At 45.2% G+C, this 72089-nt stretch overlaps 1 protein-coding gene across 1 annotated transcript; it reads right to left on the bottom strand.

Annotated features, from left to right (window-relative positions):
* Nucleotides 1–23040: 23040 nt before the first annotated feature.
* Nucleotides 23041–66270, bottom strand: LOC136656851 (sodium- and chloride-dependent GABA transporter 1-like). The gene is made up of 14 exons (XM_066633227.1): nucleotides 66141–66270; nucleotides 62112–62243; nucleotides 60676–60776; nucleotides 57581–57690; nucleotides 56183–56315; nucleotides 54660–54794; nucleotides 52707–52810; nucleotides 47847–47971; nucleotides 47322–47434; nucleotides 39714–39845; nucleotides 37285–37387; nucleotides 36779–36879; nucleotides 35366–35533; nucleotides 23041–23145 (listed from the first exon to the last, which is right to left on the bottom strand). Exons 2-14 carry the CDS (start codon nucleotides 62119–62121, stop codon nucleotides 23041–23043), a joined length of 1440 nt encoding a protein of 479 aa, XP_066489324.1. The 5' UTR covers nucleotides 62122–62243; nucleotides 66141–66270.
* Between the last annotated feature and the right edge of the window lie 5819 nt (nucleotides 66271–72089).

The following is a 72089-nucleotide window of genomic DNA, read 5'->3' as shown; positions in this document are numbered from 1 at the left end:
AACTAGAAAGTGTAGCCTCCATTGTTTTCTGCATGGAATGTGGAGATACAAAATTCCTACAGTTTGGAGGATTGAAGGAAGAATGTCAGTATCATGGCCCTAAGAACCACAATGACCCTGGGGGATTTGTACTGTGTAAAGTATTTATGTGATATTCTGTTATGACTGATGGTATTTCGTTATACATAAATATGTATTGGCAGTTGTTGCATCTTGGGTAGATCTGGACAGACCCAGGTGACTCCAGAAAAGAGATTGGCTGACACAATCCATGCCGGGATGTGTCTGGATTCTAAAACCCAGACCAACAGTGATTTGGTCTGGATGAGCCCATTCTTTCCAGTAATCCACAATGTGTACCCTAGCCTTAAATGAGACTAAACTAGTTAAATATTTCCAGAATAGGAACAGTAAGGAACAGCTTTGGTGAGTCTGTGATCATCTGCAATAAAAGGTGCACCTTTTATATAAAGAATAAAATAACATTGACACCTCTAAGAATATGTCTACGCTACAGACTCACACTAGTTTTACTTCCTTTTCCTGGGTACTGTAGTTACGTAAGTGGGAGAGGGTAGCTCCTACCAAAGAATTCTCAGCATCCTCACCAAACTGTATCTTGGGACTCTTTGGGAGAAGCTATAACAGCGAAACTGATATAAAATTGGTATACGCTTGTAGTGTAGGTAGGTGTTTAGGATTATCACTGTCGTGGATATATTCTGGCCAGACCAATAATCCCCTTCATATCACATTTCAGTGATGATGGACCGCCACAGTCTTGGGTAGAGAATTTTTGCCCACCTGAGATCCTTTAAGCAGGAAAGCTGGCAGTTGTATTTGCAGCACTCATGCTAGATGTGGGCACAACTACTGAGCTTCATTTCTCATATTTTAAAAGTAGAGTAAAATACAAACTAGAGCTCAGGCTATTGCTGTAGGTCCCTCCCTGCAAGCCCTATTTGAACATGCCTTTCTGCCTTTTCTCCCCCTCCTTTCTGCTCTTAATGGTATATACTTAGACTTCAGATTGAAACAGAAACACCATCTCTTTCTTCTAAAAGAGAAGGGGGAAAAAAAAAGTATTAGTCACCAGGGGAGCCAACAGCTTCTCTTCCGCAATATCATTGTTATAGTGAATGGTGTCTCTTTTTAGACTCATTCTGTTATAATCATCATGTCCTATTATTATTTTGAAGCCCTGATGTGTAGATGTTTGTGGGGCATCTGAAAGAAGCAGCAATCCCCTGGTTTGTGGGGCTACTGTCTGCTGGAAAGAAGTTGCCTTCTCAGAAAGCAGCCAGGTGGGTGGCGGGGAAAGAAGATTTGCATCATGTTGCTCGGCTGGGTTGCCGTCGTATACTACTTCTGCTGTATAACCCACCACTGAGCCCAGGACTGTTGAAAGTAGTTCTCGAGTGATGTCTGTACCTCTCTTAGCAGCCGTTTGCCTGTTGTCTTTTCACCACTCCTTACAAGCCACACCTGGGTCAAAAGCTTTAAAGATCTCTTTTTAATGATTTGTCCGTTGGCTTTTCTTTTCACAGTGTTACCACTTGGCACATCCCACTGAATGTTTCTTTTCATTCTCCAAGCAAGAAAACAAAGATGTTACCTGTGCGTGTGTTCGTGCGATCGTAGGTTACTCGAGAGCACCTGTCTGTTCGTCCCTCTGTACCCGTTTCCTGCTGTACATATTCTCTGGGAACGGCGGTGCACTCACATCTAGCAAAGACTCCAAATGGCTACTATTTTGTAACAAAATAGACAAGGTGTATTTTATCTGTTCAATTAATAGAGTTTTAGAAATTATATTGAGATATGTCACTTGTGCAATTATGTCTTCTTTGCCACAACTCCCCCCCTTCCCACCTGCACTCCCTCGCGCACGATGCCACTGGGTCAGGGTGGTGGGGGCTGAATAGCTTTGTATGAGTAGAATTGCAATCTGAAATCTCAACTAAAGCAAAATGGGGGGGGGGGGCTTTTCCTCGGACAAATTCACAACCTGAAGAGTTTCAAAAATAAGGTTAGTGGAATTTGTGAAGGGCAATGTGCCTGATGCTAGATTGTCATCGGATTTAATTAAAGCAAAACTCTGGAGTGAAGATGGCGATGAACTGTGTGACATTGTGGGAAGACAACTGGATCTCTAGAAGGGTCTCCATGTGAAAATGTAGCATAGTGACGGACCCGCAGGGCCTAGCAGGATCAGTCAAGCTCCAAATATATCCCTTAGTCCCCACTCCAGTTTCCTCCTATCACATGAACCAAACTGTGGACAGAAAGCTCTTTAGCCACCTCCTCCCCAATGCAAACAGCAACAGAGGATTTGGTGTAGCCCTTGTTCACCTCAGCTCCTAATTCCAATTTGCCTTTGTCTTAGGCCTGGTCTACACATGTGGCAGGATGAGGTGGTAAAAGGCCTTTGGTGATAGAATGGCTATACCAGTGACTGCAGCACAGTTGGCCCAAGAATTCCTGACCGATGTTGTAGTCATCCTGGCAAATCAGTGCCTGAGAGATCCCTTTATGCAATGGTTTCAGCTGGGGCCATGCCCACTGCCGCACCACCCATAGCTTACTCCAGCCAGGATTCTGAACTCATTCCCTCCCCTCCCCCCCCGTGATGGGGAAGACTTGAGCATCCTCAATTACAACACCAGATTCCAGGACAATGCTCTGGGGGGCACTAATTGTCATGCTGCTTCAAGCATCAAGAGCAATATTCCCTGTAAAGGACCTGCATGGGCCCCTTCATTTGTTGCCCAACAGCTCCTTGGTGTTCTGGACGCACAGCAAAGACATCAAACTTTGCCAGACTTACATGATTGCCAAGCCCCAAGCTGTGTGGAGCACAACTTCAGTGGACTTTGGGGCCCTCCCCCCAGACTTTCTCACTAGACCCTAATGACCCTTCACAAGGGGCATATCAGATGGTCTCATGAGTATCCCAGAGGAGGTCTAGATTACCATCCAACACTGATTCACACCACACATAACCCACTGGAAACACAACTAAACCACACAAATGCGCCTCTCCTCTTTGGAAGCCAGGCTCTTTGTCCTTGGTGAGCCTATGTTACCAAGGGTAGACATAGGTTTCTAGTCAGGAGTCCTTCACAAGTAGGTTAGCCTCTCTCACAAAAGCCCAACAGAGAGTTCTAAAGGTCCCTTGCCTAGATGGGTACCAGGACTTTTGGAGAGGAGCAGCCCCACAGATCTTCCCATTAATCTGCCATTTTCTGGTGCCGTTACTCAATTTGGAAGAGAGACTGATCAGTATGTTATTGATTAAGCAATATTGCAAGGAGGCTGTCCAAAAGAGGAAGGTCAGCGTCCAGCACAGAAAGGCACAATATTCAGCTTCTCAAACATGCAAGCACTGTAAGTTTCACATAGAAGAGAAAGTGCAGAGCTAAGGAAAAGGTATATTTTCTTCTACTTGCAGTTTTGCAGTGACATGTTTTCAATTCAAAGAAAGTAAGGCACTGATGAGAACTGATTCCATTAGAGCCCTCTTTCCCAATTCTGACAGCATCTGCCTGAAACCAGCGTGGCTACATAAGCATGGGCTGTCAAACCAAGAGGATTTTGGCCTATGCTGGCCAAACCGACCTAAACATGGCCAAGGTTTGGTCCTTTCTTCTACAAAGCCAACACAAGGGTCCCACAGCATTGTGTTTCTTAGGAAGAACAACTGGGAATCTTTCTCTTTAAGCAGAGGCATCACTACAGTTTGTGTCACCCCATGACGGAGGTGTGAAAACCTCCTCCTGTACCAGACCATATAGAATAAATTACAATACCACGCACACAGCCTGAATGCAGTGGCACTACTAGGGTAGGTGTCACCGCCATTAACTGTATTTCTTTATTTTGACATATAACAGTACAAGTCGCCCAACAAATCAGTAACCAACAAAAAAACCAGCAGCCAACTTGATGACACACAACTGAATAAAGGTTCTAGTATTAGCTCTGATTCATAGAAATGAGAGCTGACTCGCATGAACACCTTATTGGTTCCCTGTTGTGTCTTAATAACACCTCATTGGCTGTTAGAACAATCAGTCTCATTGGTCAATTTTGAGTTAAGCAAATCTACTTTTTATTACATAAGGCAGTTGTGTTTTCTTTTTCTAGTTATTTGGCCATAACTTTTGATAGAATACAAAGATTTCAGTGTGGTTTGTTTCATTTCATTCTTCATTAAAGTACGCATCAAATGATATATAACATGATGGTTTTATTCAAATATACCAAGATATTCACAATTTTGGCCACTAGTGGTGTCACCCCCTGAGGCTGTCACCTAGTGAGGTTTGCACCCCTAGTGATGCCACTGCCTTAATCTTCCATCACATGGTGTGCTTGCCCACACATAAATGAGAACAAAGTTCTTGAGAGGAAGTGATCATAGGTGTGAAAATTTTCTGGGGCTGAGGAGATGACCATCTCTGTCAGTTTTGATGGTGCTGATCATCTGCTGGAGGGGATTTCTGGAATTACCCCAAGCCCCATAGATTATGATCCCTGTCCAATCTTACATATTAAAATAATTAATTGGACACAATTTCTCGTATCACAATGACGAGAAACCAGCCAATAGTTCTGAAAACTACATAGCTATTTACACAGAACATTCCAGCAACTCTGAACTTCACAGCAATGGTGGCTGGATTCTATGACCAGCCTTCCCCTTCTTTATTCATGTATTCTGCCACAACCTCTCCTGCCTGGTGGGGCAGCTCCCATTCTGCCAATCACAAGCTGCCAAGCCTGGAATTGGGGTTTGTCTGGACTGCCCAGGGGCACTTGAGTCTTCCCCCCCCCACACTGCGGGGGATTGGTGGGAAGCCAGAGTGGGGCAGGGCCTGAGGGCTCTTAAGGGGACCCGATCCAGGTGCACTTCCTCTTTGCATGTAGGTGTGCAAATTACTTGACATAGGTATCCTTTTGTGATTCAAGAATGAGTTTTGTTTGCACTTGTTTGTCATCTCTTTCTATCAACGCTATTTATCTCTTAATGTTCATACATTACCCAACATATTACCAGCTGCAGTTCCCATTCAAGTCAGCAGGAGAGGAGGGCAGTCAGTGAGAGTCTTCAAAGCTAGGGAAGACTAGAGGCCCGTGAAGACTACATCTGGACGCTGTGCTAGTTGGAATCTTGGGTTACAAATATGACAGGCATACTTAACAACTCCATTTCATAGGAAACCTGCACACATGTTGTCCAGTTTAAACGATGTCTTCATAATCTTTGAGGCTAGATTACTGCAAAATGCTTTATGTGGGGCTGCCCTCTATGGCTATCTGGAAATTGTAGCAGGTGAAAAATATGGCCATAGTCTAGGACCATCTGAAAACTGAGCATCAATCCCAGTTCTACTACTTCAGTGGCAACAGTCATTTTCCATTGTCTTCTGGTTACAACACCAAATGCTGGTTTTGTTCAACAAAGCCCTAACTGGTGTGGGCCCAACATACTCCAAGAGACTGCCTATGTCCTATTGCATTCCACAGGATCAACCATGAGCATCCTCTTTCTACCTTGTAACAAGAAAGTGCCATGTAAAGTGGCATTTTCTGTGGTTGCCCCATTCTAATGCATGTGCTGAGCCTGGGTCTTCTAAGATGGGTCTGATCCAGGAAGGACAGGCAATAAGAGGAAGCCTGACAGCACAAAGTGAATATGACAAGACAGCGTCAAGGCAAACAATATTCTTCCTCCATGTGGACTCATCATGGCACTCAGGATTTGCATCCCACACGTCTGTCTACTCACAATGCAGATGCTTACATCAGTTCTTCAGATGCTGGTTGCTAATGTATCGCAAACATACCTTTCCACACTGATGCAAAATGTAATGGAGTTAAAAATCTCTCTTCCCCTATTGTGCATGTTCATTTACAGCTCTTCCCACTCCATCTGTTGGTACCTGGCATCTTGGAAAGGTTGCTTCTATATCTTCAATGAGTGAAGGATAAGGTTGCACCTGCCAGCAACTTGTGATAAAAAGAAAAAAACTAATTTACAGAAAGAGCGCCCAATAACATGAACATTTCCAGGAAGCCCTGACAAAAATTAGTTACAAAGGGTTCCCTGTATAAAGCAGGGTTGTGGACCCAAAAACTTGGATTTATAGTGAAGCATCTTATACAGGGGAACTTAAGAAAAAAGAGGCAACCAGGGATTAGCAGCTAATCCAGAGAGGGAAAGACACAAATGCAATCCTATACACACTTGCCTAGGCCTGAGTTCTACTGAACTCAATGAGGTTTTCTTCTGAGTAGACATGCATAGGATCGTACTGAAAGACACTCACCCTGGTACTCCAATCAGTAGTAACATACATACAATGCCAAAACAAAGTGCCAAAATTGACAATACAGTACTGTAAATAATAATGTCCTTTTAAGAGCTCAGTGTGTAGAGGGAGAAGAAAGAAGAGCACACAGTCTCAGCAGGCACAATTCAAGATGGCGGCATCCAGGAAAGCAGGAAAGATGGGCATTGCCATTCTGGCTCGTGCAAGATGCAATCCAAGATGGCGGTGCCCAAGACAGCCAGGAAGAAGAGGCCACCGAAGACATCCTGTGATGTCCCTGTGAGTTCACCATGGTGCCCTTAGGCACAGTCTGGGAACCACTGTTGTAAGAGGAAGGAGTTCCATAACTGGGTGGAAGCCACCATGAGAATCTCTTTATATGCTCTTGTTCTTCAAACTTGGTCTTCAAATGGTACTTTTAAGAGAGCTGATTTTAAAGGTCATGATGGTGCAGAAGAGAATATGTATTCATACCTGCAAGTTAATTGCCCCCAAACCAAAGCATCAGAGAATGAGTAGCAAGTGTGAACGAGCCAACACAGCTCTAAAACTGTAGACAGAGCATTCATATCACCTTAAACAAAGCATAGTTCGATGGGGTCTGTATACACATTTGGCTGAAATCCAGGTGACAAAGCAATCAGGAAGCTCAAATAGATGCACAAAACAACAAACTGGAACCAACAAGAGAATAACACCTCTGTGCACACTTAAGCTTACAGAATAGGGTTGAAATGGCTGGTCCTATAGGTCAGTATCAGTGACAGCTAAAGCTAGTAGCAGCTTCAAGGAGAAGCTGGATCAGGGAGAAAAGGGCTAGACCCCCTCCCCCAGCCCATGTCTCCAATTGGAATCCTGTGGCTGCTCTTTGAGATCGCAGAAATATGAGATGCTCCAATAGCAGAATTCTCACAGGTAGTTTGAGCCTCAGTCTCTACTGATTAGTCAGATGTATCTCCTCTCATTTTCTTGCCACAGTTTCGGGGCTTGGATCAGAAACCCTTTTTGGACCTTCCAGGACCAGAGGACCTTCTGTGATCCTCTGAGTGTGTGCCCTCCCCCCTCCCCCTCCCCCTCCTCCTTCAACACACACACCTGAAGTGGTCTGGGCTCTTTGCCAGCCAAAGCCCTTCTGAACCAGTACTGCCAAGTGCCAGTACTGCCAGTTCTGAACCAGTGAAACCAAGACGAAAGATCCAGAGGAAAAGGGATTCTGTTGTGTGCACAAACACACACACAATCCGACAGCATATGTAGCAGGGATGGGAACTTGACACATAAAGATTTGAGTCACTAATGTCACTGACTTGGGCCCAACTTGTAACTCAGGGCCAGTGACTCAAAAAAGAGTCAGGACTCAAATTAACTTGAGTTCCAACTCACTTTTGTATGTCCTTGTGATTCTGTTTTGTGTGTCTGTAAGTGTTTAGTTGCTTACTTTTGGGGGGACACACCTGACTCACACCACGACTCGTTTCTCATAATGATTTTGACTTGAGTATAAAAAAATGACTCTATAGCAGCTCAGAATGAGTCGTGATGGTTGCCTAATATGACTTGTGAGTCAACTTGAGTCTGGGTTGAAGACTGGCGAGTTGACTCACAACTCGATGCCGTGACTCTGGCACATCCCTGAATTATGTAGTTACATGTAGTTACTGCCCCCTGAGCAGTGCGTAGTTCTAGGGGTTCAGCCCACCTGGGTTCTGGCTTCCTTTAGATAAGAGATCACTAGAGACTTATGGTCTCTTCATAATAGCTGCCCTTTTGAAAAAAAAAAAATTACAAAAATACAGGTTGAACACTGAATGGAGTAAGATAACTGAACAAGCAAGCAACAATAAGGCACATCCCCAGCTGGCAGATCTGCACTTCAAAAGATGGCCATCAGCTGGCTCTCTCCCTTAGACTACAAGCCTATACACACCTGGGAGTAAGCCCCATTGAACACAGTGGAACGCACTTCTGAGCAGACATGCCAAGGATTGTGCTGGAAGCCTCCCTTTCAGCCTCTGTGTGTATCATGTATCACATCCAGTCCATCTCACTCAGAACAGCCAGTACCCAGAAACAGCCAGCCGATAGCTCTTTTTTGCATTCTCCTCTAGTATTGGGTGGGGGTGGCAATAAGTGACCTCCTCCTACTTTTCCCTCAGTTGCCTACATGACTTTTACCAGCTTTATAATGGAAGCCTCTTGTTCCGAGAGGCTTCCTTGTGCTCCCTGGATAATCAGCCAGTCATCTGTGTAACAAGGATAACCATTAAGGGAGTTAAGAATGGTCTGCTGGCTTATTAGCTTAACACCAAGTACTGCAAAAGAGCTGCCCAATGAGTGTTGCTGATCTAATACTGATAATTATAACTCTGAATTCATTTCCTAATTGGATAACACTGGATATCTGGAGATCCTCTCTCCTGGGAGAGTCTAAAGGCAGGAATGCTATCTTAGAATAAGGGGCTGTTAGCCCAAATGTGCAGTCATGGTACAGATATAAGAAACCAGTGGTATAGCTAATGATTGTGTAGCCCGGTGCCAAGTTCAAAATGTTGCCCCAGAAGTGATGTCACAGGCGGATGTGACATCACACCTGGGCTTTTTAAAAAGTGAAAATCGGGAGGAACCCACCTCTTCCCCCCAGCAGCTCATCACCCACTTGCTCTGCTGCCTCCCCCAAGTCAGTGGCATTGCTAAGGCATCTATCTGCTACACAGGGTCAAAGAAGATTTTGTAGCCCCCCTGCATGATAAAATCAAATTTAATTAAGTAAATAAATAAAAAGTTATTGGTTCCATGCTGTATCATAACAACATCTCATTGGCACTCAGAACAATCAGTCTTATAGTTCAGATTGGAGTCAAGTAAATCCACTTTTTGTTCCACAAGCCAGTTGTGTTTTCATTTTCTGCTTAATTGGCCATAACTTTTGAAAGAAAACAGATATTCAAGTGCTGTTTGTTTCATTACACTCTGCATTAGATTACCTTTTCAATGATATATAACATAATGGTATTATTCAAACATACCAAGATTTTTACAATTTTGGTCACTATTGTTGCTCCCCTAAAGCTTGATGCCCGGTGCAACTGCTGCCCCCTGCACCTCCTTAGCTATGCCACTGTGAGAAACTGCCATGAACCGAGTCAGAATAGTTGGTCATCTAGCACAGTGTGACATATCTGAATGACAACTGTTCTGCAAGATCTCAGGCTGCGGTCCTTCTAAGGCATACTGAGATCCTTGATTCTGATGGCAGGGATTCAAGCAGCTGGGTATTAGACATTTAAAGCACACACTGTATCACTGAGGGTCCAACTCAATGAGACAGAGGGAGATCTAATCACAGATCCTCTGTGGTTTTTCAAAAGTTTAATAGTGGGGGGGGGGGGGAGTCCAGCTTCAGAAAGGGTTAACCCTTCTCCCTGAACCATGTTCGTCATAAGATTCCCTCTCCACCAAATTGCAGTTTGCTCTGTGAGACTCCCTGAAGCAAATAGCATTGGGGGAAGTAATTTACTTTGGTAAAATGGCACAGGGAGAAGAACCCCACCCCTGTCCACCACAGTTAGTATTGCCCTTTTTTAAAACGATTGGATTTCTTCCACCATCATGTCCAGTTTGGCCCAGAGTTATGGTGCTTACCTTTTCCTTGGGGTGCCAAAGGCAAATGAGGATGAGGTTCTTTTGCATTTTGTCATTGTGCGGAAGAGGCAAACTACAGATCCTCATAGAAAGGAGGGGGAGAAAGATACAATGACTGAGATTTCTACACCACTTTTGGGAGGCTGTTTTCCTCTGCATGACATTGACGCATGACGATTCCTGAGCTCTAAGGCCAGGACTGTATTATGTGGACATGCTCTGCATTCTCAGTTGACAGCCCAAGCCTATGCATATCTACTCAGAAGGAAGTCTCATTAAAGTCAATGAGGCTTACTCCCAGGAAAGTGTGGATAGAATTGGTCTGTGGGTCTCTTAGCTTCCAGTTTGGCTTCTATTTCTAACAGAACAAATCTGCCTATGTGCCCTTACACAGAATCTGTTAGACTGTCCTTGTGTTTCTTTTATTCCCACTGCCCAAGAAGGGGTATGAGACAGGTCATTACATAGCCCCCACCGCCCTCCCTCCTTGCCTATATGCTGATCTTTTAAGCAAGAATTGGGTCTCTCATTCAAAGAGGTATCTACGAATAATCATGGTGCAACAGTCTTGATCCCTGGTACCCATTAAGGATAATTATCATCTCTGCAGTGGTTTATCTGAGCTGCTAACCAGCAGTTGGTATGGTCATTCAACTTTCTGCATTTAAGACATCAGTTCATCAGCTAACACTGATAATCGCAGACCCATTATCTATATTCTGGAACACTGGATACCCTCCTGGGAAAGCATTCTTGAGATCCCAGGCAGGTAGATGTTCCAGAAAGAGCACTGCAATGACAGTAGCAGCTGTACCTGACCAGGTTATGCAAAGCACCATGTTCAAGATGCGGTCTCAAAAGAACATAAGAATAGCCCCACTGGATCAGGCCATAGGCCCATCTAGTCCAGCTTCCTGTGTCTCACAGCGGCCCACCAAATGCCCCAGGGAGCACACCAGATAACAAGAGACCTGCATCCTGGTGCTCTTCCTTGCATCCGGCATTCTGACATAGCCCATTTCTAAAATCAGGAGGTTGCACATACACATCATGGCTTGTAACCCATAATGGTCTCCATGTTCAGAATGGAGTCTTGCAATCCTACTGACAGTCTGGGCAGCTTTTCTCCCTCTTGCAAGCAATATCTCCTGCCACGCATGTCTTAAAGGTACAGAGCCTGGTGTTTTGGCACCTGGTTGTCTTAATAGCATCTAAGGCTGTTGTCGTGATGGAACAGCCTTCAGGAAGCCTACAGGAACAGCCTACAGGAAGCTGTGACAAGATGTGAGGAGCTGCTGTGCATGGCGTGCTTTGATTCCCCCCCCCTCCCATCCCTGTGCCATGAATATTTATTGAAGTAGCAGCAGGGGAGGAGACAGCAGGTGGCTGAGTGGCTCCTGACAGACAGATGCCTTGGAGAGTTCACCTGGCAGTCACTTTGCCAAGCCATGCAAAGCACTGCTTCTGAGTCACTTGTAATTTAGACACAAAGGCCAAGCGAAGGGAGGAGAGCTGCAAAGAGTCTGCTGGATTCCTGCCTTCCTGTTGAAAGCATCCCCCTGCTCGAAAGCACCCCATGCTCTATGGCCAAATTCTCACAAGTTTACTTCTGTATCATTAAGTTGCCAACTGATCAGAAAAAACTGCCTGCCCTGCTTTTGTGCCTTTCACAGCAGCCTAGCACAAAGGGGAGGCAAAAGTCTTTCTTGTTGCTATTTTAAACAACAGACACAACAAAACAACAAAGACAAATCACCCCAAAGATAGCTTTGTAGATCTTGCTTTGCCTTGTGCACGATGGGAACAGAGGAATCTCCAACGGGGCAGCATTTTTCACACTCTCATGACATGCTTCACCTGCCATAATGCTGACTTTTATGAAAGGGGTGGGAATTTTCCACCAATCTTTGCACCTGTGAAGCTTCCAAGATGGCTAACAAGACCAGGGCGCTACAACTGCAAAGGTCCTGTTGACATGCTTCATAGCAGGTGTCCAGGGCCAGGTCAGGGAATGAGGAAGTGAAATGAGTCCCTCCTCAACCCTTCTTCTCCCCACCATTCTAGATAGCTTTGGGCAAATCTGAGGTGGTGTCTCCTCCTGCCTCTGAGGGCCATTTCACACCCTACGTTAGGTGTGCACCTAAAATGTGTGCAAATGCAACTGACATGTATTTTTTAGGTACACTCTTCAGAGGAGTAGGATTTTCTGAGCCTCCCTGCTGAGCATGCATTCAGAAACACACCCAGGATTGTCTCAGCATATTGTGTGAAATGGCCTACCTGAGGATACCGGATCAGAAAAGTCAATCAATTCATTTCAATGAGTGCAAGAGAGAAATTCTCAATGGAATTGGGCCCCAAAGAGGCCGGCTGGTATGTGTTAGACCAGCCATTTTCAACCACTGTACCGTGGCACACTGGTGTGCCGCGAATGGTTTGCAGATGTGCCACAAGAGCTTGGGGGAGGGTCATTTGTTAGTAGGGCCAATGGGGATGTGAGCTCTCCATGGTGTGCCCTGTCAATTGTCAAAACACTGATGGTGTGCCTCAACAATTTTAGTACCTTGTCAGTGTGCCCTGAGACAAAAAAGGTTGAAAATCACTGTGTTAGACAAAGGGTATGCAGAAGACTGCTAAGAACTCACTATAGGTCCAGCCTTTTCATACACTGTTTTTTGTAATCCACAGTCTAATCCACAGATTAGACTCAACACTGATAAGAGTGCAGGTTCCACAATGGGGCTACTTGAGTTTCTGTGCCAACTGTTTTGCCGGCACAGACAAGAGAATCTCCGTGTCGGGCTTTGCAGCCCGATCCAGAGAATAGGATCTGGCAAAGCAAGTTTCTGCCAATCCCAATCCCCTCCTGGCCACTCCTGGCCCAGACTCCCCCCACCCTGACACTCCCCCCCCAAAAAAAACCTGCACTACTGCCTGGAGATACGCCTTGCCACCGGGCACTCCTGCAGCATCTCTTGGTGCTAAGGCCCAGTGCCAACTGGAACTGGCAGCCCCTCTTCCCCAGGGACCTCAGATGTGCCTTACAGCATGTTTGTGACACCTAGCACCAGTGCTGAGCTCCAGTGGTGGCACTACAGCCCCTTAGGATTGGGCCCTAAGACACAGGAAAGGGTGCCTTTTTTATTTTGAAAAAAGAAAAGAAAAAAAGAACCCAAACTCCTTTAGAAATTGAGTGGCCTGCTGAAAAAGAGTTCTTGTACCTTTAAGAACTGTGCACCCGTGAACATTTTGGCAGGGGCAGCTTGTCAAGTGGAGGTGACTGAGAGTGATGGGACTTGCTGAAATTCCCTATTCGATACAATTGCGAAAGACAGTGGGGTCACTAGGGTTTGTGTCATCTAATGCGAGAGTCCAGCGGGTCAGTCCCATAATGAACCTCCTCTCATGCAGTGGGTAGGGCAGTGCCCCAGACAGTGCGCGTGGTGATGCACCATTGCCCTATCCCACTGGGTGTTTGGCTATAACATTTGATAGAACAGAGATATTTCAACATGGTTTGTTTCATTGCACTCTGCATGAAATTACACATTGAATGATATATAACATGATGGTATTATTCTAAAGTACAATGATTTTTAAAGTTTTGGCCAGTAGTGGTGTTCACCACCTCTCCCTGTGTGCATCACTCTAGGCGGCCCGCACCTCCCTAGTGATGCCATTGGCTAAAGAAGCAAGATGGAGGCACCCCCCCCTCCAGCTTTTCCTCTGTATTTCTGTGGAGGTCTTAATTGAACTTAATGACTTGGAGGGTTTCTCCAGTTCTGGGACCAACTGGGATATTCCAGAGGTGATCACCTTTCAAGAGCTACAGCTTCTTTAGTCACTGTAGCACAGTCACCATTCTTGTGTCCTCAGCTGTTCAAGACAAGAGACACCCTCCAGGATGGCACTGGAACATTCAGTTCTCTGTGGTAAGAAATGGGGTGAACCTTCTTTCCATGCTTCTTCACTTTGCTACGTTGGTACTGGAGGACTAGGCTGGACAGCCTGAACTGCATCCTGCGGTCTTCCCATTGCTCATGAATGTGAAGTGTTTCCTTAAGGAAAACCTTCTGGATAGGTTGGGAAGAGGATGGAGAGGTCTGGAGAACTGAGGATAACATCTGCTCAAGGGGGATCTTTTTGCCCTTCTGCTGTTCACATTCTCTTACCAAGCCTTTAATAATAAGCCTTTACTAAGTGCAAAAGCCCCTCCTGTGTTTATCTGGAATCTTTCCCCCGCTTCCCTCTGTTAGCAATTATGGTGCCAGCTCTACTGAGTGAGGCAAGGCAACAGATGGCCTCGGTTTTATCTCTGAGTGCACTGTTTAATAAGGCCTCTTTTCCTTGCACATTTCTTCCCCAGCCATGTATCGCAGGCTGCCTGGAGAGTTGTCCTTTTTTGCTGCAGTTGCAGATAGCAGAGTTTTGTGAGTCAGACGGTCCATCAAGGGTTTCAAATGAAGGGTTTGATCCAGAAATATTAGTGTGAGGAGGTACACAGTCACCCCTGTATTAAGATGCCAATAATGTGTTCACAAACACACCGCGTTATGGGACAGAGAGTCCAGCTAGTCATCTGCACTGAATCTCCATGGTGATAATGATACATATAGTCTTGTGCATGCATCTTCTGTTTTAAACAGACTTATTCAATTTACTTATGGGTTGTTCTTTTCCACATGCCAGTAGTCTCACTGAGAAGAGTGCTGCATGCACTGAACAGAGATGATGGTTTTTTTGCAAGCAGAGGCCTGCACAACTAGCAGTTTACCAAGCTGAATGCAGCTCATCAAACATGGTGCATGACCTCCCAGGTGCTTGATAATCTGCCTTTTTATGCAGATTTATATAGTTTCTGGTGGACCACCATGAATGGGTGAGTGTGTGTGTGTGCATTCTGCTCTACTTGGCAGATCATACATCGTGCAGGTCTTGAAAATGCAGGAGAAGGTGGCTGGAGTGTGCATGTGCATATGCCTGTACCTGTGTATATGGACTACACACCCATGTATACAATACAATATTCTTTTCTAAATATTTTATTGGGGTACTCAACTACAAATTTGTCTTGGTGGCCTTTATTGAAGATTCTACACTGTAAAAAAGAACCCAATTCATTCATTCATTCATTCATTCATTCTCTCTCTCTCTCTCTCTCTCTCTCTCTCTCTCTCTCACTCACACACACACAAGATGTCAACAGTTCTCCTCTCGCATGGCTGTTACAGGGGTCAGGGGGCTCTTGACAAACTGGCCCTCTATGTACTGGGGTGGGCCCTAAGAAAGTTGCTCCACCACAAGATGAAGCCTATCAAGGCTATGGACACAGAGATGGTCTCAAGGAGCAGCAGAGGACCCTTCTGGCAGCCATAGTCCCTTGGCACCTTCCCAGTGTTGCTGACCCTGACACTGGCCTTGCCAATGATTCAAATGTCAGTCTTTGTTTCCCAAATGAGCTGTTTGTGCAGCCAATGCAACAAAGCATCCAATGGAAATTTAAAGTCCACCAGATTGCTATGGGCAAGAGATCATTTTGTCCAGTGCACGGAATGGACAGTAAAGATGGCGCGGTGAGATTAAAAGATGAACAAATTCATACTGAAAGCCGAGATATCGTACATGACTGAATCAATTGAAGTTAACAAGATTCAGTCACTAGGGGTCAACAAGCTCATAATGATAAATGGGTCCAGACATATCCAACCCTCCTTGGTTTTGTTATGGCTTGCATTTAGATGCATCAAGCGCATGTACAGCTGGCACTCAATTGATTCTCTGGCTGGTTTATACTCTGGCACATTCCTCTAGCTAGAACTATAATACTCCAAAGTTCAAGAATTGCTTGAACTCCCAAAAAATATGAATGCAAATGCCTCATAATTCAAATATGCTTTCAGTTTGCACAGATATGATTCTTAAATATTTCATCATGGCTTCTCGGAATTGAAAATGTTTTTCAACTCTTGTTTCTGAATCAAACCAATTATACCTAGAAAAGTTGCTTGTGTTGAATGCCCTGTTTCCCCCTATTTTTCCCCCTTAATTTTGGACATTTCCAAAACGCCTTCTATGGGAGGCATCTTTAGCACCCTGAAGGACCTTTGGAAGGTTGGAGCCTTCCAAAGAGACTGCCTGCCATCCTAGATGCAGGAGCAATTACCCTGGAATGCTCTCCTGAGGTTCTTTGCTTCAAACACTCTTCCAAAAAAGCCATCTGTGCAGGATGTAGATTGTGTGGTCTTCATGTCTGGAACCACTGAAGAAGACAGAAGATCCTAACCAGCCCTCCAGCTGAGCAGGGCAAGTGCCTACCAATTAGGCAGCCAAACCAAACTTCTATAGGTAATGGTGCTGAGTGAAGTGGTTTCCCCTTATCCAAGTGGATGATGCCATGACATCATCAAACCCAGGTTTACTAAGGTCAAGCAAAAGGATGCTTTTGTGTGCAAAGGTAGCTTGTCACACACACAGCCTGCTGCCTTCTCAAATCTGCCACCATTCCAGGTGCCAGTGCCTCACACATCCATTGTGTGTATATAAAGGGCGTGTGCTCCTGGTGCCCCCTGGGTATCTGGTCTTCAGGGCTTCTGTCATGGTGGCTGCAGGTGGCCATCTTGGTACCATCCTAGCAGGGACCACCTTTGCTCCTGCTGCTCGTACTGCCCCTGTAGCTGAGGAGGAGAAGGGGGCCCAGGTTTCCAACACAACCAGTTGGATGTGGGCCAAACAGGCCTTGCTGTATGAGGCATGTTGGGAGTATCCAAATCTGGCCCTTTGCCAGGGCTGGGCTTCTGGCTATGCCAGATGGCCTGCAGCCTTCTTAGAGACTTCTACTTAGGTTAATGGTTGCCAAACTTTTTCAGCTGCAGCTCCTTTGACCTACTGGGCCATTGGCGGTGGCTTCCCATTAGGGCTACAATCCTATACATTGCATAGGGCAGTGGGTGTTTTGTATGGATTTCATGGCTCCCCTGGCTGGTTTCCATGGCTCCCCAGGGAACCACGGCTCACAGTTTAGGAACCACTGGCTGAAGCTGTCATCACATGGAATTTCCATTAGTATGTGGGGGGAAGGCTTGCCACAAGCAGCTGTCAAAAACCTAGGCCCACTTCAGAAAGCTAGTAGGGATACATTGGGAACTAATCATCATTGGCAACCTTCAGTCTCGAAAGACTATGGTATCACACTCTGAATGGTGGTTCTGGAACAGCGTCTAGTGTGGCTGAAAAGGTCAAATCGGGAGTGACAATCCCTTCCACACCGGGAGCAAGTGTAGTCTGTCCCTGGTCTGTCTCCCTGGCTACGGGCCTTCCTTCTTTGCCTCTTTGACTCAGTCTGTTGGCCAAACTGGGAGAGGCCATGCTGCACAGCCTGCCTCCAAGCGGGACGCTCAGATGCCAGGGTTTCCCACCTGTTGAGGTCCATTCCTAAGGCCTTCAGATCCCTCTTGCAGATGTCCTTGCATCGCAGCTATGGTCTACCTGTAGGGCGCTTTCCCTGCACGAGTTCTCCATAGAGGAGATCCTTTGGGATTCGGCCATCGCCCATTCTCACAACATGACCAAGCCAACGTAGGCGTGTCTGTTTCAGTAGTGTATACACACTGGGGATTCCAGCTCGTTCCAGGACTGTGTTGTTTGGAACTTTGTCCTGCCAGGTGATACCGAGGATGCGTCAGAGGCAGTGCATGTGGAAAGCATTCAGTTTCCTCTGCTGTTGTGAGCAAAGAGTCCATGACTCGCTGTAGTACAGAAGTGTACTCAAGACGCAAGCTCTGTAGACCTGGATCGATTGAACTTGGAACCTTCTGCATCTGAAGTGCATGCTCTATCATCAAGCAAAGGACTCACCCCTGGCAGTTGGAAAGCAAAGTATGCAACGTCACTGGTTATTTTCATTCAGTGGCTTTTGTACACAGGAACACCTCATCTCTCGCCTTTGGAGTTATATCCTTGTACTTTCCACATGAAGTTCCACTCACAACATGGCTGCCAGACTGTGATACCACAAATATCAAAGGAGAGAAGCTGTTCTAGGAATCAGACATCTTCTCTTGTGGATTGCTTTCCCAATTCTGACTGCAAACAGTAGCAGGAGTCTTTTTGGTGAATACGGTATGAGTCAAGCTCAAAGTCTGAGGAAAAGACCATTTTGAAGTGTACCACGTCTGAACCTGTTTCTCTGTCTTGGGTGTCTTTGCTGCTAGTCTACAGAGCTGGAACACAAGGTAGAAGCGCAGGGTAGGTGTCATTTTATTATTTATTATTTTAACTGGAGATTTGTATCCCTCCTTTCTAATTCTGAAGGGATACCCGTGATAGCTCACAATATAGCAAAAAAACAACAACAACACCCCACAAATAATAATTCAATAACAGCAAACATACAATATAAATATATAATCAATAACAACCCAATCAACACAACCTATAATGGCTCAGAACAGAGGGAAGGCTCAGCAAAACAGTGACAAAAATCACCAAATGCTTATCAAAACAAAAAAAACTACTTTTAACAAGATGATAAAAACTCAACAATGAAAGATCAGGTGAGTCTTGGGGGAGGCAGTTCCATAGTCAGGAGATTGAAGAGCCCCTGTTGCACCCTGACTTATTCTGGCACCTAGGCCCTCCTGTCTCAGACCACAGGTGCCATGGATTCCCACTCCCTCGCCACTTGTGACATCCGTGCCACAGTTTGGCAGCCCACATTATCGAGCAGATCTGTTGAATGTTTGTTCAAATTGCTCTGGAGGTAACCTCCAGGCACAAGCAGCATGCAGGCCTCTTTCCTCATGAAAACATCTTCAAATGCCTCCCTAGGAAAAGCCAGGCGGACAAGACAGGTTTAAATCCCTGTGGTTTTAGCTTTAGCATAATGTCCTGCAAACCAGGGCTTCCAACGATATGTGGGAAAGAAACTTCAAAAAGAAACTGAGGTCCTGCAAGAGAATCACACAGGCGTTTCTTAATGCTGGTGTTAAGGATTGGTTCTGTGCTGGGGTGGAAAACTGCCTCAGTGTGCAAATGTGTGGAACTCTTTGCCACAGGATGTGATGATTGCAACTGGCCTGGACGCCTTTAAAAGGGGATTGGACAAGTTTCTGGAGGAAAAATCCATTACGGAGTACAAGCCATGATGTGTATGTGCAACCTCCTGATTTAAGAAATGGGTTATGTCAGAATGCCAGATGCAAGGGAGGGCACCAGGATGCAGGTCTCTTGTTATCTGGTGTGCTCCTTGGGGCATTTGGTGGGCAGCTGTGAGATACAGGAAGCTGGACTAGATGGGCCTATGGCCTGATCCAGTGGGGCTGTTCTTATGTTCTTATGGTTGGTCCCCAGCCATGAAACAAAGTGATACAGTTTGCATGAAGGTAGGTGAGGTGGGCAGCAGATTCAGGGTACCCTTCACCCTACCACTGGCTCCCTCCAGGTCACCTTGCTACATCTGTAAAGTCTCTGCTTTTGGTGCAAGATATTCTAACTATATAGCATAAAGGAAAATGGATTGGGGAGTAAATTTTATTGAATTAAAAATGAACTTTATGTCCTAGTAGACATGTATAGGGTTGTGCTCTTACTAGATCAACTTAGGTTGCAATGCTATAACACTTTCCTGGGAGTAAACCCCATTGAACTCAATGGAACTTACATCTGTGCAGACATGCATAGGATTGGGCTATTAATTGGGGTGGGGTAGAGGGGGCACATTGGAAGAAAGCTGCTCTTTAAGGAGCAGATCATGAATATTGGCACTTCTAGGAACAGAGAGATAGAATGGGAAAACCCCCATAATTATTGCTTTGCATGAGTGGTTTACTTTAGAACCAGAATAAATGGTTCACTCCAGCCTTACAGACAGGTCTGGAAAAAAGAACCAGTATGCTGTTTGCAGGTTGGACTGGAAAAACCTGGACTGGAATCCCAGTCAGCCCTGAAGCTCACTGGTCATGATCTTGAGGCAGTCACTGCTTCTCAACCTAGCCTAACTTATAGGGATGTGGTGCCCAGTTCTTACTTTCCACTGGAAAGCAGTCACGTTATTTGCAAAGCTGGACTGAGTTGCATTCGAAGGTGCAAACAATCCAGGTTTGGAAAGGTTTTGTAAATGACTCCTGTGATGCTTCATCTCATAGCGGTTGTCTACATCGTGGCACATAATAGCTCCTGCTTGGCATGAACAACACATACCAATTTGGAAAGACCAACCAACATTAAAGAAGCCTCACATGAGACAACTGGGATTTCAATCAGTAGCCTTAAGTCAGCTCTTTGTACATAATAATAATAATGTTCTGCTCTTTACACACCTAAGATCTTTGGCACTGAATGAAGCAAAGTTAAAACAGACCCTGCAGTTCACAATCTAGAAAACGCAGACAAAAGAATAATGGAAGGGGGCAGGAAAGCTGGCACACTACACTGAACTGGAGCTCACTGGAAAAAAGCCCTAGAAAATAAATGCATCAAGTCGTTTCTTAGAAAAGAAGGACAGATTGCATCAAATAAATATCAGTAGTTCAAGCATTTCACAAACAAGAAATGGCCAAGGAAAATGGACAGATATGAAAAACAGTGGGTGGTTGTGTTGCCAGTGACAATAAATTAACTACAAGCAGCCTGGAGAAATCCAGCAGTGATATCAGGAAAGAAAATACAGAAATACACATCATTGGGGCTGGGGAATACATAGTGGGGCTTATAGAGACATGCTCAAACTTGATGCTGCTGAGGGGTTTTGGCCACTGGAGCATGATTTGTGTGGCCTTATAGTACCAGGGTTCTGGGGGAAGCTGCAAGGAACAACTGCCTTGGATTCTGAGCTGGCAATTATCTCTGAGTACCCAAGCCTTGCAAGACCCAGCTGCCTGCCATGGTTCTGCAACTGGGACAGAAGCCGGAGCATGCGTGCTTACTAGGAAGGGAGAAGAGCTCAGGCATGTGAGATAGGAGAGGTGAGTACAAAGTGGGGGCAAAAGGGAAAAAGAATAGAAAAGAATGGAAAAACAAGAGAAGGAGTTGGGAGTGATTGGAACACAACTAGATACAGCTGGGAGGAATGTGGAGAGCAGAACTGGAATACAGTGGAACAGAGGCAAAGTGGAGAAGGAACAGGATGTGGAAGGGGTGTTGTAGGAAGGAAGGAAAGATGGAATGGAAGACTGCAGAAAGAGAGGAGGAGAAGGAATAAGAACTGGAAGGGGAGAACCAAGAACCCCAGGGTCCTAACCTGTTAGGCATGAAGGTTTATTTCCCGTCCAGAGCCTGCCCCCACCTTGACCTTCACCCCAAGGGGCAGGCTAATATTCCCAATCAGGGGCAGCTCTAGAAGCCACGCCCTGAGAAGATCCTCCATTTGAACCAAGCTAATGGGATGGTTCTTGGCCCAATGCATGATGAGGAAAAGAAGTGAGGCTGTGCAACAATCTCAGGGACAAAAGTTGCTCTGTACCTGCAGGACCAGCATTACCTTATTCCCTCCTGTGTGTGCGCGCATATATATATATATATATATATAGTCCCCTCCAATAAATCCCTAATCAGAATCCATTTTGAGCATGTCACTATAAGCCTCACTACATCATTCCCCAATCCCAATGATGTGGAAATTCCAGGTCCAGCCCATCCATGAGGCCAATTGAACCAACCAGTTGATTGGTTGGGGAGACACCCATTCCTGTCCTCCTATTTACCTTTGTTGTTGCTCCTACTCCTTCCATTCCCTGGACTGGACAAGGAAGAGCAGGACAGATTGGAAGAGGAGAAGAGGAGGCGTGCTGAGCTGGGACAGTGGAAAGAGCAGAAGCAGGCATGTCACTTGGCGTAATGGAAATGCGCAAGATACCTTGATGAGATAGGATGTGGTGTCAGCAGTGGCCCCTTTAAGGGTAAGGCCTGGGCATTCTGTGGGGAGTGTGCTGTATAGCTGCAGCCACTTGAAGGCAATAGGACCCTCAGGCATAAAAGCACCTGATGAAGGGAGAGTTTGGTGTGGATAGTTGAAGGAAGAAAGCTTGAGGAGACTGGATTAATGAGTAATGGACTACTGGAACTGTTGATGACTGATTGGTGAATGGACCTTGGAAACTGCTGGAACAAACTACTGGAGACACTGAGATTGGTGTTTGGCTGTCATGCTCAAGGCCTGCTGAGGACCAAAGTGCTGCCATAGTGGTGGGAGGCGCTGCTGGCAGGAGAGGGAGGACCTTTGCAGGTTAAGCAGGTGAGCTACCCTGGTGGTGGGGTCCAGCAGTGCTGCAAGGCAGAACTAGGGTCATTTTGGGGGAAAGAAGGGGTGCTAATTAGCTGAAAGTGGGCATAATTCTCTAGGCAGAGCTTGGCAAAACACTTGGTAAGGGGGGGAAGCATTTGGCATGCCACCTCCATCATCAGGAGTTTTAGGCCAGCTCTGGGAGCTTCCCCCAGGGATTGAGAAAGGAGACACCAACATGCTTTTAAAGAATAAAGGAGGCTGTGGAGGAGGCTGACAGAGCTGGCATGAGGGGTTGGCCCACATCCAAGCAGGATGCCCCCTCCCAGCCCCCAGAGCGACAGCTGCCTTGCTGTTGCTGCTACATCACTGCCCAAATGAGGAGAGAAAAGGAGTAACAGTCTCTACTCACTTTGCCTGCCCCCTCCTGGAAAATTATGTAGATTGACCCCAGAGAGGGTGGGCTGGCTATGAAATGGTCAGTAATAAAGGGGAGGGGAGACCCAATGAGGGCAACTAGCCCAAGGAGCCTCCAAAACTTGGTGGCTGGGGGTGGTTTGAAGAATAAGATGCATATGACCCCTTCCTGGTCAATAAGTGAAAATCTGTAGCAGTGGCATTTCTTTCACGGGTCACACAAAGTTGCAAAGGATTCAGAGGAAGACAATCCCACACTTTGTCCTTGGGAAGGTCTGCATAGTATCTGAAGTTATTGAGAAGACATGAAGAAGTTTTTGCCATTAGGACCATCTTGTGTTGATTGGTGGAGGTACATAGTAGCAGAACTAAAGGGAGTTGGAGGTATGGCATCAGTCTGCAGACCAGAAAGGAGACTGTCTTCTCTCTCTAGACTGCAGCTTCGGAGAAGCTCCCATTTTGCGAGGTCTTTGGTTGTAGTCCATTATGCAGAGCCTGCATGTCTTGTGTAGGTTGGGTCATCAGTTGAAAACGCTGGCCAAAGAATAAATAAAAATCACCCAAAATTAGGATATCAATCTTGGCAGGAATAAAAGACATAAGTAGATATGTATGTGCTGGTCTTTGGGTTTTAATCACCCATATGAGTTGCGTTGTCATTTGTCCATACAACCAATTCCCATTTTTACTGTCCTGTTCTACCACAGCCTTAACCAAGTGATTGTGTGGAGGTCATGGCGCCTCCCCCCCCCCAAAATTGAGCTTAGAATAAAATATTCCCCAAGTCTCAGAAAGTTGAAAAATTCAGCTATGTATAACTATCTTCATTGCCACCGGATCACTATGAATCCGAGTGCTGTATCATCTTCATTTACCTGCACCGTTGAGGGAAAGAGTTACCATCAAAAGCAGAATAATTGGCAAAACTGTTTTTTATTAAGTAGAAAATCACCTGCAGCTCTAATAACACATGTCATTGAATGCAAGCACCCTGGATGTCAAATCCAGTTCTTTGGGGGACGGGACGGGACTAAAAACCTTGGTTAATGGTTTAAAATCACTAATGAGTAATCATAACGAAGTTTGATCAATGTGTTGAAACGCATCTCAAATCTGATGGCCATAAATTTTCTGAGTTGGAAATATTTCCTATGGAGAAACTACTCTTTTGAGGATAGGAGAAAAAAGAGAACCTCAGGACCTATAGACTTAACAACCTAAGGACTCAGACTGAAAGTTGCCAATTTTTAAAATAAAAGCTTTCGCATGTGCCTGTCTCTTGTCAATAGGACTCCCAGTATTCAACTATATAGGTATTAGACTCATGGAAAATATGAGGGGCCCAATCCTATCCAACTTTCTAGCACTGATGTAGCTGCAATGCAGCCCTGAGGTAAGGGAACAAACATTCCCTTACCTTGAGGAGGCTTCCATGACTGGTCCCCCCGTCCCCCCCGGGCTGCATCAGTGCTAAAATGTTGGATAGAATTGGGCCCTAAATAATCACTGAAAATTTTGAGGCAAAAGTACAAAGTTTTGGCCCACTGAATGGCTGGTGAACAAGGTAAAAGAATTTGCTATGGTGTGTTTAGATCAATTGAACAAGGCTGCTATGAAAAACACTGAGGAAGTAAACTATACTGCACTTCCTTCTTCAGAAAGCTTTATCAGTCTCAAAAATCTGATGAAATTCAAGGATTTTTTAAAATCAAATTTAAGTATGCCTAAGATTGATGAAGATTTTAAAACAGAACTGAACTATTGGTGAAAAGTAAGGCAGAATTACAGTTTTAAAAGGGTATAAAACTCTACTTTTGGATAGTCTGCCAGTTGAATTTTATAAATTTTTGATGAAGTTTTTAATGAGCCCCTGCCTGATTCGTGAAATAATGCAATAATACTTAAACCCAGCACATAATGGTTTCTAAACATTTTATCTACAATTGGTGAGATACACGCCTGTGAATATTTAAAGGAGAATAGCAACAATAACAGCAGAAGTGACTAACAGCCTAATCTTCTTGGGCCAATTCATTGGTGGAACTAGTGTTCCACCAATGGAGACTGCCTTATAGCAGTCACAAAATAATCTACAACAGGGGTGCTCAATAGGTGGATCGCGATCTACCGGTAGATCGCGAGGGAAAATGAGTAGATCGTGGAGTGCTGACCCCCCCCTTCAGGTGCCTCTGGGAGGAAATGCTGGGAGTAAGGCCCATTGTACTCAATGGGGCTTACTCCCAGGTAAGTGTGGCTAGGATTGCAGCCTCACAGCCTAATCCTAGGCATGTCTAGACAGGAGGAAGTCCTGTTATACTCAGTGGGGCTCAAGGTACACCAACATACATTGTACACATAAATGTTATATGTTATGATGGTGTGAACATTGTAAAAAAAACTCTGGTAGGTCTTCAGGCCTTGCTGGGTTTCAAAGTAGCTCTCGAGCCAAAAAAGTGTGAGCACCCCTGATCTACAACATGTAGCACCAGTGGACAGCAGGCCCATGAATGGTGACGGAACACTGCAGGCAGGCTGGTAAGCCGGTGGGGGAGGCAGATTTTGGGGGGGGGCAGAACAGGGGGAGAGTGGATCAGGGCAGGGAGGAGGGCGGATCTGATCTAGGAAGGGCAGCAGTGTCTGCTGAATCCAACACCCCTTCCTGGACCCAATCCCCCACCCTGGGTCCACATGGACTTGGGTCAGCTATTTTGCTGGTACAGGTTTGAGTAGACCCCAGACCTCAGAGGCTTACAGATGTTTCTTTACCCAGATGAGAGATCTCAGGGATTTTCCCTCCTCCCGCAGGATGCAACGTGTGCTCTGGTGGTGTGGCTCCATTGTTGGGGGGAAGGGATAGGATTGGGCCATCAGGAGTCAATCCTACCTACACTTTTCTGGGAATGAGCCCCATTGAATTCAATGGGACTCACCTCTGAATAGACATGCATAGGATTGCACTGTAAGGCAGAAACCCCCTTATGCTCGAAATGAGAAGCAGCTGAAATGCATTTTTCTAGATAAGGTCTAAGAAACATTTAGCCCAACTTTTCTGTCACTGATGTATTCTTCCCCCCTCTGCATTTATGCTCAGTAGGACTGAAATGGCCTATAATCTTCCCTGTCTGTCAGAACCATTTTATTCTGCATCAACATCTCATTTCCCTCCAAGCCTCAGTTCTGTTACAAACTAATCCAGGATTCTCGGTTGAGGAGAGGCCACAGCTTCACACGCAATCTCCCTGCTGCCACCTGCTGTTCCCTGCCACGACAGCAAAGCCAAGGAGACACTGGGCATGGACTATGGGCTTTCTTTGTATATAAATAACTCTCCACTGCACTGTGTAGGAGGATCAGTGCATCCAGGGACAAAGTGAAGGCCAAATGGAAATGACAAGAGAAGCAGGTCAGGCGGCCGTTATCATTCATTCCTGCTGATGTTCCCTGTTGACATTTATCAATGTATAGAGATGTGTGCTAGCAAACACACAAAAGAACCAAATGAGACTTCTGTGGTTTACAACTCCTGCTTTGCCTGACAGTGATCCCAGGTTCAATCCCTCAAATATGCAGATAGAGCCGGAAAAGACCCCTGTCTGAAAGCCTGGATAGCCACTGCCTGTCAGTGTAGACCAGCAGTTCTCAAGTGTTTCAGTCTTTGGGCCCTTTACTCTTCTAAAAGGAGTCTTGGGGAGTCCTGCTGGTGCATGAGCAGAGTTTGGGGGAGCCCCAAAGTGTCAGCGCATGAATGGAGTGGTGCAGCAACAAGTCCAATGCTGAATCCCAATTTCATTGACTTGGGAGGAGTGGGCAAGCAAACTTGTCAGATGGAGGCATAGGGGAGTCACGTCACAATACTTTATATGAAGGGATCACAAAGTCACACTTCCTGAGGGATCTCTAGTAGCACACTTTGAGAATGCTGGTGTAGTCAATACTGAGCTAGATGGATTAACTCAGGAACAGTTTCATATGCAAGAAGGATCAAAAGAAGAATTTCTACCAGGGTTGGCTAGGATTTGGACAATAAGCTTGGCTCAAACAGGCAGGGAGAAAGAAGGAGGCAGTGCTATTCTCCCTGGTCCCAGCAAAGCTCCTCCACCACCACCCCATTGGGTCTTCCTGGCCTGACCTAGCTACACGTATTTCCAGGTTACGGGTGGGACCTTACCTGGGGCAGAGCCAGACTCTCTATGGCTCCCTGGTAATTGATTATCAGTACTTATAGGATCAAAAGTTGCAAACAGTCCATTATTTTTCAATTGATGTTCAGGTAATTACTTGTATATCCATAATTACAAGAGGGCAAAGAGGACTATATTTTCAGTATGGTGAATGACCTGACTTATGTGTATCAAGATTTCAATTTAACCATTATCTTAGTTCTAACTACATCTGTGAAGCTTTGCAGGATGGGGTGACCTAGCAATCCAGATATTTGATATACTTAATTGATATCTGATACTAATCAATCCTAAGAATGGTACCTTAGGCACACTTCAACTCTGGTATGCCACAAACTGTATGCTCAGTAAGCATCTGAAGCTTATCTTAGCTCCCTGATGAGCATACCTGCATGATATAGAAGCTTTCAAATACCTGTTTGCTGCATTCAAACTTTACGTTTTTAAGAGTAAATTTTAAATATCTTAGAAGTACACCAAAAAACATAATCTGTGAAGAGGCCTATAGACATAGTGGATTTAGGGTGAAATAAAATCTTTCCTGTTTCACTGCATAACTGGAACCCAGCCTAAGCAACATGCTTTCCTTGTGTCTTGGTGATTCTCATGTTATATTTCGGATAGTTTGGCCTTTCGGATAGTTATCCTTTCCACTCAGGAATCCACCTGAATTAATGCATGAATAAACTGCAGGATTGTTTTTCATAGTGTGGCAACCATGCTGAGAAGACTGAGAAGAATAAAGGGAAGGTGAGCAGGACCTGCCTACTTGGTGCACCAAGCACCAGTGGTGTCACTAGGGTTCGCGTCACCCAGTGCGGGAGGTCAGTGCGTCACCCCCTGCAGTGGGCGGGGCAACACTCTAGGTGGTGGGCGTGGTGATCTACCATTGCCCCGCCCCCACTGGTTTTTTGGCTGTATCTTTTGATAGAATAAAGATATTTCAACGTAGTTTGTTTAATCGCATTCTGCATGAAATTACACATTGATTGATATATAACATGATGGTATTATTCCTCCCAACTCTGATTTGAGTGATTTTGGCCACTAGTGGTGTCACCTCCCCCCAGGGTGTCAATTTACTAACACCTTATTGGAGCAGTTCTCAAATTTTTAGCACTGGGACCTACTTCTTAGAATGATAATCTGTCCAGGACCCATCATAAAGCAAATTAAAATAAATAATTATAAATAAATTAAAGTAAAATCAATAAATAAGGGAAAGCCAGCCCTGTTCCACCAAGTGAATTTTCTCAGTAGCCTGCCTGCAATAACACCCCCCACCCCAAAAGAATCAGTAAGCTTTTCACCCAGTTCAATTTAAGTTCTTATATTTCAAGCATATAACTATCAGGACCCACCTGGCTTTGCAAGTCTGAGAGCCCAATTCTATGCCTGTCTACTCAAAAGTAAGTCCCATTATAGTCAGTGGGGCTTACTCCCAGGAAAGTGTGGATAGGACTGCAGCCTAAAACAGAAAAAAAATTTCACCTTACCCTGTCAAGCCTGTTTCATTCTTTATAGGGGGGGGGGCTGTCTTCTGGAGCATTTGTTGAGCTCCAGTTGCATCCAATCAGGACCATTCTGGTGGCCTCACATTTCCCTTTGCCTGACCTGCCCAGCAGCCAAGGCATGTTTGCTTACTCACGAGTAAATGTGACCATGTGGCTTAATTTTGCTTTCATAGGGCTCAATACATTTGCCAGCTTAGAGGAAGGGACCTCCTTCTCGGGTATTTTTTGGGGGCTACATTCATTGGATCAGGACCATTCTGGTGTTGTTGGATTCCTCTGAGCCTGCCCTTTCAGAGGGACTAAGGCACCTCCTCATGAGTAAACACGCAATACCCCTTGGTTTGTCTTTCCATTGGGCTCCATGCATTTTTTGTTTTCTGGTTTTTTGCCAATAACTTTTGATAGAAAGGTTCACTCCCTTTCTATATTCCCAGATATTTCACTCCTGTTTTTTGCACTGCATTCTGATCAAAATTCTGCATCCAACGGTATATAGCAAGATGGTATTGCTCCTAACCACCACGATTTTAGCATGTCACCCTCCCAGTGCGCGTCACCCCCCCTCTTGCGTGTCACCCGGTGCGGCTCGCACCACCCTAGCGATACAACTGCCAAGCACTAAGGGAGGGGAGAAGTGATGTGGAGCTGTGGCAGCTTTGCTTCCCCCTCCCCCCCCTGGCTGCCAATGTTCCCAGCAATTCAGAAGAGCATTAGAGCACTCAGTGGAGTGGCAGTCTGGATGGACAAACAGGGGGCATCTGTGTTCACCAGCCCCCAAGGGTGCATGACCATATCAAGTTGCCTCATGGCTGGGCAGCCCCTTTTTTTGACAACGGCTGTAGTGGCAGCTTTTGGCAGCTTCTCTTACTTACTGGCCTTCAAATGCCCCTATAGATCTCCCTAAAAGCCTTGCGCTTGATGCTGTATCAGGACATAGTGTCATTCCTGGTGCATGGCTAGTGCATGGCTCCCATATGCCTTGTGGGAGCCTTGAGACAAACTACTTCTTGTGCCACCACAAAAATGGGCAATCTAAAACACATCGTACATGGAACAGACACTTACCACTGCCACCAAATGAGAGGTAGTCTCCCCCCTCCCCAGCATTCCTCAGAAATTATCAGCCTCTCTCTCCAAAAGAACCTCCATTAGTACCCTAAATTTTATTGTGCCCCAAATTCTGAGCCAAAAATTCTCCTGTGAGAATGTCTGGAATCACCACTAGTTTATTTGAACACAGCATCTCCTTGACTTTATAAAATTGAAGCTGGGGGGTCTGCTCCAGCTTTTTCTCCCCAGGCGCAGTCCTAGTAGGGGTTGAATACTAAATGAACAGGCTCTTAAAAGCACCATCTTTCCAAATGTGAAAGATTTTTAAAACACTACATTTTAGCACCATTAGCCTTCAAGCTGGCGGGTTTCCTTTTGTGAAAGCATACATTTTGACTCGAGCTCGCAAAACTCAGCTCCTTCTTTTCTCCAGGGGATTTGTGTTCAAGCCTATCTTTGTTAGGATCAAGCAGATTTATTTCATTATCCAGGCAGTCTGCTGGAAAGGCCACAAGCCTGATTAACCTAGGACTTTGCCTATCTTTCTTCTAGACATACTTATTTATTGTCCTCACAGAGGATCTTATTCAAACCCATCGTCTGAGACAGCCTGACCTCACCAACTAGCTTCAGCCCTCTAGTAAAAATCTTTGCACTGATCTAGGCAAAATTATGCAAAATGAATAGGAAGCACTTTTGCTTTTGAAAGAAATAATTCCTAATGAAGCCTTTTCGGAGTGTAATCATTTCTCCTCACCTTCTAACTAACTGCTAGACGTGCCATCTTCATGCATTGTTGCTATAGCTATCTTGCAATATGGTGTCACTAAATGTTCTGTGTTTGAATGGGGAGGATCTTTCATTACGGGGGGGGGGGGACCTGTATCCACGAATCCCATATCCATGGATTCACTTATCTGTGGAGCAGGTCTGGGGGGCCCCCCAAAGCAAGCTTTGCTCCCCGGAAAGTCCTCTGAGCCTAGTGAAGGCCACATATGTTCTTCTGTAAAACTGGAAGTGACTGTTTTAATGCCTTATAAGGCATTTAAAATGTCACTCCCAGTTTTAAAAAAAAAATTGGAAGTGACTTTTTCGTTGAGAGGCTCCATCTGAGCCTGGTAGAGGCCACAGATGAACATTCAAGGGCTCTGCTGGGCTCAGAGGACCTTCTGGAGTTGAGGGAAGCAAAGCTCCCCTTGACCCCAGAGGGTGGGAAGGGCATTCACCAGTATCCATGGTTTCGGTTAACCGTGGGGGGTTCTGGAATGGAACCCCTGTCATACTGGGACATGCCTGTATATTAAGAGCCAAGGAAGAATGTTCTCAATGCTAATTAGTGACGTTGAAGCCCTCCTCCCACCATAGTATATGGCTTGGCACACTTACCTGGGAGTAAGTCCCATTCAACTCAGTGGGGCTTACTTCTATGTAGACATGCATAGGATTGCACTATTGGTTTCTATTCCTTATGTGGTATCTCCAAAACTGCCTCCCTAACACAAACCTATTGTGAAGCATTTTAGTTCCCACTTTGACTCACTATCGTTGCAGTTTCTCTCTTCACTCCAACACCTGCATAGGCCCCAGCTGTGCTGTTCAACTCAGTCTTGCTTTCACTCTCCTCAATAGCCCACCTCCTGCTATACCTTCCTTTCTGTTCTAGTTTTGCCCATGATCCCAAGGGACTTCTTCCCTGAGCTCCCATAAACTGCTTTTGCGGCTGTCACCTCTTCCCCTTTCTACCCCATTCTTCTCATCTTAGGCTCAGTCATTGTCAGTTTGTGGCTCAGGCAAACCAGTTATTTACATGGGAAAGCTATGACTGGAACACCCCACATTTGTAAACAACAGCTGGGGAGGTATTTGGATCAGGACCATAGCAAGACTTCAAACAACTTCCCAAAGCTGCTAGAAGTTGCAGTTGAAAAAAGCTTAGAGTACAAAATTATGCTCATAGGTTTTCCCAAATGAGACTAATGTGGGGAGGATGGTTTGTAGTAGCATGGGAAAGGCTTAGACTTTCCCTTGGATCATGGCCCCAATTATCCCCATGGCCGACATGAAACTCTTGTGCAATGTCTAGTTTGGTTCTGGGAGAAGAGGGGACATAAAAAGAATCCTGTTAATGAAAGGGCTTCTTTCTTACCACTGTCTTGAATTTCCCAGAAGCCTCACTGGCTAATTATGATCTTACATAGATCTTACTTATGATCTTACAAAGAAGGATAACATAGGGAGGAGGAGGTCTGGTCTAGGGCCTCCATTTGCCTGAAGATAACATCCGAAGGTCGCTAGTTCTAGGCCACCGGCACCGTGAACGGCGAGACCTTGAAGCAGCTGACAAGCCTAGCTGAGTTATGCTGAGTTATTCCACCTGCTCTTTGGCCACTGTCAGCCTGTGTGGGAAGAAAATGGAGGCCAGAATGTGATACCAGATTATAAAAGATCCATCTGGAATGTTGTGGTTCTTGAAAGACAGAACCTTCTTCAATTGTAAAAATCCCTATTGGGATTTAGTATAGCCTGTCTATGTAAACCGCCTTGAATTAAAGTCTGAGGAGAAATCTGATGATCAAGAAAGGCGGTATATAAATACCATTATTTATTATTATTATTATTATTATTATTATTATTATTATTATAGATAAGCGTTAATGTGTGACTTGGGTGTGGATTTGTGCATTTATCTTGGTCTACAAGTAGGCTGTGGTACATTCCAGATTAAGGGTTCACTTCCAACCCCAACATGCCACCCATTTTGTATTTTAAGAAGTCCCTTTTCCTATCTTCTGAGTAGACAGACTCCTTCTCTGTCACTTGGTCCATTTTCCATCTTTCTCAGGCTCTCTGAACCCATTGCCTTACCTTGTAAATGAACTTCTCTGCCCAATTTCCTTCTTCCCAAGATATCTCTGACTGCAGAAGGATGTTCCAGTCATGCTCTCTCTGACCTACTCTCACATAAGCATATTGCCTCCTGTTAGGAAGCATGTAGGGTTTAGCTAGGTTCAGGACGTGCCTCTCTTCTAGACCATTGTCTCTGCCAAAGCCTCATCAGGAAATCTCATGAGATTTCAGGGTCCTACAAAAGCCCACTTTGCAACAATCTCTTCAAGGACCACATCAGGTCACAACTGCTTACACTCCTGGGCAACAAGGAGGGTCTCCAGTATTCCCAGAATACTCTAGAGGACTGCTTGTAGATGCTGCCTGAACTCTGACTCGCACATCTGTACACCTATGTTTCCTATGCCTCACGGAGCAGTGTGCTTTTATTTTAAAAAATGTTTAAGGGACAGAAAATGCTAGCCCACTTAGACCTAAAAGCAACCCAGTTAAAGGTTACCACCTGAAAAATCAACAGAACATATGAGCCTCAGAACACTCTGATACTGAGGTCTAATCTAAATAAAGGCAAATGTAAGCCAAAGGAAACCCTGGTGACGGAAACATCAAGCTGACTTTGACATGGAGGAAAAGAGGACACCCAAATTGGATCCCAGCCAGGGCCAACTGAAGTGGTCACTTCAGGCAGTGTGTGTACCCATTTCTCCCCATATGCTTGCTTCTGCCAATCCTCCTTCTCCCCACTTCCTGGACTGGAAAAAGAAAGAGGAAATGTGGACCCTGATTCCAGCACAGCATAGATGTTCCCCACCCCCATCTTCTAGATGAATTCAAGGCGCAGTAGCTCAGGGACTATGTGGATACTGATGCTGTGATGTTTTAAATGGTTCTCTCCTCTCTGCTGGTGGTAAGTAAATCATAGTTAAGCAGAACAGTATTCATTTATTCTCTCTACAGGGCGCAGTTGATGGTGTCAAGATGAAGGTATCCCAAATCAGATTTCAGGAGAGTGACTACAAACACTGGAAATTAAATTTTAGCAGTAATTACCGGAGAGGTCTGTGCGAGAGGCAAGAATCCCATTTCACTACTCCCTGGGGAAAGAGGCGCATCAAAGCTCAGTGAAGGCAGCAAGAAATAATGAAACAAACCTTTATTGGCCCCCGTGGGTTGCAAGGTGTTCTCTCCAAATGGGCGAAGGTCACCCAAACCTGCAATCTCCCTGAGATGTTCTTCAAGTCAGATTATCAGTGGAATTATTATGTTTAATTATGAGTAACACATGTACCCCCTAGCTATGTGGGAATGGGGGGGAGTAGTGAGAGACCATTCCTTTATCATTCTCTTCCAATTCTGCATGCTTACCAATGTTTTGTTCCTGCTGTTTACCTGTTTTTAATTCTCTGCAGTTTTTATTGTCGTGTGGTTATTTTTTTCTTAATTAACTGTTCCCCCCTTTTTTGGTTTTTAGTCATTTTATTTTGGTGGTGGTGGTTGGTTTTTATGTTTTGCCAGGCATCTTGGGACATTACAATAACACTATTCCAGTATTTTAAAAATGGAAAGACTGATTTAAAGGTCCATAATTAATACATCATATTTATGTAAGGAAAGAATGTAGTCCTCATGCCCAGCTTGCGGGCTTCCTCCCAGAGGTGCGTGGTTGGCCACTATGGGAAAAGAACAGGATGCTTAACCCAATGCACCATTGATTTGATCCCACAGGGCCCGTTTAATCCCACAGGGCCCTTCTGATCCCACAGGGCAATCATCTGCAGTACCAAGATCAGGTCTAATCTATAACCTGACCAGTCTGGAAATTAAGTAGATGCACACATATCTTGTTGTGTGTAATTTTTTTCCTCTACAGAGAGAGGCACAGAGCTATGGAGGCACTGAAGTTTCAAATCCCCTGACCACTAGATGCTCTACCCAGTCCCACTGTGGCTGCTGAGATTTCAAAGTCATTAAGACTAGATGGTTGCCTTTAAAAACAAAACATAAAGCAAAAAAACATGATTCTTATGATTCACTGGACAAGGAATTATGTAGCCAGCAGACTACAATCCACACTTTTGAGCAATGCTTATGACCTAAGCAAGATATGACCTGAGCAATGCTTTTCCTATCCCACGTGTCCTTTAATTCATTTTTGACCTTGGTTATTCTGAACTTCCATTTAGTATTCTGTACTATGGGGCATTCAGAGTATGATATGACCCAAGCCCAGTGGATGTTAAAAAAAGATGTTGTCATCTGACAGCCTGCAATCGATTATAACTGGTAACCCAAAGGTCAGACGCTCATATCCCATACAATCCTCCTGAGCTATTTAATCCCCAAAGAAGGAAGGGCTTTCTCTTGGATAATGGAAGGGCTTTGCCAAAGTCAGAAAACAGCTTAAAGAATAGCTCCGAGGATGAGGAAGGATGCTGGAGGAGGAGAATGAAACATAAGGCCCATCTGAAAAGGTGGGGCCTAAGAGTGAAGCTGCACCATCAACAGATGTCATCTGAGAGCTAACATGGTAAGAAACTGGTTGAAGAAGCTGATTAATGAACAGGAATGTGAAGATGGTAGAATGGGATCTGCTGGTAGCCCTTCAGATGATTGACAGGGCAATGACAGCAACAGCAAAAAGCCTCCTCATTTTGCTGTGCAAAGACTTTGAGCTGAGTCCTGAGTCTGAAAATACTCTATTGCTTTTTAAATCTAGTATCCTGTTTGCTGTATTTTCTTTTCTCGTAATAATTGTTGTTGTATTTTTATGACTGTTTTTGGTAAGAAAAATAGGTTTTTTGGTAAGGACGTTTGGTAATAGAATGTTTGCCGGAAAACCGAAAGTACTGTTTAATGGCACTCCAGACGCCTCAGAAGGCTTTCGGAGTGCCAGGAGTGTTGTGCAAGGCTTTGTAGGTTGGGTAAGTACCCCTTCGGGAGGGCGGTATGTTCCAGGTGGGGGCGGCATGTTGCTGTCCTGTGCCCTGGGGTGGCACAGGGGACAGCTTCGCCATCCAGCAAGAAATTCATCACATGAATCTGTCGAGGGTGTTTTTCCCCTCTTAGGTAGTATTTGAGACACTTCTGAAGCGAAATGGCAACTTTTTGCACTAGTGAGGTGGGCATTTATCACAAAACAAAAGGCTACATAAAAGCTCTTACCTGTCTGATAGTCCCTTTGGTAGTGAAGAAGAAATACAGCATGTACCCTGGGATCAAGGTCATAGAGGACAGGGCCATGAGCCAGCCAAGACCTTGACCCCATGGTGGATAAACATACTTTCCCAGACTCAGGGGTGCCATTTCAACCACGCTGAAGAAGAAAACCCCCTGGACAAACAGAAAGAGACAAAGTATTAGTACAGGTCTGATCTTGGTATCTGATCTTGCTATTCTGTTCCGGAACTCCCGTGGATACTGGGTCCCTGTTTAAGGCTGCAATCCTATCCACACTTACCGAGAAGTAACTCGGTTAGTTACTTGGTAAGTAACTCAGTAAGTAACATGACTATAATAGAACTTGCTTCTGAGTAGGCATGCATAGGATTGGGCTCTAAAAATCTTTTAAATACAAAAAAGGTACAAAAATTGGGTTTCCCTACCATTGCAAGGCCAAACCACGAAGTTTCCATGCCTCCGGGGTGAAAAATAGCTCTAAAAACCCGCTTCCAGGTCTCCCAGCATCACCCTGGAATGCACTGGTATGAAACTTTACCGCATTCAGCATTTAGATGGTACTAAATGTAATGGAACTCTGCATCCACGTGATGGAACCCTGGCAGCTGAGGTGAGTCAAATCCTCAAATGCCAGATTTGCGGATGCCAGGGTCATACCATATTTGTGTTACTGAACTGATAGAGCTTGGTGTTATAGTGCCATGTAGAGGCTGGGGAACAGCATCAGCATGGACAAAAGTAGGTTTATTTAGAGCTGAGCCAAAAGTTCTTTACAGATTTTGGGGTGGGAAGGATGGGGGGGGTAGAGCTGCCACTGATTTACCTTATTTCATGGCCACTCCTTATTTCATAGTGGTAACACTACTCCTGGTAAAAGCATCGGCAGTGCTTCTACTGCCAGCTGGAAGCCACCATCTTTTTGAACATGATGATATAGCATCATCCCAAGGGGAATGGTGGGCAAAAACATGGCAGTGAGATCACTGCCCATACCTTTTGATAGATACTGACTCGTCATCTGGAAACTCTCTACATGCTTTCTCCACTGCCGTTGCGCAGCTAGCCACAAAACAACCACATTCCTCAACTCTCCTTCCACTGTGGCTTTTGCCATGCATTAGACAAATGTATGGAGGATAGGTTTATCCATGGCTAGTAGATTTGATAATCAAAAATGGAACCCCTGAATTTGGAGGCAGGATATTGTGGGTCATTGGGAACTGTTGAGATACGACAAAGAACTGGCTCCCTCTATCATACTCGTGAGCTTCACAATGGCAGCAATTCTTAGTAGTTCTTACAGATAAACCATCGTTTTGGAGACAGACCACTGAAATCAGTGAGTTTGGTTTGGTTTAGCAAAGCAATTCTTAGGCTTGCACATCCTTAAATTCTTACCAAGCAGACAAGGGGAGTAAAGATGGTCCAGCAGATCTTCCACCAACCACAAGGCCTATAACCAATCATCTCTTCTATGTTGTTATAAAATCTATTCACACCTGAAATGAGAAATATCTATTAACAGGATACAGACCATCTGCACTGGCATCTGCCCTTTCCTCCATTGGCCAACACAGGTCAGAAACAGCCATTGAGCATTCGGGGTATGAAGGAAAAGTGTTAAAGAAAATGAGAAAAAGTGTAACACAAAAGACAATGGTCCACTTGCATGAGATATTAGGAAAGGATATTAGGAAAGTTGGATACCAGGTGGCCCAGCAAAACCTCTCTCAAGTCCCTGGCCTCATCCCTATCCAATGTAGGAGATAGAAGGCAATTGCTTCTACTCTGGGGCTTGGTTAACTGCAAGAGGAGCAAAGATGAAGGACCGGCACAAAGTACTGTGAGAACTCAATTCCATGGATGCTACTATTTGCTAAGAAGCAAGTGTGATTTGTACTTACCATAACACCAGGAAATGGAAATTGTCTCAAAGAAGACCAGAAAGAGGAGGCAGATGCCACTGGCTGAGTAATAATCAAAGAGCTTGAAAACATAGATACCACCCTGAGGGAACACAATGCAGAGCCTTACTATAAGGGAGAACAACACGATGAAGATACAATGTTCTAATAAAAGAGGGTTCTGCATGAACGTAAGAAGAGCCCTACTGGTTCAGATCCAAGGCCTATCTAGTCCAGCTTTCTGTATCTCACAGTGGCTCACCAGGAAGCACACACAACAAGATACCTGCATCTTGCTGCCATTCCCTTGCATCTGGCCTTCTGAAGTACCCTATTTCTACAACCAGGTTTCACATACGCATCATGGCTTGCAACCTGTGATGGATTTTTATTCTAGAAATCTGTCCAATTCCCATTTAAAGGCATCTAGGCCAGATGCCATCACCACATCCTGTGGTAAAGAGTCCCACAGCTTACTTGCATGCTGGGTAAAGAAATATTTTCTTTTGTCTATTCAAACTCTCCCAACGCTCAATTTTAGTGGATGTCCGCTGGATCTGTTATTGTGTGAGAGAAAAAAGAACATCCCTCTATTCACTCTATCCATCTCCTTCATAATTTTGTACATCTCAATCATGTCCCCGCCTCAGGCACCTTTTTCCTAGCATGGAATGCCCTGAAATACTGTCTCACGAGCAGCTTGACAGTGGGCATATATACACCAGCAAATTACATTGGTTTTATGGCAGTTAATTGTCATGGCTTCTCACAAATAAACTTGGAGCTGTAATTTGATGAGGGTGAGGAGAACAGGGTTGCCAACTCCACTGGCCAGACAGAACTTTATCTGGATGGCTCCTGCCACGTTAACAGAGGTGCGACAGGCAGACACCAGGAGGGCAAACTTTTCATGGCATGGAGTGGAACGTGATTCTCTGCCAATGTTTACAGAGTGGCTGTTCAAGGGACAGCTACAGGAGCCAGTTCAGGGGTTAGCATACAGTCTTAGCTGAAAGTACCGCCCTAGACCCCTAGCCTAAGCGGTGTGTATTGAATTATGATGGCCAAACTCACAGTGAAGTTAACAACGGAAATATTAGGGGTTGGAAAAGATTTTTAATTGGCTGGTACTTGGGCTGAAATTCTATGCTCAGTTAGGCTAATGAAACACCAGAACAGTTAGTGGGATTTAAGCAATGCAAGAATGCAGGCTTTGTGGCTGCTGTTTTGAATTTGTCTTGACTGTTGGGCTTGCCACTGGGGCATTATGATATGTGGATATCAGTTTGACTCCTCATATAAAAACCTTCTCTTGAATTTCCACCCTCTAATGGTTTTATTTATTTATTTATTTGATGTATACCCTGCCTTTCTCCCAGTAAGGGCACTCAAGGTGGCTTACCAGAGATTTTAAAAAATTTCCCTGAGCTGATGCAGCAGCACTGGCATGGGTTATGGTGTATTCTGTGGGGGGAGTCTAGTACACAGAAAGTCTCCTCGAGATAATGGGACATTTGTCCCCTGCCCTGCGAAAAGCCCCTGTTACTATGGGTCAACTAGGACTGTCCCAGTGAAACCAACGGCACAAGTCTGCATTCATTCATGTTGCTGAATAGGGCCCAGGAAGAGGGGCAGGATATGGCATGCACTGGTGCTGCTTATCCCACTCTTCTCCCAGGCTCAATTCATCCACCCCACTCCCCCATCGCCACCCCCTCCGCCCTGTTCTGACTCGTCCCTGCCCTCCCCCTGCTCCATGCTGCACAGCACAAAACATACCTAGTTCAGCGGGCACCTATCCTCATGCTGGTGCCAATGGGAAGACTCTGGCCTTCCTGCCAGCACTACTAACGTGTGTGCTGTTGCAATGTGCTTTATGGCACATTTGAGGCAGCACATGCTGGTGGAGCACATGCTCTGCTGTGCAAACCAGAAATAGGATTGTGCCAAAAGACACTCTGTGTTTAAAGACACTCTGTGATTTAGCCCCTTAATCTTGCTTTCCAATTGTAACCAATTTCCGATTATAGGTAACTACATTGCCTAAGTTCATCCCTTGCTACCCTTGTCCTTTCTTTTTTCTCTCTGTCATTCTTCCCCATTGCCTATTTTTGCCTATGAAATTCTGAAATGTGCAATGCCTCAGAATGCCAGATGCGAGGGTGGACACTAGGATGCAGGTCTCTTGTTGTCTTGTGTGCTCCTTAAGGCATTTGGTGGGCCACTATGAGATACAGGAAGCTGGACTAAATGGCCTGATCCAGTGGGGCTGTTCTTATGTAATGTACACTGGTGCACATCAGTAATATAAAGAAGATTGAATAACTGCATCTGCACCTGAATAAGCACAAAAACTACCATGAAGGAAATTATTATTAAGCATTATTATTTTATTATTATTTTTATAAAAGTACACAGTTCAGGTTTACCTGGGTAATGTTGGAGAATCCAATGAGATAAGAGATTAAACACACCACAGCAATGAAGATTTTCTTCCTTGCTCTCAGCAAATGTGGGTACTCATCCATCAGGGCTGTGATAAAGCCTTCAACCGTGCAAAACTTTAGGAAGAAATTAATAAGGATATACCAGCATGATACTTCCTTTTACTCACACCTTCCTAGAATAAGGTTTCCCTAGCTTCAGTCTTCACATCCATACAATGTCTTGGTTCAGGCAGAACACCAGTCATAGAAGAAAAAACCTTCAGGGAACCCCAGGCTAATGTGTGCTTCCTCTTACTCTTGCACATGGCAATTTCCTCTCTCCTTTCTCATTAGCTTGTGCTTGCTCTGAAAGCTAGGATTGGAAAACATGGATAATTAAACAACCACTACAGGTCCAACCTTGTTATAGATGGATTTTTTATACATGGATTTGACAACATGAATGGCCACTACAAATGAGAAGGAATATATTGATCCCTGGAGAAGGGGAAAAATGCATCCCTTTAAAATCACAGTTTAAAAAACTGCTTTTTACTGTTGTAGAGAGTCATGCAAGTGATTACCAGGTATAACCTAATTATCCACAGATTTTTCTGTCTCAATGTGATGGGAAGTACCCTTTAACTTAAAGGAAAATAGTCCTTTAACATTAGCCTCATTAATGTGAGAGAGGACAGCCAGCTGACAATCCATCAATCATTCTTTCACCAGGAACAAAGCAAACCCCTCCCTTTCCCCTGAGCATGTGAATGAAGGCTAAATGGCAGTGATTATCACCTCCTCCATTCTTTCCCCCTCACTGTGGCTCCTAGTGAAGGGAGGGATTGCTGCCTCCTAGTGAAGCCTAAGCACCTGGAGAGAGACTGATCGCCTCTGTGTGCATTTCAAAAGGTCAGCAAGGCTGTTTTTAAATCACCGAAGCAAAGTGACTTTGTTCTTTAAATTGATTTGCTTTAGTGCATTTTTTGCCATCCATGTGAGTTCTGGGAACAGAGCTCTCGTGAATAATGAGACTCAGCCTGTACTACAATAATTGTTAACACACAGCTATGGATGGACTCCACTGAAAAACATTGCATTCAAGGTGTTAAGAGGAATCCTGCTAAATCAGTGTTTCTCAAGCAGTGGTATGGGTACCACCAGTGAAACTTGAGGTGGTGTCTGGTGGTACTCGAGGGACCCCTGCCACCTGGCAGCGAGACCAAGAATGCAACACAATAAACAGCAGTAGGAGCTAGGTTGGGAGGGCAGAGTTCCAAAGTATGCTTTTCTATGCTCAGAAAAGCCCTCCCATCCACCCTGAGACTCTTACTGGTGGTGATAGTGTTGCATCTGACCTCTCAACCCAGAGGTAACTGGCAATGATGTCATCGCCAGTTACTTCTGGTGGTACTTCAGATAGGTGAACCATGTGAAGTGGTACAGCAGAGGACAAATGTTGAGAAACATTGTGCTAGATCAAGCTGGGAGGTTCATCTAGTCCAGTATCCTGCTTTCCACAAAGGCCCACCAAATTATGCCTCCCAGAAGCAAAGCTTGAAGCTAATAAGCCCAGCAGTTTCCAACCTTGATCCAGAGGTAAGAGAACCACTGAGGGCATGTGGGGAGGGATGACAACGAGTTGGATGTGATGGCACTTTTGGGTTTGTGCCGCCACCATGTCAGCTAAGAAAAAAAGGGGGTTTGGGATTTACCAGTGTGCAGCAGTAAATCCAAACTCGGGCTCCTTGCCACTGCTGGATAAGTCCTGAAATCCCCTTTTTATTTCTTTGGCACAGCAGTGGTGGCACAAATCCAGAAGTGCCACTGCTGCTGTTGCCATTGACTCGCCTTTCCCCTTAAATGGGAAACTGATGGTTTGTGCTGTCCGGGGGGCGGGGCGGTGTCACAACCCACAGGTTGGGAATCACTGCAGCAGCAGCAGCAGCAGCAATAATAATAATAATAATAATTAATAACTTTATTTTTACCCCGCCTTTCTCCCTGAAGGGACTAAAGGCGGCTTACAACAGGTTAAACATAATTAAAACATAATTTAAAAACAGATAAAAGCATATTAACACATATCATAAAAACAGTAGTCAGATAAAAAGTAGTAAAGAGGTAAAAAGAGCATAGAGCAGCAAGTCATAAAAGAATCAGGCCTGTAAAAGATTAAAAGATGTTGAAAAGATGTTAAAAAGGCTGAGAACTCAGAAGGCTTGTTTAAACAGAAGGGTCTTCAGGCCTCACCGAAAAATCTCAAGAGAGGGAGCCATTCTTAAGTCAAGGGGAAGGGAGTTCCATAGCGTTGGTGCCACTACTGAGAAGGTCCTATTTCTAGCCACTGCCCCACGTACCTCCCTAGGCGGCAGCACTTGTAAAAAGGTCTTCTCTGATTACCTAAGAGGACGAGCCAGATTGTACGGGAGTAGGCGATCTCTAAGATGCCCTGGCCCAGAGCAGTATAGGGCTTTAAAGGTCAAAAACAGCACCTTGAATTGGGCCCGGAAACGAATGGGCAGCCAATGTAGCCGCTGGAGAAGCGAACTGACAGAGTCAAACCGCCTACCTCCAGTAACCACATGGGCCACCGCATTCTGCACTAGTTGCAGTTTCCAAACTGTCTTCAAGGGCAGCCCCACAGAGAGCGCATTGCAATAATCTAACCTCGATGTCACCGTGGCATGGATCACTGTGGCCAGGTCTGCATGATCCAAGTACGGCCGCAGCTGGCGCACCAGCCGAAGCTGAGCGAAGGCCCCCCTAGCCACAGCTGCCACCTGGGAAGGTGTATACCGCAAAGAAAGAAGGGTTCCACTAAATCCAGGAGGGTGCCCGCATGGCTAACCAGCCAAGTTAGAGAGGCTGTGAAGGGCAAGGAAGCTTCCTTCCGTAAATGGAAGTCTTGCCCTAATGAAGAGAATAAAAAGGAACATAAACTGTGGCAAAAGAAATGTAAGAAGGTGATAGGGGAGGCCAAGCGAGACTATGAGGAACGCATGGCCAGCAACATTAAGGGGAATAATAAAAGCTTCTTCAAATATGTTAGAAGCAGGAAACCCGCCAGAGAAGCGGTTGGCCATCTGGATGGTGAGGGAGGGAAAGGGGAGATAAAAGGAGACTTAGAGATGGCAGAGAAATTAAATGAGTTCTTTGCATCTGTCTTCACGGCAGAAGACCTCGGGCAGATACCGCTGCCCGAACGGCCCCTCCTAACCGAGGAGTTAAGTCAGATAGAGGTTAAAAGAGAAGATGTTTCAGACCTCATTGATAAATTAAAGATCAATAAGTCACCGGGCCCTGATGGCATACACCCAAGGGTTATTAAGGAATTGAAGAATGAAGTTGCAGATCTCTTGACTAAGGTATGCAACTTGTCCCTCAAAACGGCCATAGTGCCAGAAGATTGGAGGATAGCAAATGTCACGCCTATTTTTAAAAAGGGAAAGAGGGGGGACCCGGGAAACTATAGGCCGGTCAGCCTAACATCCATACCGGGTAAGATGGTGGAATGCCTCATCAAAGATAGGATCTCAAAACACATAGACGAACAGGCCTTGCTGAGGGAGAGTCAGCATGGCTTCTGTAAGGGTAAGTCTTGCCTCACAAACCTTATAGAATTCTTTGAAAAAGTCAACAGGCATGTGGATGCGGGAGAACCCGTGGACATTATATATCTGAACTTTCAGAAGGCGTTTGACACGGTCCCTCACCAAAGGCTACTGAAAAAACTCCACAGTCAGGGAATTAGAGGACAGGTCCTCTCGTGGATTGAGAACTGGTTGGAGACCAGGAAGCAGAGAGTGGGTGTCAATGGGCAATTTTCACAATGGAGAGAGGTGAAAAGCGGTGTGCCCCAAGGATCTGTCCTGGGACCGGTGCTTTTCAACCTCTTCATAAATGACCTGGAGACAGGGTTGAGCAGTGAAGTGGCTAAGTTTGCAGACGACACCAAACTTTTCCGAGTGGTAAAGACCAGAAGTGATTGTGAGGAGCTCCAGAAGGATCTCTCCAGACTGGCAGAATGGGCAGCAAAATGGCAGATGCGCTTCAATGTTAGTAAGTGTAAAGTCATGCACATTGGGGCAAAAAATCAAAACTTTAGATATAGGCTGATGGGTTCTGAGCTGTCTGTGACAGATCAGGAGAGAGATCTTGGGGTGGTGGTGGACAGGTCGATGAAAGTGTCGACCCAATGTGCGGCGGCAGTGAAGAAGGCCAATTCTATGCTTGGGATCATTAGGAAGGGTATTGAGAACAAAACGGTTAGTATTATAATGCCGTTGTACAAATCTATGGTAAGGCCACACCTGGAGTATTGTGTCCAGTTCTGGTTGCCGCATCTCAAAAAAGACATAGTGAAAATGGAAAAGGTGCAAAAGAGAGCGACTAAGATGATTACGGGGCTGGGGCACCTTCCTTATGAGGAAAGGCTACGGCGTTTGGGCCTCTTCAGCCTAGAAAAGAGACGCTTGAGGGGGGACATGATTGAGACATACAAAATTATGCAGGGGATGGACAGAGTGGATAGGGAGATGCTCTTTACACTCTCACATAATACCAGAACCAGGGGACATCCACTAAAATTGAGTGTTGGGCGGGTTAGGACAGACAAAAGAAAATATTTCTTTACTCAGCGCATGGTCGGTCTGTGGAACTCCTTGCCACAGGATGTGGTGCTGGCGTCTAGCCTAGACGCCTTTAAAAGGGGATTGGACGAGTTTCTGGAGGAAAAATCCATTATGGGGTACAAGCCATGATGTGTATGCGCAACCTCCTGATTTTAGAAATGGGTTAAGTCAGAATGCCAGATGTAGGGGAGAGCACCAGGATGAGGTCTCTTGTTATCTGGTGTGCTCCCTGGGGCATTTGGTGGGCCGCTGTGAGATACAGGAAGCTGGACTAGATGGGCCTATGGCCTGATCCAGTGGGGCTGTTCTTATGTTCTTATGGGAATCCAGGAGCAGCTGCGAGTCCAGGTGGACCCCCAAGCTGTGGACCTACTCCTTCAGGGGGAGTGCAACCCCATTCAGCGCAAGCCAATAGTCCAGCATCTGCATCGAGGATTTCTGAACCAGGAGAGCCTCTGTCTTATCCGGATTTAATTTCAGCTTGTTAGCCCCCATCCAGATCCTGACTGCCTCCAGACAGCGCTCCAGGCCCTCAACTGCCACCCTGGTGCCTGGAGGAAAGGAGCGATAGAGCTGGGTATCATCAGCATATTGATGGCACCCCACTCCAAACCCCCGGATGACCTCTCCCAGCGGTTTCATGTAGATGTTAAATAGCACGGGGGACAGACTTGAACCCTGTGGCACCCCGCACCTCAAGGGCCATGGTGTCGAAGAGGCATTCCCCAGCACCACCATCTGGGACCGATCCTCCAAGTAGGAGCGGAACCACCGCAAAACAGTGCCTCCAACTCCCAACTCGGCCAATCAGCCCAGAAGGATACCATGGTCGATGGTATCGAAAGCCGCTGAGAGGTCCAGGAGGACCAACAGGGACGCACTCCCCCTGTCCATTCCCCGGCATAGGTCATCCAAGGCAACCAAGGCGGTTTCCGTCCCAAAGCCCGGCCTGAAACCAGATTGAAAAGGATAGCCCTTTCTTCCTGTTGCATGCTGCCTCTAAAACTAGAGATTTCATACCGTTATCAAGGCTGGCAGCTACAGATAGATTGATTCTCCAGGAATTTATCTAATCATTTTCTAAAGCCCTCAGCGAAGCTCCATGAGAGTTCTTGTTTGACATTTGATGGCTCATTCACACATGTAAATCTGTAGTCAATGCTGCAGTCAGCGGGTTGTGAACATGCATGGGCCAGATTGCCTTTTTATTTATTTAAATCATTTGTATCGCACTGGCAAGACTCTCAGGGCCTAATCCTATCCAGTTTTCCAGTTCCTGTGCAGCCGTGCCAATGGGGCATGCATTGCATCCTGTGGTGGGGAGGCAGCCCCAGAAGCCTCATTAAGGTAAAGGAACATTTGTTCCCTTACCTTGGGGTTGCATTGCTGCTGCACAGGTGCTGGAAAATTGGATAGGATTGGGCCCCCAGAACATTTACTGAGTCTGAAATCCATGTAGCATTGTACAGTACTAAGTTTGCTTTTGTGTTCATTATCTGCATTTGTTGAGTGAATAATTCTTCAGTGGTTGATGGTTTGCCTCATTGTTTGATCTGAAGCATCTTCTGTCAGGAGAAGAGCCCCCAATTCTTCATCCAAAAGGCATCACTGTTAAGGCATCCCATGACATATACAATACTACGTGGCTGATGGAGTGACCAGAGACAGCTCTCAGAAGACACTCTGAAAAGCCCTCTTGTGCACCACAGCCCCGTGGAGTACTTTGCTGTGCATGTTTTTTAAAGACGAACACTAAAAATTAATTTTAGAAGTGTTTGAGAGAGGTGTCACTTTAAAAGTATCCGCCAGCCACCGTGGGGAACAAAGCACCACTTGAGTAAATAGTGTAAAATTAAACACTTGAAAAAAAAGGTATTCAGAGGCTTAAGAAAGGAATAATGAACACAAGAACTGTTCAGTTAGCACTTGCATCACTCTTAAAAGGCCTCTAATTTACGAACCAGGTCAAATTCAGCTATGGTTACTTTGCCTGTGAATAATAAATTACTGTATAAAAAAACCCAATGCAAGGAAATAAATGGAGTATTATGGTAGTGTAAAGAGGTGCATTTTTTTTCTTCTTAAAAAAGCTGGGATGCAATATATTAAAAACAACTGAGTTAGTCATGGCTGTAGCAGTATTGATTTACATATGCAGCTAAAGCATTTGATGCATTTTTTTTTTCTTGGGGTGTACCACCCCAAACTACAGGTGGTAGATGGCATTGTTGTGTCCCTTCTCTCTCCATGAAAATGAACCCCTCTATGCCTAAGTAAGGGAGAAGGGTTTTAGCTTAGCCTCCCTGTTTGCTGCTTTTTGGTGTTAAAGAAGATTTTTTTTGGCTCACACAGAGCATTAAAAAGCGTGAAATCCACCTCCCCCTTGCACCTGTGGTACGAATGACCCAGCCCTGGAAAAACTGTATCACATGATTTAGTGGCATATGTCACATGGCTCTGAAATGTGGTGGTGTGCGCCATTATATTTCTCATGAGTGCCAGTTTCTTCTTTACAGATCAATAACACAGGCCAACACACATTTTGCTTCCTTAAACGTTACACCAATTCCTGGGTATATTTGGGGTGCGGATTTAAAAAATGGCATCTGTTTTGCCCTATCACGTCTAGTTTGGAGATATAGTATAGCCTCATTAGTGAATGGTTCAAGCAGCTTCCACATGAGGAAGCCTACACCATGGCTTAGGCTCATATTTTGGGGGCTCATATTGCTGATCCCTCTAAAATCAGCACAGGGGGTTGATAGGTGGAAGGAAGGAACATAATACAGCCTACTGCAGTAAAACTTGTGATGGTAGAAAATAGCAATACAATACTAAACAAAGTCAGAAGTATCATTGCATTCAATGGGGCCTGCTCTCAGGTAAGCATGCATAGGATTGCACTACTTAGCAAGGAAGCAGAGGTTTTTTGGTTCTTCTTGTCACCCATTCATGGATTGCTTTCAAAATACCTTACCTGGCTATCAAGGCCAAGCATCATCAACATCGAAAAGAAGAAGATCGACCAGAGAGGGGACATGGGTAGCTGAGTGACGACCTGTGGATAAGCGAGGAAAGCCAATCCTGGACCTGAAGCCATCAAAAGACATGGAGCAGTTGCGTGGTGACTTTGTAACCGGCTTGTTACATTTGGTACAGCATGTTACTTGTGACAAGTTGGGGGGGGGGGGAGATAGGGACCATTTCTTAAACAAAGGTCATGGTAGACTATTTTTAAATAGACTTCACCAGTTGTTTAACCCAACTCTAACTCAAATAATTCAGCAGCATAAGTAGAAAATGAAACCTCTTTTAGGTATTGTGGGTCCTGGTCTATTTTAACCACCCCCAGTTAGAATATATAAATATTATGTAATAATGATGGGAAAATACCAATATTTCTCCAATACCAATCATGACACAATATTTTTAATGGGTTAAAAAAAAAAAAGTTTCCCTGTTACCCCAATGGCTGGGCATTGCACAGATAGTGTCTGCTTACCTGAGGATGCCAACTCAGAGATTGACTTCTTGGTGATGTGAGCCATGAATCCAACAATCGAAAAAATAACAAATCCTGCAAAGATGCTTGTGCTGGAATTTATGCCGCAGACTATGATGGAATCTCTGGAAAAGAGAAATGAGAGGGAGCAAAGGAGAAAGTCTCCCACCTTTCCTGCCCCATTGGGCATCCAGAAGAGTGTCACACTTTACATTTGTATTGGCAACCTTCAGTCTCGAAAGACTATGGTATCGCGCTCTGAAAGGTGGTTCTGGAACAGCGTCTAGTGTGGCTGAAAAGGCCAATCCGGGAGTGACAATCCCTTCCACACCGGGAGCAAGTGCAGTCTGTCCCTGGTCTGTCTCCCTGGCTATGGGCCTTCCTTCTTTGCCTCTTAGCCTCAGACTGTTGGCAAAGTGTCTCTTCAAACTGGGAAAGGCCATGCTGCACAGCCTGCCTCCAAGCGGGCCGCTCAGAGGCCAGGGTTTCCCACTTGTTGAGGTCCATCCCTAAGGCCTTCAGATCCCTCTTGCAGATGTCCTTGTATCGCAGCTGTGGTCTACCTGTAGGGCGCTTTCCTTGCACGAGTTCTCCATAGAGGAGATCCTTTGGGATCCGGCCATCATCCATTCTCACGACATGACCAAGCCAACGCAGGCGTCTCTGTTTCAGCAGTGAATACATGCTAGGGATTCCAGCACGTTCCAGGACTGTGTTGTTTGGAACTTTGTCCTGCCAGGTGATGCCGAGGATGCGTCGGAGGCAGCGCATGTGGAAAGCGCTCAGTTTCCTCTCCTGTTGTGAGCGAAGGAAACACTAGCAGTGAAAGCCTAGGCAGCTCTAATCAGAAGCCCCACTGTGTTCAGTGGAATTTACTCACAGGTAGCTGAGCATAGGATTGGAGCCTAATCCAGGAAATGACAGATTACACAGGCCTACAAAACTGAGGGTTGGGAAAGTTTTTCCCAAACTTTATGGTGGTTTGATATGAATTTGGGGTGCTGATTCCAAAAATGGCATCCGTTTTGCCCTATCATGTCTAGTTTTGGAGATATAGTATAGCCTCATTAGTGAATGGTTCAAGCAGCTTCCTCATGAGGAAGCCATGGGGTAGGCTTCCTCATGAGAAAGCAGCTTGAACCATTCACTAAAGAGGCTAAACCGTGTCTCCAAAACTAGACGTGATAGCGCAAAACAGATGCCATTTTTGGAATCAGCACCCCAAATATACCCAGGAATTGGTGTAACGTTTAAGGAAGGAAAATGTGTGTTGGTCTGTGTTACCAGTAAGGAACAGGATGAACACTGAATTATGGTTACCATCTATGTTACCCCTGGGGGCTGGGGATAAGAATAGGCCCTCAGTTTGGCTGTACTTGTCGTAAGAGGCGACTAAACAGCCACCGGGTAGATGGGACTCGTCAGCCTGGGAAGGCAGCTCATCTAAGAGAAGGAAAACTCTGATCCCAAACCTCCACTGCCTTGTGGCTACATCCAGTTATGGAAAAGGCTTCAGGAGTCAACCTCGAGGCAAAATCCGGAGCCGGAGTCCCTGAGGCAGTTCATGGCTGAACACAGTCACGTTCTGGCAACTCCTGCGACGCCGCTGGAACCAACCGCATTGGCCTCTGCCTTTCCATTGGACCATTTCAGCGACGTGGAGAGGGGGGATTTGCTGCATGGGTAACAGCCTATCCTCCATACCTACTTTACCCAGGCTTCGTGCACTGGAGAGGACACTCTGTTCCAGAACCACCATTCAGAGCGTGACACCATAGTCTTTCGAGACTGAAGGATGCCAACAACTATGTGGCATGGTCTGAAAGCAAAGTTGCATACAGGGAGGTGTTCCAGTGGCTAAGTTTCAACTCTGGAGTACCCGTCAAAGGTCAAACCTGAGTATCTTTCTGCAGTAGTGTAAGATTTGTCTTTCTTTTCCATTAACAGACTATCGGAAGGACAAGTTTATGACAGTGGAAGACTCTTCCACTGTTGTAAAATTGCTGCCAGAGGCCACGTTGCAAATGCTGCCACACCACCATATACCGCTGTGCCCACCAGACCCAGTAAGCAAGCAGTGGGGGTAGGAGGGAGGAAGGAAGGGGTAGAAAGTGGGAGGACTGGGGACATAACTAGGCAGGGAGGGAGAACGAACCAGAGATGGGGAGAAGGCAAGAGGAGATTGATCTGGTGGCAATGGCACACACCAAATTTCCCCCCCTCCATTTTAAACCTCTCTGCCTCTTTTCTCTCATCAGACACACATCACCAAAAGAAGTGGCGTATGTCTGAGAAGACCCATTGGTGGCCCCAGTGTTTATGAGGAGCATTGATGTTGCTGCCATGGGATAGGATTGGGGCCTAAGTTTTATTTTTTGCCAGGGATAGAAAGGGACAAGAGCAATTTAGCTAATGGTGTGTGTGTGTGTGTGTGTGTGTGTGTGTGTGTGTGTGTGAGAGAGAGAGAGAGAGATGTAAATACCCACCTGAGGTTTCCATTTCATGAAAACCTCAAGCAGTGAGACAAATGAACCATCACTTCAGAGGAGATGTATGCCTGAACAGGGATAACCAGATAGCTGGATCTATAAAAACCCAGTTTGTGCTTTAAGATGGTCCATGGTGTGTGGACAAATGAAGGATGAATGAATGTGGGAACAAGATGTGGATGAAGGAAGGGAACAAAAGAGTGTGGTAAGTTTCTCCAATTCAAATGTTTGCACAGTGACCTGACTGCCATCACAAATGGTTTTCCCATGACTGGATGGAGAAGCTTAAATGTAGCCTGAGGTTTATATGCAAGGCCTAGGTTTCTAGATAATGGATGAAGAACAGGAAGAGGTTTCAGAGGTTTTCCTTGTGAATGTTTAATGCCTTTTCAACCTTCTCCTGGGCTTCATCCTCTCTATGAATAAGCAAAGGGCAGCAAAACCCATTTGTGAAGGAACATCAGATGCTAAGTGACCCCGTGAAGGAGTCTTCTTGCAACAGAAAGAGTTTGCCAAGAATAATCTAAAGGTTTTGGGAGCAATCCACACAGAGAGAATCTTACCATTTAAAAGTTGTTGGAAAGCCTTTGAAAAGCAGCCAAGAATACTATGATGATAAATGTAAAAGCACTTTCTCTTGTGGGCAGTTTCTTAGACAGCATTCGATTGCCTGTGTTGTGCAATATGTGCACCCCAGAAGTGAATACTGATATTGGTATTATTGGTAGAAAAATATTGGTATCTGTCCTTTGCTTGGAGTGATGATTTGGCTGGGGTTTGATTTGAGCTCTGTTCTGACATGATAGAATCCTGTGCTCCTCTTTCTGCAGTTTGCTGACTTACAAGCTGTCCTTAGATCCAACTTTGGACATAGACGTTCTCTTAGAAACCAGTGGAAATATGGACACTATCCCCACAAGGTAGATAGCTTTTGAGATCGATGCTTTTAACATCTTGAATTTTAAGCAGCCTGATTTCCTAAGGCCAACAACCCACCCAATCCTAACTGGGCCTTGTGCTGCCAGAACACTTATTTTGGCAGCGTAAAGTCCTTTATGGCTGTCACAAAACGCAACAAGCCATTTAGTGCAGCTGGGTCCATGTAGACCTGCACCAGACCTGCACTAGACCTGGAGGACGTCCAAGTAGACTTAGCAGGCTGCCGCAGGCTTGTCCCGGGGCAAGGTAACAAATGTTCCCTCATCCTGAGAAAGCCTTCAGATGCCAAAATCCTCTGTGGGATTCAGCAGGCACCAGTTGTCCTCCAAACTGCCTCTAAATTTGAAATTTTCACCTTTACTTGTATACTTAGAGTGCAATCCTAAGATTGCGCTGAGCCAGCGCAAGTCTCTTGCATCAGCCTGGGAAGGTTTCAAACATGGCGTTTGCACCTCCTTGAATGTCAGCTGGGCCGGCTCAAAGACGTGCATCAGCCAGTGGAGGCTGTATCTGGCCTCCATGACGACGGATGGATGTTAAGTCGGCACCAGCCAAGCTTAGCCAGCGAGGGGGCCTGGGAGGTGTGGGGAGGATGGGGAGGAATGTTCTAGGGTGGGAAAGGGTGGGTGGCAGAAGGATCTGTGGGTGGGCGGCAGGAAAGCAGGGGGTGGGGCCAGGACCCGGCATTTGTGCCAAATCCTGACCCTATTCCTGGGCAGCTTGGGGCAGCACTGGGCTGCTCGAATCTACACCATCTCTTTAGGTGGCGCAGATCCAAGTAGACCTATTGGGGCCACTGTGGCTCTTCTTGGGGTAAGGGGAAGCAATTTCCCCTTGCCCTGGGCTGAATTGCTCTCAGTCCCAAACTTGCACTGGATACGGGGCAGGCCTGCCAGATGGAGGTGTTATACGAGAGCACTGAAACACCTTCTGGAAGAAACTGTTGCAATGCTACATGCCGATTTGGAGTAACAGCAAGCTGTTGTTTTTTGTTATTTTTTACAAGGAAAGAGTCTGTCTGATTGTGCAAGTGTAGGGGTAGAGGAAACCTTCTGTTTGGATCCCAGGATTGATCCACATACACACTTGGCTGGTGTGGCATAAGGGCTAGGCTTGCAATTTTCTGCATACTTGCTTTGAGGTTGACTTACTTCCAAATAAACATGTATAGAATTGGACTGCAAGAGACTGAACTATGAACCAGGACCCAAAGTCCAAATCTTGGTTATGAGCTTGCTAGGCAAGTCTTATATAAGCCACCCTCCTGTAGCCTCAATCTCTCCCACCTCATCTGCATTATGGGAATATAACACTGATCTGCCTAACAAAATTAAAACAAGATAACGTTGGCAAAGTGCTTTGAACATTCTAAGTATTACATAAATAAACATTATTATTATTACTGGTGGACAGGAAGGTACACATCACAAACCTGTAGACATTGTTATGGAAAGTGTTATAGCTTCCCAAGGCTATCAGAGATCCCAGTCCTAGGCCATATGAGAAAAAGATCTGTGTGGCTGCATCCATCCAAACCTGCAAAGGAAGAAGATGCTTTGAAATTTGATATCTACTGATCACAGTCTGCCCCCTCAGATAATTCCAAATGTTTAGGCTGTCACACCAACACACATCATTGTGTGATGTTCTAATCAGATCTACTGCCATTGCCTCTGACAACCGCTAAGCTCTCCACCTGGAGATGGCAAGCAGGACTGATGTTGTCAGTATACCTTCCAAGCTTCCCTGGCTGTGAAGGATTTCCCCATTAACCTACCTGAGGCTCATTATGGCTGGGGTGACTGTACAGCAGTGAAAGCAGTTTTCAAAAAGAGATCTCAGATCTAAGGTTGGGCAAGTACCATGAGCAAGCAAGCAGGCAACAGCCAAGCCAAAGACCAACCATGCACAAGATGACCTAGAGAATTTTTCAGTGAAAAGATATGGGAGCTTTATATCATCAGACCCCAGAATGACTCTTTGGGTTAATCTGATGTATTGGATCAGGAGGCTTGAGGGCTGTTGTACAAGTCTACTAGCTGGGACTGCCTGCAGTTCTCTCCTCTGGCCTGTAGTAGCACAGGGTATCACTGTCCAGCAGGACTCCCCATTCAAGTCCTGCAGCACCTCGCAGTAGTGGGTTACCAATGAGGGGCTGGAGCACTGTGTACTACTCAGTTCTAAATATGGCAGACCATGCAGCATGTCTGTCTGCTGGGACTGCCCCCGGCATTTCTAAGAAAGAAGAAAACCCAGTTCCTACATTACCTAGAGCCATTTTCCACATTACCTGCGTGGTACTAAACAGTGCACATGGATAGCACCTATACACTTTCAGCAGGAGGTACTGATGAAGGAAAGTGTAACATCAGTCATCCAAATCCTCTGTGTGATTCCTCATAATTGACATTAGTGAAGTAGCTGAGGTTTAACGACACAGAAGCAGGACGAAGACATAGCCCATCCGCACAGCAGCTGCTTCGCACGCAGAAGGTCCTAGGTTCAATCCCTGACAGTTCCAGGTAAGGTTGGGAAAGCCCCGACTGAAACTCTGTAGAGCTGCTGCTGGTCAGACCATCTTGAGCTGGTTTTGGCTCAGTAGAAGGCAGCTTCATATGGTCACTAGGGTCAGGTAACTTGTGAATTGGTCCTTGCATTACAGCCAGCACATGGAAGCAGCCAGAAATGCTTCCCCATGGCAGCCAGCACAGTAGAGCTGTTTACCACATGAAAAGTGCCTTGGCCCAGAGATCATCTAGGCCAGCATTCTGTTTCCAACAGTGGCTAGTTGGACACCTCTGGTGAGCCTCCAAGCAAGGCATGAAGGAATAGCCATCCTCTCTTCATGCACATTATTCCTCATGATGCTGCCATTCAGATACATTTCCTGCAGTTTCCACCTGGCCGTTGTCATGCCAGAATCAAGGCTCACTGTGTTGCCATGTTTTTATTTCAAATAACAGCCGTTTACTTTTATCAGAAGTAGCAGCCATGGGGGGGGGGGGGAGAGCTGGATTTGTAATGTGGTGGTGAGAGAAGAGTTCACCTTGTCCTCCCATATACCTCAGTCCCCATTTTGACTGCTCACGCCCCCCCCCCCACAGCAATTTACAGGAGGGGAAAAAGAGCAAGAAGAGAAATGCGAATTATTGGTTTCTCACAATGTACAGCATGACCCACCCAAAACAGGCTTGAATGACTCACGAGGGAGTTATTTATTTATCCTATGCATTTATTATCACATTGTGAGACAGTATTTTAGAAACACTGATCTAAATAATTCCCATTTCCATCATGAATTCAGAATGTTCTGGGACAACTAGCTGTTATGTCTGTAGCATTAATTAGTTTTCTGCTCTTGCAGAGATCAGACAGGAATACAAACTTCAGACTGGGAGAGTTTGCTGAAATCTGGGGTGATGTAGAAAAGGATTCCTTCCTTGGCTCCTGGCAAGGTGACTCCACGAAAAAACAGAATGAATAACATGAAGTAAGGGTACGTGGCTGAGAAATACACAACCTACAGGTGAGAGAGAGGGAGAGAGAGAAATGTTGGAAATTGTTGAAATTCCACCACACATCGTCAAAATAATCTGTGAATTTTAATGGTGAATAGTTTCCGGTTATTCTCAGGGTGTCCAAATATCCTACTCATATTTATGTTCAGCATGAGTATTTTGACGTCAATGGATTTTGTAGCAGCAGTCAACAGCAGACAGGATCTGGCTAGTGACATGCTACAGCATACAGTATTTAATAGCATCGGGAAGCAGTTTTGGAATAAAATTAATACATTTTATATTATTGACTCATTTAACCAGTCAAAATAGGCAAATCTCAAATCCCAATGGCAAGCATCCTATTCTGAAATAACCATTGAATTTTGAGCTTCTCCTCAAAATTTGACTTAGAATCCAAAAACCAGCCTCATTGCAAAGTTATGTGAAACCTTGCTTCAAATCTATTTAAGAGTGTAATCCTCAATTGCACTTAAGCTGGTGCAAGTCCACAGTGCCAGTTTTTGGGTGCTGCGAACAAGCTATGACTGCGAACATGTCATAAAGCACATTTGCACCACCGTGGGAGTCGGGGAGGCTGGTGCAAGGATGCGCGCTGGTCTCCCCATGCCAGAGCAACCCCTGGCAAAGGTAAGTTTGCGCTGGTGGCAGCCTGTGGTGCGGGGGTTTAGGGAGAGCGGGAGGGGAGGATGTTTCATGGGCATTCCAGGGCAGGGGGAGAGTGGACAATGGGTGGACCAGTGGGTGGGCCGGGCCTGGGAGGGGGGTGAGACCAGCCTATCCCCCCTCGCGAGCAGCCTGGCCTAACACTGGGCTGCTCAGATCTGTGCCAGTGATGTAGTAGGCGCAGATCCAAGTAGCCCCATTGTGGTGGTTGAGCCAGGACTCAGGGTAAGAGGAAAAATATCAGTTTGACCTGAGTTGTGCCACAGCCACCTCCAACCCTGCGCTGGATACAGCGCAGGCCAGCCAGACTGCCTTCCAGTGCAGGTTAAGGATTGGGCTATCAAAGTCACATGGCCAGCAGCTTTTAAGTCAAACCACAAACAGCTCTTAAAAGTGTCTCATATGGAGACCCCAAATCTCCTGCCAGTTTTAAAAGATTTACCTTTAGCAGCCTAAGAAGGGTAAATTTCTTTTAGAAACCTGAACAGCTTGTTCAGTTTAGGGGGAAAGAAAAACCCCATCAAACAAACTATGATGACATTTGCTATTGTAAAGCTGGGGGGGGAAAGTTAAAAATTGGATGCCACCTGTTGCCATTTTGCCTTGGAATGTAGAAACCCTAATTCCAGGCATTTGGGGGCTAAAATTGACTCTGGACATTTCAGCAAATGAAAGCCTGCAGCAATCTAAAGTACTATTAGAGTGCATCATTAACATCAAGTACCTTTCCAGTCCACTCAACGCCTTTCCAGATGGAGAAATAGACCAGAACCCAGGCTAACGCAAGTGTGCCAGCCAAAGGCCAGCGAACACTGCCTGGCTCCCCCAGACCTCCAGTGATCTGATGCATGCTTCTCCTACAAATGGAAATCAGAAGAGTTGATATCCACCAAGACCAAAAGATTAGAATTCTCCAGCAGCAGAGTTGTTGATAGTCAGAGCTGAATGCAAGAAGGCTGAACGCTGGGCATGAAAAAGGCATGTATCAGCAGCCGTACAGAGCTCTAAATGCCTGAGAACAAATAGCAGAAGTGGGGCTCAGAGCATACGTGGACCTTGAAATATGAGGTGGTCCTGCTGAACTTCTGTAAGGTCGCCTGCTGGTAAGTAAAACACAGTGCAAGATGCTGAGGGACTGTATCACCTTTTCTGACTTGACAATTCATGTGCAGAAGTGGTTGACCAATGACCAAAGGCTAAGGCACAAGATTTTCTGATATTGAGAAGGTTGTCTATGAAGTGTGTAACATGCAGCTCTTCTGTGACTTTGCATTAAATTTTAAGATGCCTAATATGTGTGGTTGATTTAGTGTACATCTGTGCAGACTGCCTGTCTACTTCTGCCTGAGTTTTTACAAACGTAAGAAGGGAAGTGCAGCATCAAATGAACACACAAAACTGGCTAACATGAAATACTGTCAGTAGGGGCCTTCTGGCTCTGGTCATGCAGACCTGCCAGTTTGCGTACAAGTCGTTGAGAGGTGAAGGAGTCCCATGCCTCTCATTGGTTCTGGTTTAGGGTTGGCTCCTCGGAGTGACTATTGATGGGCAGCCCAATCCTATCCAGGCCTTATGCTGATGGATTTTTTACTTATCTTTCCAGGGCCATCTGGTCGCTCCCTCCCCCATCACAGCGTGCTGCGCACACTCTGTCCCTGTCTCTGTGTGCTACAGTCTGACAAGGGATAGTACTGGGCCATAAGAGTAACTGGCCCAGTATAGGGAATGCAGTAAAGGGAATGCAGAAGGGGGAATGGCCATGCTCCATCAGATCCGTCCACTTTGTGACCAGTGACAAGAACAAAATCCTTTTCCTGAGGTACAGGGATCTGGTGAGGCCTGGGATTCCTCTTCCCTCCCCCGCCCCAGGGCAGCTTCTCCCAAACCTTGCTTGTGAAATACACCCACCATTTTTGTTACACCACCCACTAGTTTTAAACAAGTTTAGTTTCAGAATTTGAATGACCTTCTCATCTCCCCTGACACAAATATGTTGTTTGCATTTGAATGCAATGCTCCAGGGACAAAAAGCTCATGCCCGATTCTCCCCCTGCTTCCCAAGCCCCTGCATGGGTAAGATGACCCCAATGATGGCAAAACCTGACTTAGGCTGGAGACGTACTCCCAGAACTCAGTCACAGCGCTGGTCAGGTTGGTGGTGTCATTGAGGGAGTAGTTGGAAAAGCATCTCTCTGTATTCCAGGCATTTCCACAGCTCTGCCACGGCAGGTTCTGCAGAGGGGCAAAATGGCATTGAGGAACTGTCAGCTTAATAGGCTGCATTTCTGCTTGTTACACAGTTGTTGGAGGCAAAGGAGGAATGCCATGGGCAAACTGTTGGCAACCTCACTCTGCCATTGCCACCAAAGTCTGCAATCTCACTCATAAACAGATGGCTAAATATACCAAATCTCTCTCTCTCTCTCTCTCTCTCTCTCTCTCTCCTGCTTTCTCAAAGCCACACAGTTGACTGTCTGACAGCCCAATCCTGGCAGGCCAACTGGCCTGCACGGTATCTAGCACAGGTTTGAAGGTGGAGGGAGAACAACCCATAGTAAGGGGACTTAAGTGGTGGATTGGTGGGGCCCACCTGCCTCCCCTGCATCACTCAGGGGTTTTGTTTAAACCACAAGCCTCCTCACAATGTTGAAGGTTTCAGCGGAGAGCCATTGTAGGGTGGAGGGACTGCTTCGCACTTTCTCCTCTGGCTGTTTTCCCTCTCAAAATGGGTTCCCTGTGCTGCTTTTTATCCCCTGAGAGGAAATGTTGTTGGTTTTTCTTTGTAGCAGGGAAATCTGCTTGAGGAAGTCAACTTTTAGTAGAAAAAGCAGCTCGAAGGGAAATGATTAAGTGGCAAACATACAGCCCTGTGCAGTCAGTCCTCCCCCCAAGATTGCAGCCTCCAGTAGCTGCTTCTGGAGAAAACAAATGTCAGGGGAAAGTTATACAGGACTGTGTGTCCACAGGATCAATGACACCTCCCTTCCCAGAGTTGCTTTGCAAGACGTGTGTGTGTGTGTGTGTGTGTGTGTGTGTGTGTGATTTCCACCTTGTTGTATGAGTGGAAAAAGTGAATTATCCACACCTCTGCACACAATAGGCTGATCATGCCCCCTTCAACTACTATTTAATTTTTTTTAAAATAGCCACAGGGATCTGCACATTATGTGTACTTTGGCCTATAATTGATTGCCAAGTTGTTGATGTTGGGGATTTGTGCAGTGGCTTCTGATTCCACCAGGGCATCAACATTTGCCTTGCACATGTTTCCCTGTGCAGTTCATAGAGAGAAAAAGCTTTTGCAGAGCTGTCCTCCAGCCAAAGGTTTCATGTTCCTCAGGCGCAGTCTTATTTACCTTCCCCTCCCTCTCAGGCTTCAGGTGGTACCCCTCCCACCTACTTTGGCAAAGCAAGTTGAGGAGAAGACAGCAGACAAACTCACGAGCCATGTTGACAAGCTGTTTCATTGTAAAATTGTTGCTACCCAGCCTGAGCTGAATAGAGGGTGAAATCCTGTTCTAAAGTTCTGTAAGGGAACTCTCCAAAGCCCTTACCATGAAATCTATACAAATGGCTAGCCTGTGTTTAAAAAGTCGACAACAGAAGTTGCAGGTGTTGGGGCACTTTGGAGACTACAAACATATGTTTCTGAAGTGATTAAGCAATCAAAACAGTTTGGCAAGAGATTTCACTGCTGCTTGGGAATACAGTCAAACCCAAAGTGGACAGAAGCATAGTACATATATTCAGCCTCTCAGCAGCTGTGTGTCAATTAAAAGCAACCCCACAGGAACCATAAAAACAGGTGCTTTTATGTCTATCAATCGTTTCACAAGTAATGTTAAAGGAGGCGCCTTCCTCTCCAAGTAGGGCTGCCAAATGGCGAGGAGAAAAGGCAGCTTTTCTTCCCCCTTCGGTGAAGGGGAATCTGCTAAATAATCTCCATTCCCTGGCTCCACAAAAGCCTAAAACTTACTTTAGGCTCTGCCCTCTGACTTAGGCCCACCCCCCAGACTCCCAGTTACCAGAACTTTTTTGTTGTGGTGATTGTTGCAAGGATAGGGACATCTTTCTCCAAGTAGTCTCAGTTAATACATCATGGAGAAGAGATGGGCCCCATGTCTAGGCAGCAAACAGGTTCCAAAGCCAAAATCCAGGAATGAAAGGCCATGCTAGTTTATCCTTGCTGAGGATCAACCAAGGGGACTGGCAGATTTGATTCTATAGCACTGCGTGACAGAGTCTGATCCCATCCCTCTTATATTTCTCTGGAAGCTCACTCCTCTCCTCACCTCAAGCGTGAGGAGAACCTTCATCACTGAATGTGGCTTCGACTGAGATGGAGACTGTTTACAAGTCTATCCAGAAGCACCTGCAATATCTTAGAGATTCTGTCCATTGTGTATTGCCTCTTTCAGAAGCAAGCCTAGAAAGCTTCTAGATAAGACAAGCGATGTGAGAAAATGGAGAAAACAGGTTTGCTTTTGCAGCAAGATCTGTGTGAGTTATGGAGCCTGTAGAGTCCTTTGCCCAGATGGACCAAATACATATCTCAATTAAGTTGTGTTTTGTTATTTTGTCAGTCACAGTTTTTTTTTGTTTGTTTGCAAGAGCCTTTCTGGTGAGTTGTAAACAATAAATAGCTGAGGTATTCAAACCAACACTAAACCATTCATTTGACCCAGTATTTGCCTATGCAACCTGACATCCATTTTTCTGAAAGCAATCTGAGCGATAAATGACGTGTCCAAAGAAAGAAATGGAACATGAGGTAGAAAGCTGAGCCTCAAAACAGCAGACCCCCCAATAAATCATCCTTCAATAAACATTCTCAAAAACAGTCAAGTCACACCCAGACTTCCCTGTGCTTATTTTCCCATTCACATCCTTCAATCAATTCCCTTTCAATCTACTTACCAACCAAATCCCCATTTTTACTCTCCTCCACGAAAGAAAGACACCTCACCTTGTTCTCTTACCTCCTGCCCAACTTTCCTCCACTACAGCCTGCCCTCCTGCCCCCAACATAAAGAAGTAAGACTCAAGAGCATAGAAGAGTATGACAGATTCTGTGTGTAATTCAAGCGAGTGGTTTTTTTAAATCTTTAGTGCAAATATTTAGGCATCCATTTCACTGACATGGTATAACCATGTAATAGAAATTGGGTCTCAACCACGTAGGAGTTTTGTCCCCAAGAACATACAGCTGCAACTCACCGCAGTGAAAGAGTTGAAGAGGTAATACAATGCCCAGGCAATGATGACAATATAATAGATATTCAACCAGAAGGAGAGAACCATGGCAGCCAAGCCCACTCCTAAGGGACAAAATACATTGTTTGTTCAAAAGCTACTGTGCCAAAACTCACTAGGTTGTACTGATCCAATGGGTACTACTCAGAGCAGCAGGGCCCAAGAGAGGGGTTGCGGGAGGTAAATTGTACCCAAGCCCAGGGTCAAAAAGCAGGTCCTGGAGCCAAAAGGGGGGGGGGGCCTGGAAATTTCCTGGGATCTTACATTTTTCGATCTCATCAGGGCCCATGGTAGGGGGTGCAGGGGATTCATCGTACCTGGGCCTGGGATCAAAAAGAAAACCCAGAAGTCAAAGAGGAGAGCCAGAGATTTCCTGGGATCTCAGAAATGTTTGCAAATATTGTGTGAGGACTAGCATTCACATTTTGTGTAAACCTGCTTTTGTTTACCCCTGCTAATTGGGTAAGAGGCACTTTTTCAAGTGGGTGCTCCTTTTTTTAGCAGGGGGAGAGAAACTGGCCCACCTCACCCCAGCACTGTCTGTTCTAGTGGCTGTCTGCTGGTATTCATTTGCATCTTTTTAGATTGTGAGCCCTTTTGGGACAGGGAGCCATTTAGTTATTTGATTTTTCTCTGTAAACCACTTTGTGAACTTTTAGTTGAAAAGTGGTATATAAATACTGTTAATAATAATAATTAATAATAAACCTGCATAGTTCTATATACTGTAATTCATAGAAATTATGATCCAACGGAGCAGGGAAGGGGCCCCAAAGAAACACTGTACCCCCCTCCTCAGGGACCCAAAAGAAATGTTGTATCTCCTGATAAAATTCCTCTCAGAGGCCCTGCAGGGCAGCCCCATCATTGGTCGTTGTGGGATTGTAGCAGCCTAGAAGTTGCCTTCGGAAAATCTAGAGTTGTGCTGTAAGTCTTAATTTTCTTAACTCTGTGATTCTTGTCAGAGTAACTGACATGACTCTTGATTTTCCTACATCAACTTCTAAAAGGCTGTAAGCACTGTGGCACCTGATGGGCTGTAGGCCATCTAGGCTCAGCTCCAGGTTTACAGGACCCCTTGGCAAACTGCCCTCTGTGGGCCCCCTCCTACTTCAGTGCTCTCCTCAAGGTTCATTGTGGGACTTACCCTGGCAAATGGAATGGGAGAGAGAAGGTGATGATGGAGGAACTTTCTTGACATCACTGCCTCCATCACAGCTTCACAAAGGCTAAGGATACAGAAGTGGTCTTAAGAATTGGCAGGAGGCCCGGGTGAGTGCTTTGGGCCTTTGGTAGCTGTCCAATGATTCCAACCCCTGATGTTTGTCCTGTACCCATCTTTCCATCCTCACCACTATATCATCCATGTATTTTGCATCAACATCATGGATTCACAGTACCTTTAAACATGGGTGCTAGTTTCCAGACTCCAAGTCCACCAACAGAGGTGTACTGACCAAGAGCCGTCTCCAGCAGGAAAAGTGGAATCCCAGCAAACACTAGTGTTAGAAAATAGGGAATCAGGAAGGCACCTGGGATGGAAGAAAGAATCCCAATAATGAAGCATCCTACTCTTTTTAATGGCTGGTAAAACACTTATGATAAGTTTTTTCTGTAATTATCAGTATGTTTTCATTCCAGTTCTGTCAATTTAGCTAACAAGCAATGGCATAGCTGAGGCATCTGCTGGCCGTGGTCACAGAAAATTTGTCGCCCCCTACAAAATGAATGGATGGATGGATGGATGGATGGATGGATGGATGGGTGAATGAATGAATGAATGAATCAATCAATCAATTCATTGTGTGGAGGCAACAAATTAATTGGGTGGGGGTAATTAATTAATACATCATTAATTCAACTATATTATTAAGAAGCAGTAATACATTATCAATCTCTTGTTGCTATGAAATTCAGCATGCTCTAACCCAGTCATTTTCAACCACTGTGCCGTGGCATGCTGGTGTGTTGCAAATGGTCTCCAGGTGTGCCGCGGGAGTTTGGGGGAGGGTTATTTATTAGTAGGGCCATTGGGAGGCCCCCCAGCCACAGCATGGTGTCAATTATTAAAAAACTGATGGTGTGCCTTGACAATTTTAGTAGCTTGTCAGTGTGCTATGAGACAAAAAAAGTTGAAAATCACTGCTCTAACCTCATAATTTAGACAATTGAAGAAAGAAGTGAAATAATATCAACAAGAAAATAAAACTGAAATGTGAAAGTTGACACAGAGAAATGAATGAATAAACAAATGAATAAAACTGTAAATTAGACATTTTCATAAACATTTCCAAAAAGAACTGAATAAATTTGGGTAGTGGGTTGTAAGCCATAAAATCAACAATGACAAGTATTGAACAATGGAGTGAAAAAATGTATATAAACAAAATGGTGGAACTTGCTAGACTTTGCTTGCACTGGAAAGGAGTTTGAGCATCACCAGTTCAAATATGAGCTACCAATGCAATACTGATGGGAAAACATCAAACATCATTTGGGGGTTACATGTTTTGTTTTTTTGTTTAGGAACCTTTATTGGCATAACCCACACATCAAAAACCTTACAGTTCTTAATAATAATACTAAAATGATCTAAACCCTCCTACCAGCAATCCCACAAACCTTCTTACCATACCATAATTAGTGTTTGCTAATCCGGCTCTTAACAATCTTCCACAGAAAAGATTCTGTGAACACAGAACACAGAACACAAAAGAGAACACAGTGCTGTTCTCTCCACTATATCCACTAACTCAGTAGACAGAAGTAATTGAAATGTTCTGATCTTCCTTTCGTGTTAAGCAAGATCAAACCTAAATATTTCGAGTGCGCCTCCTCAAAGAGTGTACATTCTAAAAGTAAATGTGCTACTGTTTCCACATTGCTTCCATACTGGAAATATCTTTTGTGTATGGCACCACTTTAAATCTGTCCTCCATTATGTCCTCCTAAATCTGTCCTCCATATTGATGGCATTCCATTGCATCTGGCTAAAGAGTACACTCTACATTCTTGAGGGCCTTTGAGAATAACAAAAAAAGAGGCCATTTGTCCTAACTGGAATTCGGAAATGTAGAGGGGAGCAGGTTGTGGTTCAACAGCCCCTGAAAGGACAGAAACTCAGACTTTTAATAACTCCTAATGACCCTTAAAACTTAGGAGAACTTCAAAGCTCTCAGAGTATGTAGCTGATTTATGGCAACAGAGCAAGCGCAGTTGTACAAATCAGCAAAACGGACAAGATTTGAGATGGCATGGCACACTTGTTGATGCTGTGGGGGCAGCACTGCCACACTGAAGGAGTGTCGCTCGGCATCACAGGATACCACCAGCCCTATGGGAGCTACACCAGTGCTAACAAGCAAAATTGGTTAGTTTTCTTTTAAGACTCAATGCAGTATTCAGATGATCTTACCTTTCCCTGCTTAAGTCCCCATCTTTCTGTTCTACTCAAGCAAATTGTGCTTCCGTAATCTATATTTAGAGACAAGAGAGCTGTGAACTTGGGTGCTCCTCCTTCTCCTAGGCTCATTGGCTCTGCCATAGATCCATTATGTTTACTTCTAAACCATGGCTCAACAGCTCAACAAAGAGACATGAGTGCTTGGTGCCACAGTAAAGAAAGGAAGACAGATAAGTAATGGGCGCACGGGAGCAGAGAACTGTGGACATGGGATTTGCGGATATGGGAGAATGCCTTTATGTGACAGGGATATTTTTTTCTGAGTTTATAATTGCTGGTGGAAATGATTAGGTTTTATAATTAGGTTTTATGACCCAGGAAATTCCTTCCCACTTTTATGGTCCTGCACTCTGTCCAGAAATGAAGGAGTCGGAGTGTTTAACATAACAAAGATCTAATATGAATTGGCCTTTGGAAGCAGTGATTAAAAAAATTAGATTGGCAGCCATTAATACAAATAGTAAGATAAATAATGACTACTAATTAATACTGCAATGATTCCCCACATTGAGAAGAATGTAGACACTCAGAATAGAATGTAGGCACCCAGAATAGTCAAGTCACAAAATTGCTGTTCCATTTCCATTGAATCATTTCTACACTGTAAGCAAAGTCATACATGCTCTCAGGAACTTCACATTCTCTTGCAAAATTTAGTTAGAATCTTGACATCACTATCTTCATCTGTTGACCAGAAATCAAATTATATATATATTTTTTCTTCCAATATGAAGATACTCACATTCTCTTGCAAAATTTAGTTAGAATCTTGACATCACTATCTTCATCTGTTGAATATGAAGATCTTCATCTTCCAATATGAAGATCCTTTGTTCAGCATATTGCCTGCACTTCCCAGTCAGGGTTACCAATGAAGAGAAGAGTGCATGGGAAGGGGTAACCACAGCTTGCAGCTGCAACTACATAAGAACAAAAGGAAAGCCCTGCTGGACTACAGCTTGCAGCTTGCAGACTCCATAACTTCCAGTCCATTTCCTTGCACCATTCTAAAGTCTTCTCAAACTGAGTAAGTTTAAGAAGCCTCTCTTTCCTAAGGATGCGTGATATCATGGGTTTATACAATTTGATGATTCATACCTACCTGGGTGCCTCTAGTTGCCCCATGAACTGATTAGGTGAGCTGAGGTGCCCAGTCAGCTGGCACATGCCAATCCCAGCAAAAGGGCTGGCTAGGATAAATTGTTCACAGGTAAACCTGATAATGAAACTGAGCTGGCTACCCCGACATGTGGCTCTTCTGCAATGGAACTGAATTTAAAGATGCTCTTGCAGTAAGTTGTCTTAGCACCTGGTACAGGCGGCTGTACATAAGGGCAAAAGGAAAGCCCTGCTGGATCAGGTCAAGGGCCCATCTAGACTTGCGCTAGTGATTTCACTAGCACAAGCCAAAGAAGAGAAAAGGGGTGGGGAGGCAGTAAAAATGGAGATAGGATATGGCATGTGCCATTGCTGCCAGATCCACTCCCTTCCACAGCCTCCCCGCCTCCCATCACTCCCCTGTCTCTGCCTGGTTTAGCTCCTTCCCTGCCCCTTGCCTCTCTCACTGTCTTGCCTGCTCTGGCAGGCAGTCAAAGCCCATAGTGGGAGAACTGATGTTGCGAGCCGGCGCACAATGCCCATAGGTGCTTTATGTCTGCTTTTCAGCAGTGGCCAGCAGTAGAATGTGTGTTCTGTTGCCAGTCAAAGCCCATAGGATTGGGCTGTAACACCCCCATCCTATGCATGTATACTCAGAAGTAAGTCCTATTATGTTCAATGGGGCTTACTCCAAGGAAAGTGTGCACAGGGTTGAAGCCGAATAGGGTTATCTCTTCATCATCTCCTTAACGTACTGTATCATAGCATATAGTAGATTTCTCAGGCACTGTCATTAAGAGAGGCCACCATGCAAAAGGATGTCAAGCAAAGCATGACCACGTGTGAGTCTTTTGCAAGCCAACCTTACCTCCTCCATTCTTGCCACAAAGATATGGGAAGTGCCAGACATTGCCCAAGCCAATGGCGTATCCTACGCAGGAGAGGAGGAAGTCAAACCGGCCTTTCCAGGAACCTCGGTCAGGGATCTCCTTTTTTGTCTTCTTGGCAGCCTCTTCTTTCAAGGCTTCAAGCTGCTCCCTGAGGGCTGCTTCCCTCACCTGAGAAGGAGAGTCCAGCAGCAGTGACGTGGGGTCCGTCTTTCCCATTGCTGCTCACGTTTACCTCATGAAGGAGGATGAATGGCACATGCAGAGGATCTGGATGGATCAGGTCAGACTAATCCCTCACTGGGAACTGGAAGGTATAAGGACAGAGAAAGTTATCCTTCCCAGTGAGCCAGGAGGATGGCTGAGCACAGTGAGTCATACAATTTTAGTCATGATTCGGCTTTATCTACTTATTTGAAGTGTTGGTGTTGGTATGTGAGATTCCCTTGGTCTGAATGGGAAGGCTGTTCAATGGCAACTCAGGTCAGCCATTTTGAAGCAGTCCTCGAGAGGTGCCAGAGGTCTCTTCTACATGTGAACCGGTATGTTCACTCTGACAGAACTGAAAGAGATGGACAACAGACCAATATGTTTAAGATAAATAAGAGGGAGAACAATTGTTTGCCTTACTCACTGAACAAAAGAAGAAAGAGGTTTAAATATTGGCTGGTGGGTGAGCCAAAGATTTGGGAAAACCTACTAATTGTGAGTCTCTGGCAAGGCTAGAGAGAGAGAAGGCAGGGCTTTGCTGGCTAGAGGAAGCTTGCATGGCTCCACCAATCAGCTGGGTGGTGGCTCATGTGGTACCACAGATCAGACGGGCAGCAGCCTGAGTAACCCCATCCATCAACTGCGAGGCAGCTCTGGGAACTCTGCCAGTTGGCAGAAGAGGGACCAATTGACTCCCACACACATGAGAGGGATAGGAATGAGGTGGCCTGTGGTGATGCTGGTGTTTGCCTGTCCAGAGCAAGAGAGCAGCAACATCTGGCCAAGCCGCTGGTCTCAGTTCAGAAAAAAGGCCTCAGGCTTGCTCAGAGGGAGAGACGGGCTGAGGAAGGTGGAGGCAGAAGCAGAACATGAAGGAAAGAAGGGGGAGAGGGAAAGTCTGGAGAAAGGTCCTGGACAGCAGGACGGAGGGGGAGGAAAAGGGGGCCACAGAGAGCTCCAAGGGATGGAGGACAGGAAAAGGAGAGAGCTGCCTGGGGACTGCTAGAAGTTGGCCCATACAAAGAGCACAGGTGCAGCCTCAGAGTCGATCCCCATGAGAGAATGGGGATCACCCAGGGGACAGTGGGACACCCTGATGAGACCACAGGTTGCTTGGGGGCCTAAGCTGCCCCTGGAGACCCTATCTAGTGTTGCACTATGGGAGGTGCCCCCTCATGTGTGTTGCCCCTAGCCAAAGCATCTGACTGAGAGGAGGGGTGACAAGAATCCAAGGGGAAGGAAGAGACAAGCCTCTTTTTCAGTATGTCAACAACCTAATGGCAAATAAAAGAAGAAGCCCTAAAGGCACATCAGGAATACCAGCAGGTACCTTTGAAATATCAAGCCACCTGGAGGTGAAGCTTGCCCTGCAGGAGGAGGAGGTGGTGATGACAATGATAAAAGCAATTCTGCTATGGATTGCATATGAAGCGAGTCATACAGGCAGGGCTCTGTCGAAGATGATCAATTACTGCGGGGTGGGGTGTACAATGGCTGTCAAAGACCTGGGGTAATTTGTCACAGTTATGTCATGGTTGGGACTGAAGACAGCCGATGGCCATTGGGTGGAAATATTGTTACATTTGGAGAAACTCAAATGATTTTATTGTCTTAACCTATGAAGATTTGCTATGACAGAAGGGAAGAACCCACTGCATTAGTAGAAACTAGCTTCCTTCAGAACGCAAAGGAAATCCTGATCAAAGTATATTTTCCATGAAATTGGACCATGTGATGATTTACGGCAGGAACTGAAGGCCTGGGGCCCTGAAACCATTTACCAAACCAGTAAATTTCTTTTAAGTGTAAGCCTGAGGTAATAACTTAATAAATCTTCCCATAAGTCTTCCTTGAGTGTCTGGTCAGAGTGAAATAAGATTTCCATCTATTCGGGTTAAATGACAATATCCTGATGAATGGTCAAACACAAGGTTGCCAACACTGAAATTGTGCCTCAGAAATATCTTCCTCTCTCCTTGTATAATTTCTGTGCCAAAATTGAATCTCTCTCCTACTGACTATGGTCCAGTTCACACAATGAAACTGGTGTCGTATTTGGAGCAAAACTCAATCCAGGTTCACCTCAGCATATGGTTGAAGCAAGTCAAGAGCTGGTGTAGCACAGTGACTAAGAGACTAGCAGCACACAGCTATGTGTGTCAATTTATTATTATTATTATTATTATTATTATTATTATTATTATTATTATTATTATTATTATTATTATTATTATTATTATTATTAACAACAGTATTTATATACTGCTTTTCAACGGAAAGTTCACAAAGCGGTTTACAGAGAAAATCAAACAACTAATGGCTTCCTGTCTCAAAAGCGCTCACAGTCTACTCAGAAGCAAGTCCCATTGTGTCCAATGGGGCTAACTCCCAGAAAAGCGAGTATAGGGTTGAAGCGTAAGGTGACAAGCCTGCCAGTGGGCTGCCAGTGGGCCTGCCACAATGGTCTCTTGTGCACCAGCAGACATGTAGACACCTGCCAGAGTAGATAAACCCATGCAGGGGGGTTGGAAGAAGGTGGGGAGGGGAGGGGTGAGTGGAGCAAGGCAGTGACAGGGTAGGGTGGGGTGGGGAGGAGGGCAGATCAGGCCTGGGAGGGGGCAGGATAGGCCGCAGCAGTACACACTAAATCCCAATCCCTTTCCCAGACCTGATCCACCTTTATGGAGCAACATGGACTCGCACCAGCAATTGAGCTTATCCTTATACTGAAGAGACCCCCAACAGCCAAAAATCCCCCGCAGAATTCAGCAGAAGCTGCACTGGCACCACTTCAGTTTTGCTGGGATTAGGTGGGATTGGATTACACATTGGGCATACATTCATGTGGGTTGTGCATGCCCTAAACAATTTGTAGTCATGTTCTCTATGGCGGTGGGAAGGAGAAGGCAGGCCCTACTCCTTTAGCATTCACACAAAGAGTTGCAGAAGTTAAGGCATCACCCCTCTTATAGATATCACTCCTCATTACTGTAAGCAGCAGAAAGAGGTGAGGGCCTTCTCAGTTTTGGTACCCCAACTGCAGAATGGACTGTGCTGCCTGAGTCTTACCTGCTACTTACCTGTATGTCTTTTTGACATGCAGCCCTTTCTATTTCCTATTTTCCCAGCCCTTTTCAGTTGCATTACATTTTTTGCTGCTTTGAATTTTGGACTCCTCTGAGGTTTTCATGCTGCTATATTTTGTTGTTGTATGGTGGCTGTTTAATTTTGATTTCACTGCAATTTTTATAAACTGCCTTGGAAATGTACTTGTGGACAAGTGTGATATAAACAAACCAATAAGGGAAAGGCCTTCATAATGGGCACTTGTTAATCAAAGTGTTCATGTGAATGTTTCTTCATTGTTGTTGGTAAAATTACTTAACTTAAATTCCAGCTTTTATTGAATATAATGGGAAAATATGTTTTGCCCCTTTCAATGATTTATTTTATGGCTAATTATCTGTTTTGGCAAAACTGATCATTACGTGTCAGTTATAATTGTGCAATTTTGATTTCTTATACGATTCATTTGCATTCTTCCAACAAATATAATGGCACAAAGCTTTTCATCTAACAGCTTGCTGTGTTTTATTGACAGAATATTAGGGTGAGGCTTCAAATTAGCCTTTGAAAGAAAAAAAAAAACTAACAAATCTAATAGTAAGTTGAAAACAGCTGGTCCCTACCCATTGGCTATACACACATCAGCAACAGAAGAACATTTTGTTTATGTTTATGTTTATGTTTATGTTTATGTTTGCTCAGTTTATGTGAGGGAAATGAGTTTGGATGTATGAGGACAGACTCCCACAAAGTATAAAAAGGAAGGTAGGGAGGCCAAGGACCAACCGGTGCATGAGCCTAGGATAGTGGATCCCAAATTGTGAGCCATGGCTCCCCAAGGAGCCACCAAAACCAGCCAGGGATGCCACGGAATACTATCAAAAAACCTATACAATGTATGGGACTGTAGCTCTAATGAGGAGCCATAGCCAATGGCCTAGTTACAGTGGTTCCCAAACTTTGTAGCACCAAGACCCACTTTTTAAAATGACACTCTATCAGGACCCACCTGGCTTGATGAGCCAAAAAAAAAAAGTGTTTCACTTTACCAACTGCTCAAGCCTCTGTTTTTATCCTTTTTATTATGGGGGGGGGGCTTTTGGAATGTTTGGTGAGCTCCACATTCATCAGATCAAGACCATTCTCATGACTTTACATTCCCCTAAAGCATGCCACAGCCTGATTTAAGACTTTAAGAATGCCAAGGGGTGTGGCTATAATGATGATTGAGCAGCAATGTTCTCCCCCCCCCCACCAGTAGCAGGTCCTTTAACCCTTGAAGCACATAGTCTACTGACTGATTAATGAATGCTAATAAGGTGTGGCTATAATCGTGATTGGACAGCAATGGCCTCCCCCCCCCCAGTAGCAGCTTGTCTAACCCTTGATGCACATAGCCTAATCTGCCTTGTCAGTTTCATGAACCCCTGTCAATTTCATAAATGCCCCCCTGAGTGCTGCAATCCTGGAGTTGCCTCACTGCCTTCCCCCACCCCCTGCTGCCTCCCTCCCCTCCCTTGCAAGAATTTACAGCACTTTTCTAACTCCCAGAGAGTTTGAAAACCGCAGTTCTAGGCATACACCACCAAAGAAAAAGAGAGAGGCAACTTGCAAAGAGCAAGGAATGTCTACCTTGATGCCTGCCCTGAATAGCACAAAACAATCATATCCCAATAAGAGGGGGAGGCAGATCAGAAGGACTTGACCACACCAGCCTGGAGCCTGGACCTGTAAGCCAGGAGACCCCAGAATAGAAACCCCCCAGAGGGAACAAACTCTAGGCCAGGATTGTCTCATTAATTTGAGTTGTTCCACTCTCAGGTAGGATTGCCAAATCTGACTGAAGCTATTCCTGGAGATTTTTTCCCCCTAACATGATGTAATGTTGGAAATTCCTGAAGGCCCTGATTAAATCTCCAGAATTGTTTTCATTAGTTAATGGGTGATTGTGCTGAATTGGGGGGGGTGGTGGTAGCAAGCTTATCTCCAGCCAGGGAGGTACAGCCTGGTAGGTGTAGTCTGAGCCTGAGGAATTTGTCTACCTCTGGCTCATGTTGGAGCAAGTTATTCACATGATCCTATCAGGGGTTCTGCAATCCTGGCATGTCTTGCTGATTGCTGCAGACTCTCCTTGTGGGTTCCTGCCCATGATCTGCTCATAACAATGTCCCCTGTTGGGGGCTAGCCCATGCATGAGGTCAACTGAAGTGGTCACTGTCATGGAAAAGTAAGAATTAGGGCTATTTCACTTTAAATATAAATTGGGAGATTTCTCCTCTCTTGACCTGGGGTGATTGAGCCTATAATTGGGAACTTAAAAGCATCTGTGAGGCCAAATAGGGAGGAAGGAGGCATGAGTTATGTTGCTTATAAAATCTCCCCCATTTAGTAAGGTTGAGCTTTTCTTGGGTTTTGCTGAGTTCCTTATTCTTACTTAGAGTGTATTGGGGAGAAAGACCTCTTAGAGGAAAAGGAATGTTTTCTTATTAGTCTTTAAATATTTCATGCTGTTAATGTTTGTATGGCTTGCTATTATTCTGTACAGATGTGTTTTAAGTTAATATATGGGAATAAATTTCCCTTCTGTTATTGAGGTTGGAGGACTTTTGGGTTCATTCAGATCTAGTCCAGTTAGTATCCGGAAGTGGAGATCC

Source organism: Tiliqua scincoides, chromosome 7, assembly GCF_035046505.1.
Source record: "Tiliqua scincoides isolate rTilSci1 chromosome 7, rTilSci1.hap2, whole genome shotgun sequence".
NCBI classification, from domain to species: domain Eukaryota; kingdom Metazoa; phylum Chordata; class Lepidosauria; order Squamata; family Scincidae; genus Tiliqua; species Tiliqua scincoides.
The sequence above is the reverse complement of the archived record's forward strand: the minus strand, read 5'-3'. Positions and strand labels throughout refer to the sequence as shown.

Coding starts and splice junctions, on each gene's coding strand:
- LOC136656851 (XM_066633227.1), bottom strand. Junction 37,388..39,713: donor GATTCTCCAACATTACCCAG/GTAAACCTGAAC, acceptor GTGTTCCCTCAG/GGTGGTATCTATGTTTTCAA. Junction 35,534..36,778: donor TTACTCCCCTTGTCTGCTTG/GTAAGAATTTAA, acceptor CTGTTTGTCCAG/GGGGTTTTCTTCTTCAGCGT.